Genomic DNA, 72,089 nt, shown 5'->3' on the forward strand with positions numbered 1-72,089 from the left:
CCTCTGAAAGGTCTCGTGAAAGGTGAGGGATTTCCCCAGCAAGCAGTTCCAAGCAGTGTCCCCAGACAAAAGTTGTTGAAGCTACTGCCACCTCATGGTCATATCTTTTACTTCAGAACCACCAGAACCACCTCCCCCTACACAATTCTGGCAGAATAGCCTTTGGCCAAACTAAAGAACAATTCAAATTTTTGCTCAGAGAGTAAGTGTCCTACACACATTTTTTTCAGGAAAAAAAATTACAATTTCTTCAATTAATAGAATTGGATTATTTGTAGTTTCATGACATAACTCTGGGATCTTACTGACTATAATACAGTCCAGAATTCCCTTTTTTGCCCCTTTTGTCTATTGTCAACTTACAATAGACAACTTATGACCTTAAAATATTATTCATATTTATCAGTGTTAATGAAAACTTCAACTTCTCACCAACCTTAGTACTTCCCATTACACTTTTTTTTATTTCATTGAGGTTATTTGGGCAAGTTCTTTTTTTCCTTGACATATCTTAAAATGCTTATCACAGAGTTTCAGGATTGAAAAAAAAAAAATTGCTTTTGATGCTTACTTAAATCCCTTCTACCACTTTCTCAGCCTACATCTGAAAAAATCCATGATAGAAAGTATTCTTCTGAAGTAGCTTGGTCCATCACTGGACAGGTTTCTTTTTTTTTTTTTTTTAAAGATTTTATTTATTTATTTGACAGACAGAGATCACCAGTAGGCAGAGAGGCAGGCGGGGGGTGGGGGGGAGAAGGCTCCCCGCTGAGCAGAGTCCAATGCAGGACTCTATCCCAGGACCCTGGGATCATGACCTGAGCCGAAGGCAGAGGCTTAACCCACTGAGCCACCCAGGCACCCCTACTGGACAGGTTTCTCTGTTAGAAAGCTATTCTCCATATTGAATTGTAATGTATCTCCCTAAAACTTTTAACTATTATTTTTAATTCTGTATTTTGGAGACAAATGGGACAAACTGAATTGCTGTGTTAAATGATCACCTTCTCTTTTTTTCTGATACAGTCTTTGTCCTCCAATTTAAATATGCAAGTTCTTTCCACTGTTACTCATTTTTCATAATTCCAAGCCCTTCTAAATTGCTTCCTCCAAAATCGCTGCCATTTGCCAATGTGCTTCTTAAATTATGGGACCAGAATTTATGAAGGACTCTTTATCTGACCTCTGCAGAGTCAAACAGGATTAGAGTATTACCTCCATTATACATTCCAAAGTCACAATATTAGTTGTAGCAATTATAATGTTCATGTAATGTTGATGTAAATTTTTAATTTACTTTACCCAGGCTAAAGTGAGATTAAAATACAAATTAACAAGACCAGTAAGGCAATACTTAACAGTTAAGTAATAATGGAACAGTTGTTACTGATCTAAAAATCCCAGCATTCCCAGCTTGTATATGTACTCAATTATAGAGAGAAAGGAATAGATGAAATAAGACTTTGAAGGGTTTTGTAAATTCTTTACTATAACTAAACTCTGTCTTTATATCCTTTGGCTTTATAGAACCCTTTGCTCTTACATTTTCATCCTAAATCCAGGTTGTCTCTTTTGTGGGAAAACACAGCTGCATTACTATAAAAAAGATATGCAGATGCTTCTGGTTATATGTAACATTCTGATCCAAGGCTTAAAACTAACTTATTCTTCAGCTTAGATCCTGGACTCACCATCTTTCCCTTTTCCCCTAGAGGCTGGACCAATTTAAGCCTCAGTTAAAGAAATACTTTCTGAGATCTAGCCAAAACTTTCTCATTGTTATTCCTAGATGAGGCCACTGGGAAAAGTCAGATAATCCAGGAGGGTCAGAAGCAAACCTTGGCACAATTATTTAAAAGCATACAAGGGACTGGAGCTCAGCAGTAAGGCCTGTGTAGACAGAGTGCTCTGGATCACCACACTTCCAAGATGGACTGTCAAGAGCAGAAAAATCATGATTCAGAGTGTGTTTGCTACATACCCTCCTTTAGAGGCAGGGCTGTAATCAGTTGTTCCCAAATCAGGAGAAACTATGATGCCCTGTATAACTTCATGTAACCAGCATGAAAGGTCAATATAGTCATTGTGTGGTCTTCAAATAATTGCTATCCTTGGTAATATTACTCTTCCAACATTCATCCCCTTACAGAAGTGTGAATTGGAGCACAACTTTGTTTGACATGGCTACACATTTTTTCCTGCTGAAATGAGAGGACAAGGAGATCAAGGCTGACTCCAGGAGAGAGAAACCTACACTTGGATGTCTGGCCTCTATTGGATTCTACAATCCTCACATAATAGCTTTAGGTAAGATACAGCTCAGATTTTTTTGGTAATGTCTTTTTTACTTTCCTCTAACCCTTTGTTGTATTTTTTCCATATGAAAATGTAATTTAAAATAGTTTCCTCCTAATGGAAATTGGTTATACTCTCAAATATAAACATAGCCTACAGCATCAGAACTGTTCTAAATAAACGTTGTCATATGTATTGTATTTTTAAATATATTGATAAATATATTTAATAAAAATAATAGTATTTTACTTAAATTGAAATGTTAGCTGAACCCCCAAACCACATGGGCCAAGAATAAATTGTGGAATGACAACTTCATTCTATACCTTATTACTTATTCAAATCTCATATATCAGATTTCCTGCCCCTGAATATGGGGTAGAAGAAAACATTCGGTAGTAAGAGAAGGACATTTTTCTGTTAAAGGACATTGACTAACTCCATAGAGAAAAAATATCAGTTATGGACTATAAACACATTTTCTTCAAGAGGGCCATTTAATAAAGACATTTAATAAAGACAATTAGAAACAGAAGACAGCAAGAAACAGTGTACACACACACACACACACACACACAACTTTAGAGCAGATTATAACTTAGTGACAATAAGAAAGATCACAGCACAAAGCAGCATGGATGAAAGAGACAAAAAGAAATATGAAATGATTTAAACAGTGTTGTATTGAGCAGGCTCCTGTCATGGATATCCTCCTGTTTTCCAGGACTAATGGTGTATCCCTATAAAAAACAAAATCTTTGTTGCCTTGCTTTTGTTTTTAGCAAAGTGGAGTTTCCACTCTTTGCATTTTTTTAAACCTTTTTTCCTCTGGCTATAAGCAATTATTTCCCTAACTGGTTACTATTAGGGCATGTTCATTAGTTGAGATAACAAATATTTAGTAAGCACCTATAATATACTAGATAGTGTCCTAAATTCTAGGAATATGTTGGTGAGCAAAATAATGTCTTCCTCTTACATTCAGACTGTTGAGACAGAAAATACACACTAAGTATATAATACAATGCCAGGTAGCTATAGGCACTTTGAAGAAAACTAAAGTGGGATTAGGAAACAGAGTAGCAAAGATGGGCTAAAGTAGGGAAAGGCCTCTGTGAGTTTCTGATTTTTACCAGAAATCTGAATGAAGTAATAAATTAAGATATGTGAATACTGGCCAGGTGGAGCGAGGGATAGAGAGAGGGGTGATCCAGGCCTGTATATAGACCACCCCCATAGTCAAGGATCAGCACAGCTGGAGTGAGCCCAGTAGGGGGAGGAGTGGTAGGAAATGAGGACATGGAAGAAGGCCTCATTGGCCTTCCTAGCTATGGTAAGAAACTGTTTTGTTTGTTTGTTTGTTTGTTTTTAGATTTTATTTATTTATTTGACAGAGAGAGACCACAAGTAGGCGGAGAGGCAGGCAGAGAGAGAGAGAGAGGGGGAAGCAGGCTCCCTGCCATGGAGAGAGCCCAATGCGGAACTTGATCCCAGGACCCTGAGATCATGACCTGAGCCAAAGGCAGCAGCTTAACCCACTGAGCCACCCAGACGCCCCAGGAACTGAGGGGTCTTAAAGTATATATATAAAAGATTGAGAGCTAGTAGTTGACATGGTCAGATTTTCTAAAAACTGTCATCTAGTTACTATATGGGTAAGTCTCTAGGCATATAAAAATGGAAACAGGCGATTTAAAAGGCTTTTGTAGTGGTCAAAATGGGAATAACATGCACCAGAGTGAAAGCTGATAGGAACACTAAAAATTGTTCAGATTCTGAATGTTTTGAGGCCTAGAACACTTGTTGATGTAGAGTATTGAGAGGAGTGGTAAAGATGTGGCCAAAGTGTATAGCCTGGACAGCTGAGTGATTGGTGGTGCCATTTAGTGGTATGGCAGTAAAGGAAGGATTGGCCAGTTTGAGGGAAGAAGAATCAAAAAAAAGTTTAATCATAGGCATGTTTCATTAGATATCAAATGGAGATGCTGAGAAAGAAATTGAGCAGATAAATCCAGGTTATGAAAGAGACTTCACAGCTAGGGAGAGAAAAATCTGGCTTCATCTTGCATAGTTGGTTGGCTTTTATATCAAGGGGCTAACTGGCAGGTCACTTGCAGAGAGAGGATCAGTGAAGAAGGAAAAATATTCCTGGGGATTAGGTCCTGGTGAAAACATTACAGATCAAGTCAACCAGGAGAAACTCTGACATAGAAGCTTGAGATAATATATAGAGAGAAATGAGAATGACTAGTCTATGCACAGATCTCCAATTAATATAATTCAAGTCTCACAATGCTTTCAGTGATATAACACCATAGTTATTTTTACTTTACATGACAAAATATATATAGAATACTATCGTGAGGTACTTTCCCTGCATGTGATAAATTTCAACTGAAGACTGAAGTCTGTGTACTCTAGTTAGGGTAAATCTCAGTTAAAAGAGATCATTAGTGTTTAGTCTAAACCTCATTCGTTTAGGGACACCTGGATGGCTCAGTTAGTTAAGTGTCTGCCTTTGGCTCAGGTCATGATCCCAGGCTCCTGAGATGGAGCCTTGCATCAGACTCTCCGCCTAGTGGCGAGTCTGCTTCTCCCTCTCCCTCTGTGATCTCTCTCACTTGCTCTCCCTCAAATAAAGTCTTTAAAAAAATAAAAAATAAAAAAAATAAACCTCATTCATTCATACCAATTTTATTTAAAATGTTTATTCAAAGTGACAGAACAAGAAGCTTACTCCTCTTCAGCAACAAATTTTTAACTGTAAAAGGAACAAAGCTAAAAATAAAGAATACTTTGAAGAATTGTGCCTATCACCAAACACTGAGAGAAAGTAACATTGCAAATTGTCTGATTTCAGGAGATCTTTAAAAATAAGAGGTCACACAAATGTCACAAGTGGCCTCACTGATAGTAATGGTTGACTCTAAGTTGATGTTTCTGAACTTGGTTGAAAGCCTCTGAATGACAAGAAGCATCTATCTTAATTTTATGTAGTGCTGAGGACACATAAAAAGGCAGGGATTTAATGGACCATGATGAGCATGGTAATCATGATGGTAAAACTGTAACAAGGACCCACAGCCCCAAGTTCCTTATTTCCTCCCGATATCACTGGGGCAAAGTGTGCTAAATATCTTTAAGTAACCTAAAACTGTGCTGTCAATTGAATTATAAAGAAAATTGAAGAACATCTTAAGATGTAGTCATTTGTAACATGGTGATGTCTTACTATTGCAGTTTGAAGAGAAAAAAAAAATGAAAAACCCAGTTGAAAATAACCACTCTGACCCTATGAGTGAATTCATTCTTCTTGGATTCCCTTGTTCCTGGGAGATTCAGATCCTCCTCTTCTCATTCTTCTTTGCAATCTATGTCCTGACACTAACTGGAAACCTGTGCATTATCTCTGCAGTGTGGTGGGACAACCATCTCCACACCCCCATGTACATCCTGCTGGCCAATTTTTCCTTCCTGGAGATCTGGTATGTCACTTCTACTGTCCCCAGTATGCTAGCCAACTTGCTCTCTGAGACCAGCACCATCTCCTTCTATGGCTGCTTCCTCCAGTTCTACTTCTTCTTCTCCATGGGTACCACTGAGACCTTCTTCTTGTCTGCCATGGCCTTTGACAGGTACCTTGCTATCTGCAGGCCCCTGCACTATCCCACTGTCATGACTGTTCAGCGCTGCATCAGAATAGGAGCTGGGTGCTGGGTGTGTGGCTTCTCCTGTTTTCTCCTCCCAGTTTACCTCATCTCCCAACTTCCTTTCTGTGGTCCCAATACAATCGATCATTTTTTATGTGACCCAGGGCCCCTTATAAAGCTGTCCTGTGTGCCAGCTCCTGCTACTGAGATCATCTGTGCCATCTTTAACTCAGTCCTCATTTTCTCCACCTTCCTCTTCATTACCAGCTCCTATACTCTGGTGATCAGATCTGTGCTGAGGGTCCCCTCAGCAGAAGGTCGGCATAAGGCCTTTTCCACGTGTGGCTCTCATCTTGCTGTGGTGTCCCTATTCTATGGCTCTATCATGGTGATGTACGTGAGCCCAACAGCAGGAAATCCAGCAGGGATCCAGAAAATTATGACTTTATTTTATTCTGTGATGACTCCATTTTTCAATCCCTTGATCTATAGCCTCCGGAATAAGGAGATGAAGAAGGCCCTGAGAAAACTGTTTCAGATTATGAGATTTGGTCAAAGACAGCCTCTCGAGAACTAGAATCCATATATGTATAGGACATATAGTGATATAAAATTACAGGAGTTTAACGGTCTTAAGCAAATTTGAGAGGCAAATATGTCTCCCATATTCCCTGGAATATTTTTAGAAATGTATATCAATGAGGCAAATAGCAAATGAGATCTTACAAGAACTTGCATAAATCATTTGTACTAGACTTTATTGTATTAGTATTCCTATGTGTCTTATATGCAAACAGGAAAATGTGAAATGTTCTCAGACCTCTGCAGAAAAACCATATATAACCCAGATATCACCTGGTCAGCTTCTATCTTTTGCATATATAGGTAAATTTGCCTCTGATTCCCAGATTCTCAGTGATCACCTGTTTAAAGTACCCACTGCTATCTCCCTACTTACCAGTGCTCCATGCAGTCCGTGCCCTCTCTAATACCCACCACCTGGTTCCCCCAACCTCCCACCCCCCTACCTCTTCAAACCCTTCAGATTGTTTTTCAGAGTCCATAGTCTCTCATTGTTCACCTCCCCTTCCAATTTCCCCCAACTGCCTTCTCCTAACTCCCCAGGACACTTCTCCAATGAAGACCTACAAATGGCTATCAGACACATGAAAAAATGTTCATCATCACTAGCCATCAGGGAGACTCAAATTAAAACCACATTGAGATATCACCTTACACCACTTCGAATGGCCAAAATTAGCAAGACAGGAAACAACATGTGTTGGAGGGGATGTGGAGAAAGGGGAACCCTCTTACACTGTTGGTGGGAATGCAAGTTGGTGCAGCCACTTTGGAGAACCGTGTGGAGATTCCTCAAGAAATTAAAAATAGAACTTCCCTATGACCCTGCAATTGCACTACTGGTTATTTACCCCAAAGATACAGATGTAGTGAAAAGAAGGGCCATCTGTACCCCAATGTTTATAGCAGCAATGGCCACGTTTGCCAAACTGTGGAAAGAACCAAGATGCCCTTCAACAGACGAATGGATAAGGAAGATATGGTCCATATACACTATGGAGTATTATGCCTCCATCAGAAAGGATGAATACCCAACTTTTGTAGCAACATGGACGGCACTGGAAGAGATTATGCTGAGTGAAATAAGTCAAGCAGAGAGAGTCAATTATCATATGGTTTCTTTTTTTTTTTTTAAGATTTTATTTATTTCAGAGAGAGAGAGAGGGAGACAGCATGAGAGGCATGGAAAGGCAGAGGGAGAGGGAGAAGCAGACTCACCACTGAGCAGGAAGCCTGAGACTGGGCTTGATCCTGAGGCCCTGAGATCATGACCTGAGCCAAAGGCACGTGCTTAACCAAGCCACCCAGGCACCCTTCTTTCCCAGGGTTCTAATTGTCTGCGCTGTGTGTGAGAAAATGACCTGATCTGTGTACTCTGATAAGCTTAATTTCTTCAGTAGTTCTGTCTTTAGTTTTCTCCATATCCTTTCGGGCCTCTCTATCAATATACCCAGGAAATTTTCTGAATTTCCCCTTGAATTTCACCCCCCAATGCAACGTGCCTTAGACTGTTTTTAAGATCTTAGGTTCAAATGAATGGTTTTATCAATCCTGAAACCACATCCCACCCTGGAAACAAAATTCTGTTCCCATTTTTCTTACAGGAACTCCCCCAGGCCATGGGCTTACTACTGACAAATGTACATTATTTCCCCATCCCAAACACACTCAATAGTGCTAAATCTAAATTGTCAGTATCTATTATTTGGATATTGTACTATGATGTGTTTTCTCTTTCCCACATTTTTCTTTCCCTGCTTTGAAACATTCCTTCACTCATTTATCCGTTTTTTTGATATACTCATCTTCCAAATATTTACTGAGTGCCTCCTATGTGTTAAGTATTGATCCCAGGTTTGGGGAAAAAAAGAAGTGCAAAATACAGTCCTTAGAGACTTAAAGTTGTTAAGAGAATAGATTCTAAGAGCTGTCATCTCAAAGAGAAATTTTCTCACTTTCATGAAAGAGAAATGAAATTTTATTTTCATTGTATCTATATGGGATGATGGAGGTTAACTAAATCTATTGTGGTAATCATTTCACAACACATGTAAATCAAACCACCATTATGCACACCTTAAACTTATAGTTACATATGTCAATTATTTCTCAATAAAACTGGAGGAAAAGCAGAGTAAGGGCAAATAGAAAGGAACCAGAAGAAGAAAACTAAAGGATCCAGGAGCTCTATGGATTTTGTATATCAAGACAGCCTTAAAGAAGCCTAGACCTGCCCACTGCTCTGATTTTACTGCTTCATCTAGTAAAGGGATCCCCAACTGCAATAAAGGGGGAGGTGGTAAGAAATTGAATTCAAACTGCCAAGTTTGGAATGAGGTCAACAAGCCTGTCCACAAACTTCACAAACATCCTTGCAAATGGCTGCAGATTTCCATGTTACAATTTTCCCCCCAACACTGTCTCTCTAAATTATAACAGTGAGAAACAATGGGAGAAGGGCTCAGTAGAAAAAAATAAAAATATATATATTTAGCAAGCCTTCTATATAAAAAACTATAAAACTTTATTCAAAGACATTCAAGAAGACATGAGTTAATAGGAAGATATGCCAAGTCCACGGATTGTAAGAGTAATTGTGAAGGTGACAGTAAATCCTCCCATTCAGAGCAATTTCAATCAGAATTGCAGCAATAATTTCTGTGCAAATTGACAAGAGGATCCTAAATTTATGTGAAAAGGCAATGGGCAAAGATTACCAAAAAGAATTTGAAGAGAAATAAATTTGGAGGACTTTTCTCACTAGATATCAAAACTTATTATAAAGCTATGAAAATTAAGAAAATGTACTGCTGGTACAATAGGTATAAAAAGATGATTGCACTACCAAGTATATATCCCAAAGATACAAATTGTATTGTTCTGAAGGGGCACCTCCACCTCAATGTTTATAGCAGCAATTTCCACAATAGCTGTGGGATGGATAAAGAATGGAATATATAAAGAATGGAATGGATAAAGAAAAGAAGACGTGATGTGAGATAGATGATAGATAGATCGTTTTAAAAAGCATTTTGTGGGGTACATCATTTCTGTAATTATATAGTGTATTTCTTTGTGGTTTTAAGTGATAAAGACATAAGTTAACAAACATAAGAAATGTATGCACTGCTTGAAATTTAAATTATTCTTAGAACACTTTCTTTTTTTACTTCTTCTTTTTTTATTTATTTTTATTTCTTTTCAGCGTAACAGTATTCATTGTTTTTGCACCACACCCAGTGCTTCATGCAATATGTGCCCTCCTTAATACCCACCACCTGGCTCCCCCAACCTCCCACCCCATGCCCCTTCAAAACCCTCAGGTTGTTTTTCAGAGTCCATAGTCTCTCATGATTCACCTCCCCTTCCAATTTTCCTCAACTCCCTTCTCCTCTCCACCTCCCCATATCCTCCATGTTATTTGTTATGCTCCACAAATAAATGAAACCATATGATAATTGACTCTCTCTGCTTGACTTATTTCACTCAGCATAATCTCTTCCAGTGCCATCCATGTTGCTACAAAAGTTGGGTATTCATCCTTTCTGATGGAGGCATAATACTCCATAGTGTATATGGACCACAAAGAAGTTCTCAAACTCAACACACACAAAATAAATAATCATATCCAAAAAAATGGGCAGAAGATATGAACAGACACTTCTCCAATGAAGATATACAAATGGCTATCAGACACATGAAAAAATGTTCATCATCACTAGCCATCAGGGAGATTCAAATTAAAACCACATTGAGATACCACCTTACACCAGTTAGAATGGCCAAAATTAGCAAGACAGGAAACAACATGTGTTGGAGGGAATGTGGAGAAAGGGGAACCCTCTTACACTGTTGGTGGGAATGCAAGTTGGTGCAGCCTCTTTGGAGAAAAGTGTGGAGATTCCTCAAGAAATTAAAAATAGAACTTCTCTATGACCCTGCAATTGCACTACTGGGTATTTACCCCAAAGATACAGATGTAGTGAAAAGAAGGGCCATCTGTACCCCAATGTTTATAGCAGCAATGGCCATGGTCGCCAAACTGTGGAAAGAACCAAGATGCCCTTCAACGGACAAATGGATAAGGAAGATGTGGTCCATATACACTATGGAGTATTATGCCTCCATCTTAGAACACTTTCAATGGGAGTTACATTGCCCTTTTAGTGCCATAATTTGATAGAATTATTTTACTGTCATGACTAAATATAGAAATTTCAAAAGAACATATTTTCAAAAAATTTTGTGTCAGAGGGTTTTTCATTGATTTCATTTTTCATTGATAATTGGTTTAATTTAAAATATTTAGATATATAAAATTTATAAAATATAAAATGTGTATATACATACACACACAATGGAATATTACTCAGCCATCTGAAGGGATGAATACTTACCATTTACATCGATGTAGATGGAACTGAAGGGTATTATGCTAAGCGAAATCAGAGAAAAACAACTATCACATGGTTTCACTCATATGTGGAATATAAGAAACAGTGCAGAGGATCATAGGGGAAGTGAGCAAAAAATGAATGGGAATCATCAGAGAGGGAGAAAAACAATGAGAGACTCTTAACTGTAGGAAACAAACTGAGGGTTGTTGGAGAGGTTGATGGAGGGGTATGGGTAATAGGGTAATGAGCATTAAGGAGGGTGTGTGATGGGATGAGCACTCGGTGTTGTATGCAACTGATGAGTTACTGAACTCTACCTCTGAAGCTAATGATGTACTACATGTTGGCTAGTTGAATTCAAATTTTAAAATTAATTAAATAATTAATTGAGACAGATGAAGTGTGCCTGGGTGGATCAGTTGGTTAAGCATCTGCCTTCAGCTCAGGTCATAATCCCGGAGTCCCAGGATCCAGACCCGCATCAATCTCCATCTCCTTCTGCTCCTCCCCAACTCATGCTCTCTCTCATTCACACTCTCTTCCAAATAAATAAATAAAACCTTTAAAAAAAACTATAAAAGGACAGATGAAATTAAATAGAGAATCCAGAAACCAACCCATGTATATATATGGCCACTTAATTTATGATAAAAATAGGACTACACAGCAGGTGTAGAATACAGGTTTAACAAAAAAAAAATGTCTAGGTCAAGTGGAAAAGTGAAATCTAACCTATATATGTCACTCCATACAAAGAAATTATGACTAGGATAATTGCAGATTTTAAATTTGAAAGTAAGATATTAACACTTCTAAAAAATAAAGTAGAATAATTTCATAACTTTAAAATAAGCAAAAAGAATTAGCTATAAAGAAACTTGATTAATAAATTAGATGCATTAAAAGTAAGAACTTCTATTCATTAGTAGGACAGTCAGAGAAAGACAAATACCATATGATTCCACTCATATGTGGAATTTAAGAAACAAAACAAAGTGGGAGAGAAGGAGAGACAAATCATAAACCAAATTCTTAACTATAGAGAAAAACAGATGGCTACCAGAAAGGAGGTGGGTGGAATGATGGGCCAAATAGGTGATGGTGATTAAAGAGTATGCTTCTCTAGATGAGAACTGAATAACACATGCAATTGTTGAATCACTATGTTGTACAACCAAAATGAATATAAACACTTTGTTAACTACACTGGAATTCAAATTTTTTAAAAAAAAATGAACTTCTGTTTATTAAAGAGAAATTATGAGACTGGAAAATAAGCCAGTTAAATGGGAGAAAATATTTGGAATACATCTAACTGATTAAAGTCTTGTTTTCAGAATGTATTTTTAAGCCTTTAAAGTAAAAACAAATTCCCAGTAGTTTAAAGTAGGCAAGACTCTTGAAAAGTTATTATTAAAAAAGGACTATATCCAAATATAACATGGGATGTGTTTGCCTAAATATTTTTTTCAAAAAACTGACATAATCAAGATCTGAAATCATGACCTAGGCTGAAGGCAGGTGTTTAACCAACTGAGCTCCCAGACATCCTGAGAAGGTAACATTTAAACAGTGTCTTGAAGTGAGCGAACAAACCGTATGGCTATCTGGTGGTATTGCATTTCTGGCAAAAAGGATAGTCAATCACAAGAACCAGAGGCAGAAGAAAGGGTAATATGTTGGGGAAAGAGGAAAGGAGCCAGCCAGAATGGCAGTGGGGAAAGGAGCAGGACAAGATGGTAGAAATACAACAAGGTAAAGGTACCTATGGGCTATTGTAAAGACTTCAGCTTTCACTGTTTAGAAAGGATTAATGGAGGTGTTTGGCTGAGAATAAAATGATCTGGCTTGAGGCTTTTTTTTTTAATTTTAAAACTTGGTACCTAAAAATATGCATATTGTAATGGTACAGCTCTCTGAATTACTAAAAATCCACACATCCACTTAACCACCACCCGAGTAAAAGAACATTACCTCGCATCTCATAAGCCTCATTGTCACCTTTCCTGATACTACTTTCTCCAGAATAACATCTATCTCTACTTTAAATACCATCAATTTGCCTGTTTGGGGATTTGGGATTTTCTCTCTTGATGATTTAATAGTATTTGTTCAAAAGAGGAGATAATTTTCAAAATTTTACTTACTTATAATCAAACACCAAGTTTTTAATTTGTTTTTGAAATGTTCATAAATGAAATCATGCAGCATCTATTTTGTGTCTGGAATCCTTAACTCATAATTAAATTTGTGAGATTTATCTGTAATGTTTCATCTAACTGTTGTTCATTTAATTTTATTCCTATATATTATTCCTTTATATGATTATACCACATTTCCACCTTATTACTGTTGGGACATTCAGTTTGGGGGTAGTATGAGTAATGCTGCAATGAATAGTATTCTACATATCTCTTGGTGTATGCTTACAAGAATTTATGTTGTACATGATCTCAGGCTCCTGGGATTGAGTCCAGTGTCAGGTTCCTTGCTAAGCAAGGAGTCTGCTTCTCCCTCTATCCCTCCCTCCCTCATACTTTCTCTCTCTCTCTCTCTCTCCCTTAAAAGATTTATTTATTTATTTATTTATTTATTTATTTGAGAGAGAGAGAGAGAGAGCTCAAATAAATAAATCTTTTAAAAGGTAAAAAGTCATAAATGTTACCTTCTCTATGAGGATTTCCTTACCACCCTAAAATCATGAAATCTCCCCATTCTAGTATTCCCTCCCCACTCCCTACTTTATTTTTTATCCAGAATATTTCTTAATAATATTTATTTATGTTACTTATTTTCTGCTACCTCCAAAAGAAAATATGTACTGTAAAGACAGGAGTCCTAGGGTTGTTTCATACAATATCCCTGGGATCTTAAATATTGATCAGCATATGGCAAGTATTCAATAAATATTTGTGAAATAACAGAATGCCAATTAAATTTCTTGAGCTGCCAATTATTTCCAGCCTAAGATATAATTGACATATAACATTATATAAGTTTAAGGTATATAACATTATAACATGATGATTTGATACATGTGTATATTGTGAAATAATTACCACAATACAGTTAGTTAATACCTCTATCACCTCACTTCACATAATTACCTTTTTTTTTCTTTTGGTGGTGAGAACATTCAAAATCTACTTCCTTAGTGACTTTCAAGCATATAACACATAGTTGTTAACTATAATCACCACACTGTGCATTAGAACTTATATATATATCTATATTATATATAGATATACTATATATATAGTATATCTATATATCTTATAGCTGGAATTTTGTACCCTTTGACCAACATCACCCCATTTCCTTCATCCCCCAGTCCCTGACAATCACCATTCTACCCTTTGTTCCCAAAAGTTTAAGCTGCCGATTCTTTCTGCTAGACATAAAATGTACCTCAGATATCTGTGATGAACTACCCCAAGTACAGATACTTGATGGTCAAAGAATGATTCCTTCTTCTTCAAAATAGATAAAGGGAACCCAATGATAGAGCTCCCAGTTGTAGCTATTATGATTTAATTATTCCTCAAAAGCCTTCAACAATACATGGCTACTAGAGAAGATAGAAAAGATAGACTCAACTTCTATAGATTCACTATTCCCTATGGAATACTATGAATAGGTGTTTATTATAATGAAAATTCAAAAATTATCTCTTTTGAAAAAATACTATCAAATCCTCAAGAGGATAAATCTCAAATCCCAAAAGGTCATGAGGCAAAAAAAAAAAAAAATAGACATATATAACACCTTCATTTGGGCTTTCATTTTGACCATAAAAATGTGCTTTGAAACTAGAGAAAAAATACCTTGTACAGTTCACTCTTTGAAATCCATGAGAGATTACAAACTGGATCATCCAATTTCTTGGAACTCCTTTACATGCCTGTTGCTCTGTGAAGTAATATTCTTGCCTGGTCTCTGACCCTCTTCTCAGCATTCATACAAGGAGTAAGTAGAAACTGTATAACATGTGAGCCACATGTGCTTGAATTTCTTGCAAAAATAATTCTATAGAAAGTGTTTTCTTATCTTTGAAAAAAATGAAAATATTTCACTAGAATGAAATGCTGACAAATAAATAAAGCCCTAAAATACTAATTTCCTTGTTTCCCAAGGAGAAATATTTTTCACTTAGTTTATATATTTTTCACTTAGTTTATATATCACTCTAAAAGATTTATAGAAAAATTGGCTTAGTATTTCTAATGAAGTGGCTTAAGATTTCTAGTGAAGATGTATGTTAACTGACATTTTGCTGGAGAAGGATTCATTTTGAAGATTTTTATTGCTTGGTGGGTAAATATGGCAAATCTCTCTTTCCAAAGATATCTTCTCTCCCAAGCCCATATATTACTTTTCAGTTCCATTACACTAATGATCCCTGGTTTAATATGGATTCTTTTTGAAGTACAAAGTTTTCAGCATGTTGCATTTTACTGTTATTTTTGTTGTACATATAAGTTGTACCCTAAACTCTGGCATTGGACAATTACTATCCCCAGAAAATATTCTAAAACAAGAAGAGTAAGTATCAATAATGATTTGAAACAAATCCTATGTCAATGACCTTTCTGTAAATAAAACAATTTAACTGAAAAGGCTGACATTGGGTCCTGAGTAAAGAGGACCACAAAAATGTCTAAAGACAAAAGGACAATACAGTGGAATATTTAAAAGTACAACATAGGAAATATAATCAATAATATTTTAATAACATATTTGGTAACAAATGGTAACTACATTTAGCATGGTGAGCATTACAATATGTATAAAAGCGTTAAATCACTATATTGTACACCTGAAGTTAATATAACATTGTATGTCAACTATACTTCAAAATACTTCTTTTAAAAAGGTATTAGGGGACATGATTTCTCAAAAGCCCTGTGTGAATGAGCGAATTCTTTCTTTAAAAACATTAATGAACTGTTTTCAGAAAACCCAAAAACCCAAGGATTAGGCTGACCTGAGCTTCTACAAGCATTGCACAACCTCAGGGCAATGAGAATCTATAACTAGTAGTCCTTCCAATCTAAACTCTGTCTTAAAGGTAAAATGAAAGGGTTAGCCATCTATGTGGTCTGACTTTTATATAAATTGGCCCAGGGCTTCTCTGACTCAAAGTCTTGGATTTCCACTTTGAAAAGGCTTCTTTGATTTATTAAATGTTCCTGATAAAATGCAAAAATACTTCCAGGAGTGGAAAACAAAAATTCAGCAAAAATGTATTAAAAGTTTGTTAATCTATGATTATAAGCTCCATAGTGCAAGATCTGTCATATTCACAGGTCCTTCTCTAGCACTCAAAAGACCACTTAACACAATGAAGAAGCTTAATAAATATTCTGAATGAAAATATTTCACTTCATATAAAAGGTCAGAGGAAACAGAACTGAGTTTCAATGTATTTTTTTTTCTTTTTTTAGAGAGAAATAAGTAGGCACATGTAGGCAGAGAGGCAGGCAGAGAGAGAGGGAAAAGCAGGCTCCCCGCTAAGCAGAGAGCCCGATGGGGGGCTCGATCCCTGGACCCCAGGACCATGACCCAAGCCAAAGGCAGAGGCCTAACCCACTGAGCCACCCAGGCACCCCCTGAGTTTCAATTTAATAACAACTACATGGAATGGAAGTAGCCAGAGAGAGAAGGAAGAAGCTCCTTGTTTCAGATTTGCCCAGATAAGAAAGGCCTAGATGGCACTTAGTGAAATGTAAAATGATACCAAAGGTCTATCTAAAAGAGGAAAAAAAACACATGGAAAAGGGCTGTGGAGGAAAAAAACTGACTATGGAAATCCTCACAAAAACTTAAAACCTATTTTCCCATTTTTCTTGCAGCTACCTTGACCATGGGTTGTACTGTATAAGTATAGGCACAATGAACATGGTCACAGTGACTCAGACTAGCTGCCTTCCCTCAGGTCAATTGCCATAATGGGCATTTCTAGTTCACATATGCACATGGAAGTCTATTAAAGTAGCCAGAGCAATTTGGAGGCAAAGGTATAGAACTTTTTCTCATAGTGTGCAGTACATTCAGTTGTCTAAAAAGGAAAGGAAGCATTTTTTATACAAAACGATATGAATCCATAAAGTGGCATTAAAAAAAAGCATAAATCCCGGAATGATAGAGGTATTTTTTATTGTCACTTTAAAACACCATGAGTAAACTGGGGGAACTGAAAGTGAAAATGAGTGTCTGTTTATGTCCTATCATTGTACTACATTTAGATAGATTCTTAAAGTGTCTTTAGTTTTTTTATTAAGTCATTTATTAATCTTAAAAAATCATGTACTCATAGACTGTTGAAAGAACTTCAAATGAACAGAAATGTAGTACTGATAGTGCAGGTAAATAGGTAAAAGAGTAGAAAACAAGTAATCTATCAGAATCACAAAGTGTGAATTGCTAGCATCTAGTCTAGCATTCTTAGGAAGGGAAAAATTTGTCTCCAATTCATGTTTTCCCTCTTTTCTATTATTGTGACTTTTTAAAATAATATATGCTCAGGGCTAAGTCATGAAAGCCACAGTTTTGTTGTTTAAACAAAAGTCTGTTTACTACTTTTTCAAATAAAAGATAGAGAAATTTGGTGTTTTCAAGAAGAACTAGCGTACCCCATTAGGTGCAATAACTAAGTCATCTCCCATGTCTTCCAGACCAATGAATGTGTCCAGCACAGAAACCACCAACTCCGTCAGCCACTTCATCCTCATGGGCTTTCCTTCAAGCCCAGAAATGCAGCTCCTCTACTTTGTGCTCTTCTCAGTAGTCTACACCCTGACTCTGATGGGGAATGCAGCCATTGCCTGTGCTGTGAGGTGGGACCGGCGTCTTCACATCCCCATGTACATCTTCTTGGGGAATTTCTCTCTCCTGGAAATATGTTATGTCACCACGACCGTCCCTAATATGTTGGCCAATTTCCTGTCCACAAGCAAGTCTATCTCCTTTCTGAGCTGTTTCACACAGTTCTACTTCTTCTTCTCATTTGGGTGTGATGAGGGCTTCTTCCTTTGCATCATGGCCTTTGACAGGTACCTTGCCATCTGCCGTCCTCTATATTACCCACGCATCATGACTAAACAGCTGTACACTGGCCTTGCAATTTTTGGATGGTCAGGTGGGTTCATCCTCTTCCTAACCCCAGTTGTTCTCATTTCACAGTTGCCTTACTGTGGCCCAAATACCATCAACCATTTTGTGTGTGATCCTGTCCCATTGATGTTGCTGTCCTGTTCTGAAGACACCACCACCCAGTTCATTTACTCTACTTTCAATGCTGTTTTCATGATTAGCACCTTTCTCTTTATTCTTTGCTCCTATGCTCTGGTGATTGTGGCTGTGCTACGGATGCCCTCAGCAGCAAGGAAACATAAGGCTTTCTCCACATGTGCCTCTCATTTGGCAGTTGTCACCCTGTTTTATGGTTCCATCATGGTGATGTATGTTAGTCCTGGATCAAGACACCCAGTGAAAATTCAAAAATTCATCACCTTATTTTATTCTGTGATAACACCCTTCTGCAATCCTCTAATATATAGCCTCAGGAACAAGGAGATGAAGAGTGCTCTGAGGAGAATCTTTAAGACTGAACATGGTACTCATAAAATCTAAGCAACAGTTGAATTCCATCTCTTAAGTGCAACTTACCTTAATAAAACTGAGTAATATATTTGTCTACAAATTCATTTTTTTTAACTTTTAAATTCATTTTTTATTAAGAAACTACTATAATAAAGACCCATTTTTTTAAATTTTTAAATTTTTTTATAAACATATAATGTATTATTATCCCCAAGGGTACAGGTCTGTAAATCACCAGGTTCACAAAATGAAGACCCATTACTATCTCAAATACCACTCACCACAAGATGCAGTAGTTTTATTTAAGAATACATTTCAGCAATGGATTCAATTTTGTTTTGAAGTTAATATCAAGTAAGTGAAATTTTAGCATCTAAGCCCCTTAGTCTCTCTATTGTAATTCAATCTCTAAAAAGAAGACAGAAGTCTATTTTATATTTCTAAATTGAAGCAGCTGGCACACATGTAATAGAGATCATAGATCACTTTGGGCATTAACGCCATATGCCAGTAATTCTCCACTGAGACATACTGACTGATAAAGAAGATTCAAGTTTGAAGGAAGTCTACCTTGTCAGAGTGCAACATGTGTCTTTAAGGAAACAGACTACTACTCACTTCAGCAGCACATATACTAAGGAAACAGACTAATAGCCTTAACTGGATAGTAATGATTTTTCAGAGTATACAAGACAAGGATTAGGAATTTAAAGTGTATTATCTATCTAGAATATAGGTAAATAATAGCTAACCATGAGGTCTAGGACATTACTCAGGGCATAATTCACCTTGGGATAAATCCAGGTAAACAACAGCTTCTGGTACCATCTGTGGTTTTAATGTTAGCACTGTGTGACTTACTTAATAGCATAAGGATCCTTAAAACTATTTAGATAAGCTTCACACTTGTCAGAATGGCTAAAATCAAAAACAAAAGAAACAAGTTTTGGCAAGGATATGAGAAAAAGAAACACTCATGCACTATTGCTGGGAATACAAACTGGTACAGACACTGCTGAAAATAGTATAGAGGTTCTCAAAAAATTAAAGATAGAATTACCATGTGATCCAGTAATTCCAATACTAGGTATTTACCCAAAGAAAATTAAATCTCTAATTGGAAATGATATATGCACCCCTAGCTTCACTGCAGCATTATTTACAAGAGCCCAGATATGGAAGCAATCCAAGTGTCAATCCATAGGTGAATGGATAAAAGGATGTGATATACATATACACAATGGAATATAGCTCAGTTACCAAAATAAAATGAAATCTTGCTGTTTGCAACAACATGGATGGATCTAGAGAGTATAATGCTAACTAAAATAAGTCAGTCAGAGAAAGACAAATACCATATTATTTCACTCACAGGTGAAATTTAAGAAACAAAACAAATGAACAAAAAAAAATAACAAGAACAACAAAAAGATTGTTAAATATAGAGAACTGGTGGTTGCCAAAGGAGAGGTAAGTGAGGAAATGTGTAAAATAGGTGAAAGAGATTAAGAGTACATTTATCATGATAACCTCTGAGTCATGTACAGAACTGTTGAATCACTATACTATATACCTGAAACTACTATAACACTTTATGTTAATTATGCTCGAATTTCTTTTGCAGTATATTTAACTAGGGACATTTCTTAGTGAGTTTTTATGACATATTACAAAGATAAACCAATATGATATTGACCCATCAATATTTTCCTGTTTAGCCTTTTGAATTTAAGTATCTCTATGTTCACTTTTTTAAAATTTTTATTGTGTTATGTTAGTCACCGTACAATACTTCATTAGTTTTTTTTTAATTTTTTAAATTTACTTTCAGTGTAACAGTATTCATTGTTTTTGCACCACCCCCAGTGCTCCATGCAATACATGCCCTCTCTAATACCCACCACCTGGTTCCCCCAACCTCATACACCCCCGCCCCTTCAAAACCCTCAGATTGTTTTTCAGAGACCATAGTCTCTCATGGTTCACTTCCCCTTCCAATTTCCCTCAACTCCCTTCTCCTAACTCCCCTTGTCCTCCATGCTATTTGTTATGCTCCACAAATAAGTGAAACCATATGATAATTGACTCTTTCTGCTTGACTTATTTCACTCAGCATAATCTCTTCCAGTGCCGTCCATGTTGCTACAAAAGTTGGGTATTCATCCTTTCTGATGGAGGCATAATACTCCATAGTGTATATGGACCACAACTTCCTTATCCATTTGTCCATTGAAGGGCATCTTGGTTCTTTCCACAGTTTGGTGACCATGGCCATTGCTGCTATAAACATTGGGGTACAGATGGCCCTTCTTTCCACTACATCTGTATCTTTGGGGTAAATACCCATAGTGCAATTGCAGGGTCATAGGGAAGTTCTATTTTTAATTTCTTGAGGAATCTCCACACAGTTCTCCAAAGTGGCTGCACCAACTTGCATTCCCACCAACAGTGTAAGAGGGTTCCCCTTTCTCCACATCCCCTCCAACACATGTTGTTTCCTGTCTTGCTAATTTTGGTCATTGTAACTGGTGTAAGGTGGTATCTCAAGGTTCTTTTAATTTGAATCTCTCTGATGGCTAGTGATGATGAACATTTTTTCATGTCTCTGATAGCCATTTTTATGTCTTCATTGGAGAAGTGTCTGTTCATATCTTTTGCCCATTTTTTGATATGATTATCTGTTTTGTGCGTGTTGAGTTTGAGGAGTTCTTTATAGATCCTGGATATCAATCTTTTGTCTGTACTCTCATTTGCAAATATCTTCGTCCATTCCATGGGTTGCCTCTTTGTTTTCTTGACTCTATCCTTTGCTGTGCAGAAGCTTTTGATTTTGATGAAGTCCCAAAAGTTTATTTTGGCTTTTGTTTCCTTTGCCTTTGGAGACATATCTTGACCCAGCATGTGCTCTATTCTGGAACCTTCTCCATAACTGACCACATGCTGGGTCACAAATCAGGACTCAACCGATACCAAAAGACTGAGATTATTTCCTGCATATTCTCAGATCACAGCGCTTTGAAACTGGAGCTCAATCACAAGGAAAAGTTCAGAAGGAACTCAAACACCTGGAAGCTAAAGACCACCTTGCTTAAGAATGCTTGGACCAACCAGGAGATCAAAGAAGAACTGAAACAATTCATGGAAACCAATGAGAATGAAGACACTTCAGTCCAAAACCTATGGGATACAGCAAAGGCGGTCCTAAGGGGGAAATACATAGCCATCCAAGCCTCCCTCAAAAAAATCAAAAAATTCAGAGCACACCAGCTGTCTCTACACCTTAAAGAACTGGAGAATCAAAAACAAATCAAACCAATTCCACACATAAGAAAGGAAATCATCAAGATTAGAGCTGAGATCAATGAGGTAGAAACCAGAGATATAGTAGAATGTATCAATGAAACTAGAAGCTGGTTTTTTGAAAGAATCAGTAAGATCAATAAACCATTGGCCACACTAATCCAAAAGAAAAGAGAGAAAGCCCAAATTCATAAAATTATGACTGAAAAGGGAGAGATCACAACTAACACCAAGGAAGTAGAAAGAATCATCAGAAGTTATTATCAACAGTTATATGCCAATAAGCTAAGCAACCTAGATGAAATCGATGCATTCCTGGAAATCTATAAACTCCCAAAATTGAACCAGGAAGAAATCGACAACCTAAATAGACTGATATCTAGTAATGAGATTGAAGCAGTGATCAAAAACCTCCCAAAAAACAAGAGCCCAGGACCTGACGGATTCCCTGGGGAATTCTACCAAACTTTCAAAGAAGAAATAACACCTATTCTCCTGAAGCTGTTTCAAAAAATTGAAGCAGAAGGAAAACTTCCAGTCTTTCTATGAAGCCAGCATTACCCTGATCCCCAAACCAGGCAAAGACCCTACCAAAAAGGAGAATTTCAGACCAATATCACTGATGAATATGGATGCTTAGATTCTCAACAAGATCCTAGCAAACAGGATTCAACAGCACATTAAAAAGATTATCCACCATGACCAGGTGGGATTCATTCTTGGGCTTCAAGGATGGTTCAACATTCACAAATCAATCAATGTGATAGAACAAATCAATAAAAGAGAGAAGAACCACATGGTCTTCTCAATTGATGCAGGAAAAGCATTTGACAAAATCCAGCATCCGTTCCTGATTAAAACGCTTCAAAGTATAGGGATAGAGGGAACATTCCTGAACTTCATCAAATCTGTCTATGAAAAACCCACAGCAAATATCATCCTCAATGGGAAAAAGCTTGCAGCCTTCCCGTTGAGATCAGGAACATGACAAGGATGCCCACTCTCACCACTCTTGTTCAACATAGTATTAGAAGTCCTAGCAACAGCAATCAGACAACAAAGAGAAATAAAAGGTATCCAAATTGGCAATGAAGAAGTCCAACTCTCTCTCTTCACAGATGACATGATTCTTTATATGGAAAACCCAAAAGACTCCACCCCCAAACTACTAGAACTCATACAACAATTCAGTTAACGGGGCAGAATACAAAGTCAATGTACAGAAATCAGTGGCTTTCTTATACACTAACAATGAAAATACAGAAAGGGAAATTAGAGAATCGATTCCATTTACTATAGCACCAAGAACCATAAGATACCTGGGAATAAACCTAACCAAAGAGGGAAAGGATCTCGACTCAAGGAACTACAGAACACTCAGGAAAGAAATTGAAGAAGGCACAAAATGATGGAAGACCATTCCATGGTCTTGGATCAGAAGAATAAACATTGTTAAAATGTCTATACTTTAATGCCATTCTGATAAAAATTCCACTGGTATTCTTCAAAGAGCTGGAGCAAATAATCCAAAAATTTGTATGGAACCAGAAGAGACACCGAATCGCCAAGGAAATGTTGAAAAACAAAAACTAAACTGGGGGCATCACGTTACCTGATTTCAAGCTTTACTACAAAGCTGTGATCACCAAGACAGCATGGTACTGGCAAAAAAACAGACACATAGACCAGTGGAACAGAGTAGAGAGCCCAGATATGGACCCTCAACTCTATGGTCAGTTAATCTTCGACAAAGCAGGAAAAAATATACAGTGGAAAAAAGACAGTCTCTTCAATAAATGGTGCTGGGAAAACTGGACAGCTATATGTAGAAGAATGAAACTCGACCATTCTCTTACACCATACACAAAGATAAACTCAAAATGGATAAAAGACCTCAACGTGAGACAGGAATCCATCAGAATCCTAGAGGAGAACATAGGCAGTAATCTCTTTGATATCAGCCAGTATGTGCGCTCCTTAATACACCACCAAGGTCACCCATCCCCTCATTCCCCTCCCCTCTAAAACCCTCAAGTTGTTTCTCAGAGTCCACAGTCTCTCATGATTCATCTCCCCCTCTGATTTACCCCATTTCACTTTTCCTTTCCTTCTCCTAATGTCCTCCGTGTTATTCCTTATGTTCACTTTAAAGGTTAACACAACTTTCATTTTTCTGCTCTGTACCTTTAGTCAATTTTATTTTTTAATTGTTTTTAATTTTATTTTGTTTTTAAGATCTTATTTATTTATCTGAGAGAGAGAGAGAGCGTGCAGGAGCAGGAGGGAGGGGCAGTGGAAGAGGGAGAAGCAAATTCCCAATGAGCTAGGAGCACAATGAAGGACTAGATCCCAGGACCCTGAGATCATGACCTGACCTAAAGCCAAACGCTTAACCAAAGCCACCCAGGTTTCCCTAAGTTCTTTTTTAATTCCAATATAGTTAATATACAGTGTTATATTAGTTTCAGGTATACAATAAAGTGATTCAACAATAGTATACATTACTCAAGTGTTCATCATAATACTGGAATTTAAAAGAAAAATAAATATTTAAAAACAAGTATTTCTATATAATATTTAATTAACATTGTTGCTTTAATTATGATTTTCATTTTGTTCTGTTGCCACTTTTTTAAAAACATAACTCTCCAAAATACGATTAGGAGAAATTATTATATAATATTAAACATAATTTATAAAATCTAAGTTTGTAGACTTCAGGAAGTCATTTGCTCTAAAAACTGATGTAAAACAGCAGTTGGATTTCACTTCATAAAGAACCTGGATTGAGAATATTTGTTGAGCTTGAAAGGCAGGATTTCTGAGTTCTGGAAAAGTGGCTGTCTTTACTTCACATAAGAAACAAATTAAATAGCTGATGAGAAACAAATTAAACAGCTGAACTGCCAGAAAACTACTTTATGTTGGAAGAAAATATAAACCATTTGTAACTTTGCCCAAACCAACTTCAATGGCAGGTTTGAAGTACTAATAATTTTAACACGGATTTTCATCTGTGGAGTTTGAGGAATGTCCATACCAGTTCTATTCATCTTTCTTAATTATGTAAGTACTAAGAGTTAGTGACTCTTCTTTTTTTAAAGATGTATTTATTTGAGAGAGATGAGCACGGTGGGGGTGGTGGAGGAAGGGGCAGAAGGAGAAGGAGAGAGAGAATCTCAGGCAGACTCCTTGTTGAGTGTGGAGCCTGACCAGAGCTTGATCCCATGACCCAAGATCATGACCTCAGAGGAAATCTACAGTCAGATGCTTAACTGAGCCACAAAGACTCCAAATTAGTGATTCTTAATAAAATATTGTGTTGATTTTTATGAAAGTGTACAGTGCCTATATTTTTAGTTATCTTCAAGTTAATTATTAACCAAATTTTTCTCACCCATATTAATTTTGCTGCCACTAGATAGAACTGCAAATTATTTGGTACATTAAGAAGAATTTCCTTAAGATATAGACCTACTTTAACTGCACCAACATCTCTTCCTTAGTTCATACCTATGATTTCATGGTGGAAGTGAAATGAGCTTTCATAAACCAGCTAACAAAGCAAAAGAACCTAGGCTTGGTTCACAAATGGATTGTTTGAATATATACTTCTTCAAGCAAAAAATGTACTACTTCTACATTAGGGGTGGAGCAAATTCTCATAAAGCAATATGCTAAAAGAAATACACTCAGTTGTCCACTTTTATATGGTAAGAGAAATGGCCTGCTACACAAGATGAGGTTATACATGAGTAGTGATTATAGCAAAGAGTTTCATGGCTTGTTCAGGGACCCAGAAGGAAACACATAGGAAAATCAGGGTCAAAGAAGTTTGAAAAGGCATCATATGAATAGAATTATGAGAATGAGCACGAAGTATGCAAATCTTTGTGCCTCAAATCAATGCCCATCAGAGAGGGTCCTCCACAATGGAGGCATTCAACAACCAGTTAAAAAGAACGAGTAATCCAGGAAATGTCAGGCAGCTCTGATGTCTTTCACCTCAGTGCTTACACAAGGTGCCCATAAAGTGAGTGGTAGGAATAGCAGCTATATATAAACCACAAAATATGGACCTTCTCTTACTAAGGCTAGTAAAGTCACTGAACTGGTGAGGATGCAGCCTCAGTCAGGGACCATGCTGAATCCTCAGTATGGCACCATCCTTTAAGGAAACAAAGCCGCAAAAGGTAACAAATTGATTACATTCAAATTATTTTATTTGTCCTTTCTATGATTGATTCTTTTTCTTGGATGTGGGTTTGACTTCCTTTCCTAAAGAGCCTGTCTGCACCATCCTTATGCTAATACAATAACTGATTAGTAATATGGGTCACTGCATAACATTATCACTCCACAAAGTAAAGCAGGCACATGATCATGAAATTCACTGGTCCTACTAGATACTGCACCATATGGAAGCAGTTACTTGATTGAATACAGGAATGCAATATTAAAGGATAACCCAGTTGATCAGCTGTCTTTGGTTCAAGCCATGATCCCAAGGTCCTAGGATCAAGTCCTACATCAGGCTCCTTGCTGAGCAGGGCGCTTGCTTCTCCCTCTGCCTGCCATTGCCCCTGCTTGTGCTCTTTTTCTCTGACAAATAAATAAATAAAATCTTTTTTTTATTATGTTTCATTTATTTTATCCAATATTAAAATTTGTATGTTCAGTAAACCACCATATAGTTTGTCATTAGTTTTTGATGTACTGTTCAATGATTCATTAGTTTCATTAGTTGGGCATAACACCCAGCATTCATCACAACTTTTTTTAAAAATTAAAAATAAAATAAAATAAAATAAAGGATGACCAGGGTTTCTCAACCTAAGCACTACTGACACTACAGGCTAAATAATGCTTTGCTATGGGGAGCTGTCCTTTGCAATGCAGAGCAGTGTCCCTGACCCCCACACACCTTCCACCTACTGGTATGACAGGTGTGACAACCAACAATGTCTCTGGACAGTGTCAAATATTTCCTGGTAGGCGGGGGGAACTGTCTCCTTTTGAGAATCACTGGGGTAAACAAAGATATCAGTTTTTGGTTATACATTGAATTTGGGACTCTGTCCTACAAAAAGTACTAAACATATTTAATCAATGCCAATAAAAAGGGTTTCACCCTCAACAAGTAAAATTATAACAGTCTAAGAACAAAAAAGTAGAAGTAAGTTTGACTCCCCATAATTTCCAGTGATTCACTTGCAGATTTTGTTCTTGCTGCCTCTACAAACTTAAGTTCTGACAAATAAATCATGGGTTACCAGGATGGGAGACGAAGAAGCTTCTATGAGGGGATCAAGAATGGGTCCCATTAAACCTGAAGCAAAGAATGCTTCTACTTGGAACTCTCTTGTTGGTGGACCAATAGAGAAAGGATTCACTACACCAGTCGGTGTAATCTATTCTGCTTCAAAATAGGGATGGGGGGAGTGTGTTGGGAATTGAGAGAATTAACTGGGGCTTCTTTTGGTACTTCCAGGCCCAGTTACATCATTGAACAAGAAAATGCAACATATGCAGACAAGCCAAAACAACCAAAGCTTAGGAATTCTGAGGCAAAGATCTAAGTGATCCCAATAGGCAAACAACTTAGACTATCTGCTCATCAAAGATGAGAGACATCTAAAATGGGTGGTGGAAGAGGAAGATGAATCTGTGATGGCTATTCATTAACCATTCTGCATGAAGTCGTCTTTGTAGATTGTACTGTATTATATTTTTACAGACTGTAGGTTATTTATTTGACACACACACACACAGAAAGAGAGCATAAGCACAAGCAGGAGGAGGAGAGGGAGAAGCAGGCTCCCCACGGAGCAGGGAGCCCAATGTGGGGCTTGATCCCAGGACACTGGGATCATGACCTGAGCCAAAAGCAGCCATTTAACTGACTGAACCACTCAGGTACCCCAACAGATGCTTAACTATAAAGAACAAACTGGGTTGTTGGAGGGATGTTGGGGGTGGGGGGCTAGATGGGTGATGGGTATTAAGGAGGGCGCTTGTGATGAACACTGGATTTTTAAGTGATGAATCACTAAGTTCTATTCCTAAAACCAACATACTATATGTTAACTAATTGGAATTTAGATTAAAACTTGAAACTACAAAGAAATATGCATAACAATCACCTCTTTATCTTTTTAAAATACAGATTCTGCTCAGTAGGTAGAGAATGGTACATAAGATGAACATTTCTGAGAGGTTCCTAGGTGATACTGCTGCTACCGGTCTATAGACTATAAATCAAGTAGCAGAGATCTAATCATGACTACCTAAAATGTCAGAAGAGACAAGTTCCTGAATATGAATGCCTAAGAAGTCAGAATTGGGAGAATAAATGAAGGTAATAAGAGGTTTCCCAATTTACATTTATAATATTTTTGTTTTGTCTCAAATATCGAGTACTGGTGAAAATACCTTCATTTATTCACTTGTTCCTTTTCAATGTGTACTTTGTTGGGCACCTGATATGTATTAGGATATTTGATATGCATTAAAGATGCAGTGGTGAGCTAAGCTGAACCTGAAACACTCTTACAGAGCTTAGTATAGTACAAATATTCTGCTATAAATTCTAAATATATATAGAGAGAACCAGATAAATAAACATCAAATTGAAGATTCTCAGTCTCATCTAAGTCCACTTAGATGTCACTATTCAAGTTTAGCATCCCAGTCTGTTTTAATTATATGTGACTGCATAATTATACCAAAATTTAGTGATTTAGAACAACCCAAACTATGTATTCTCTCTTATAAAACTGCATTTACTGAACTCCGCTTGAAATTCCTTCCTCCACACGGTGTTGGCACAGGCTGTAGTTATCTGGAGACATGATTACACCTGGAACTGCCTAAAAAGATCACTTAAATAGCTGCTAGTTGGTGCTGGTTGTTGGCTGGAAGCTCAGCTGATTCTGTAAACTAGAGCTTCTTGGTTCTGCCCCCAGAAGTTCCAAGAGGCAACAGCAGAAGCTACACAGCATCATTTCCCTTGTATTCTATTGATCAATATAGCTCAAAAGACCAGTTTATATATAAAGGGAGGATAAGATACCACCTCTTGATAGGGAAATGGCAAGGTCACTTTCTAAAGATGATTTAAGATAGTTATATTCTTTGGGACACCTTTGGAAACACGATCAACCATACAGTCCACTCTTTGATCCTGACCAAGTACGTCCCTCCCACACGTAAAATATATTCAACTTCTCCCCCAAAAGGCTCACTTCATTATGGTAGCAGGCATTAGTCCAGAATCTTGTCATTTAAAATAATGCATGAAATTCCCAGGTACAGTGATCTGACAAGATAGCCACAATATCCATTCCTGTTTAAAAGAAAGGAATTCCTTTGTTATTTTTCTCCCGACCTTTATGAATAATTCATCTCTAAAGCCACCTGGTCTAGCAGAGTGTAGTGGGTGTTCATGGTAGAGAATAAACCTGCATAATCCAGAAGGAGTATCAAGGTCCAAGTGGGTTGAAGAGAGTGGAAAGGGATGGGGTAACTGGGCATGCAATTTTAGAAAGTGACAAAGTTAGAAAAGTGTTCAGTACTCTGGACAGAGAGAGAGATACAATGGCATACAGAGGGATTATCACATACATTAATAAATCAATAAATTATTAGACTACTTACTGTCAGAAAAGGTACAACAAATACAGAAAGAATAAAAACTAGAATGAAACCTGTAGTGTTAGTTGGAATTGAAAGTATCAGTATAAATTCATGGTTTTCAATATACATGGATAAATACAGAAATAAATCTGCCACTGAGAGGTCCTAGCACAGTGATGTGCCAACATCAATGAGCATACCTACTATGTTCCATTAAAAGGATCCAGGACTCTGAGAAAATAGCTGATTCCAGAGCTAGGAAACAGAAAGCACAAGATGAGCTTGGAGCATCTTCTCTGCACCAAAAAGCAAGGAAGTATTTAAAGATTTGCATGTGCCTACCAAAAGGACTTGAATGAGTTCTCATCAAATAAATCAGAGACAACTTGGCAACAGATTTATAACTATTCAATGAAATAGGGAACTGTGAATCCTTACAAATAAATAAATGAATAAACTGAAAGTCTTATGAGGTATTTACTAAGTTTCAAAGTACCTCCTCACAGTCTGCTTACTAATAAAAAACAGAGAGACTTACTTTACAGTGATCGGAGTGGGCTGGAGACAACACGTTAATCAAAGTAAAAATTACTATAAATGGGATGACAGAATGCAATAGATGAAAGTGGTATCTATTTCTGTCAAAGATATCTAACCAGAATTCAATCCTGAAGTATATAAAACAAACCCAGATTGAAGAACATTGTACAAAATAACTGGCCTATTAAATGTTCACAAACATTCAGGAAAAGATCCAAGAACCTAGCTAGCCCTATGGAAGAGAAACTAAGGACACATGACAAATGTGGCCACCATGAAGGTATGCCATACAGATCTCCAAGAAAAAAAAATACTGATCTGCTATGAGGAAAGTAGAAAGCTGATAGTCTCCAGCTTTAGTACACTTATGATTCACCACAGCATTTTTTTTAATTTATTTGAGAGTGAGAGAGAGAACATGAGTGTGGGGAGGGGCAGAGGGACAAAAAGACTCCCCACTTACCACAGAGTTGGAAGTGGGGCTCAATCCCAAGACCCTGAGATCATGACCTGAGCTGAAGGCAGATGCTTAACTGAATGAACTACCCAGGTGCCCCTCACCGCAGCATTTAAACAAAGGCCATGGTCTTCCCACAGGTGGTCCCCAGCTAAAGATGGGGTTAAGGTGCCAGGCCTGAGCCAATGAAGGAAATCTTTGAGACAGAGTTCCCCCACAGAACTAGCTAAGACTTTCTCAGAGCTGCTTCACAGTCTGAGGCTCCTCTTCACCAATCCTCCTCCTTCCTTCCCTCTTCCTTTCTTAGGTGTCTGTTCTAGCATCTCAGTTTAAAAGCTTTCCCTGGCTGTGCCTCCTGCCTCTCCCCTTTATTTTTCACAGATGTGCCCTCAGTAAACCTCATATACCTCTAACTCTGTTAGAGGTATCTACTACTTCCCAAAGGGCCCAAATGACACTACAACTAAATGCACTGAATAATTCTCAACTGGGTTATTTTTGCATACACACAGGCACACACACACTGACAAAATTATAATGAAGTTCTGAAGATTAAATGGTAGTGATGTATCCATGTTAATTTCTTGAGTTGATGATTATATCGGGTCACATGGGAGAATACTCTTATTTCTTAGAAAGGCACATTAAAGTATTTGGAGATGATGGCTTAGGGGCGGAAAAGCCTTTTGTACTATACTCTCAAGTTTTCTATAACTTTATGATTGTTTCAAAATGTAAAAAATGGAATCAGAAGACAAAAAGAAGTCCATTCACCATAGTAATTCTGAAATCCACATGAGAACATGGCACTGATTCCTCCTTTTCCAAGGTGTTAAAAACTGAATTGCATTCCCCAAGACGTATATGTTGAAGCCCTCACCTCCAATGTGACTATATTTGAAATGTGGCCTATAATGATGTAATTAAGGTTAAATGAGGTGATTGGGGTGGGTCCAGAATTCAATGGAAGAGGAAGAGACACCAAGAATATGTACACACAGAGAAAAGGCCATGTGAAGACACAGTGAGAAAGGAGCCAAGGAGAGAGTCCTCAGGAGAGAGCAAACTTGCCAACACCTTGCTCTTGAGCAGCTAGACTCCAGAACTATGAGAAAATACATTTCTATTGTTTAAGCCACCTAGTCTGTCTTTCTTATGTCAGCCGCAGCTGACAACAGAGCAGGGAAAGGAATGTTCATTGATTTAGTTCTCAGGTTTGCTTTTTACTTTTTAAAGATTTATTTATTCATTTGAGAGGGAGAGACAGAGAGAGAGAGAGAGCATGCATGCAGAGGGGCAGAGGGAGAGGGAGAGAGAAACTCCAAGCAGACTCTGGATTGAGCACATAGCCTACGGTAGGGTTTGATCTCACAATCCTGAGATCACAACCTGCACTGGAACCAACAGTGAGACTCTTAACTGCCTGTGCGCCACTCAGGCGCCCCTCAGGTTTGCTTTTTAGGAATTTTTCTCTATGGCTATTGGCTCCAGGCTCCACCCTCTGAGTCATTTTCTGTTTCCATTAGAAATGATCTGGGTTTGTACTAGAGTAGCTTTCTTAGCCTGTTTCCTACTCATCTAAGTGTGGAATTACAGAAATCTCTTTTAAATTTGAATTGTCTCTGTTTTAGTCCAGACTGGTGGTGTTACTGCCAACCAACATCCTAACTTGCTTGCAAGAGACTAGTAATACTTTGAACTCAATTTTATAATCCTGAAATTGACACAATGAAATTTGACATCTAATTTACAGCAAGATCAGCACTGTGGCTAACAGAAATAAGATAATGGCTGTCATGGAAGCTCTCCACTTCACTGGCCATGACTTCAACTAAGGTTTTAAAGATCTGACCTTGTCATTTCCTTTCTACCAATGCTCCAGTACACGCAGAGAAAGCCACCCAAGCCACAGTGCCTATGGTCATCATTGCTGCCATAACAGGAAAGTTCAGCAGCTGCTTGTTTGATCAAGGCACTTAATTACAACAATAATTACAACTTATTTTCTATAGTTTTCTGACCTTTTTATTTTTTTATAAAAGCTTCATCAAAATATAATTCATATACAAAAAAATTACCTTTCTGAAGTGCACAATTCAGTGGTTTTAGGATATTCAGAGTTGTGCAACCATTATCACTAATTTTAGAACATTTTCGTCAGCACACAATGAAACCCTGTACCCTCCAGCAGCTACTCTCCATTCCCATCTTCCTCTATCTTCTGACAATCACTAATCTACTCTCATCTTTTTGACTGGCTTCTTTAACTTAGTATAATATTTTCAAGATTAGTGTGATATTTTCAAAAGTAGTAAAATATCTTCAAGACTCATCCATATAGTATATGGATCAGTACTTCATTACCTTTTATTACCAAACAATACTCCATTGTATGGACGTGCCACAACATTTTACTTATCCATTGGGTCAGTTGTTTCACTTTTTGGGTATTATGAATAATGCTGCCATGAAAACTCTTGTACAAGTTTTTGTGTGGATGCATATCTTTTTTTTAAACTTTTTATTGATACATATTTTCAATTATCTTGGATGGGGCGAAGGAGTTAAGATGGTGGAGGTAGAAGACCCTAAGCTTGTCTCACCCTTCAAACACAGCCAGAGAGTTATCAAATCATTCTGCGGTCAGAGAGAAAAAATCAATTGGAGGTCAGAGAGAAAAGTCCTGCAGGCCTATAAGAAGAAAAGTGACCACACTTTTGGAAGGTAGGAGGTGAGGAGACTTGAATCGGGGTAAATACAGCGGTGGATATGATGGCAGGGAGGGAGCCTGCTTACAGAGGCTACCACAAAGTATTATAAGAAGCAGAGCACAAAATCTGAGCTTTAGACGTCTGCTACCACAGGTGACGTGCCTGGCTTCGAGGTGGTTAGGTGGTGAAGTGGGGTAGAATCTCAAGAATGAATGACAGGGTGGTCTGAGGATCCCCTGGGTCACACAAGAACAGGTGTCACCTAAGTGCTGCACTGTTCCCAGGCAGAGGAGTGTAGTAGCCAGCTGAGAACAACTGCTGGTGCCAGCTTTCTGCTCTATATTGCCATAAACTGTGAACTGCCCTGCAATTGCTTTCCTGGACAGCTGGCCAGCAGGAAAGGCAAAGCAAGACCTTTTCCCAGAAGAATAGTGTGGGTCTGCACTCTGGGAGTCCCTAAAATTTGGCATTTTGAAATTCAGTTGCACAGCCGAAATAAAAGAGCTCAGACACGGGCAGGGTGAAGACAGGGTTCTGACAGAAACTGGGGAAACAAGAGGAGCGATTGGCTGCTCTTCTGTGAAAGCTCACTGAAGAATGAGGGCATGACAATGAGAGACTATGGACTCTGAAAAACAATCTGAAGGGTTTGAAGAGGTGGGGGGGTGGGAGGTTGGGGGAACCAAGTGGTGGGTATTAGAGAGGGCACGGATTGCATGGGTGTGGTACAAAAACAATGAATACTGTTATGCTGAAAATAAATTTTAAAAAAAAAAATGTTAAAAAAAAAAAAAGAAGAAGAAGAAGAAGAAGAAGAAGAAGAAGAATGAGGACACGAACTTTTCAGCTTCCAGGCTAGGAAGCAGAGATTTATCCCACCCATCAGCGCCAAAAACCTTCAGGGAGCAAAACATTGCCACCTAGTGGAGACTGGAGATGCTTACACCAAACCCTGACCCCCTGCATCCTGGGGACACATTTCCACCAGGGCCAGCTAGAGAATCAACACAACATGCCCCTCCCCCAGGAGACCAGCACAAAAAACTCACTCATACCAAGTTTATTGATCCTAGAGGGCTGCAAAGTTTCAGCTCTAGGGGAAAATAGTATCTAGCCTCCTTTGTACTTTTATTTGTATTATTATTTTTTCAATTCCTTTTATTTTTTATTTTTATAATTTACATATATATTTTTTATATTTTTTACTTTATGTTCAATTTACTTCATTTTATTTTTTTTTATTTTTGGATCTAGATTTTTTTTTAAGATTTTATTCATTCATTTGAGAGAGAACACAAGCAGTGGAGCTGCAAAGGGAGAGGGAGAAGCTGGCTCCCCACTGAGTAGGGAGCCCTATGCAGGGCTCTGACCCCAAGACAGTGGGATCACAACCTGAGTTGAAAGCAGACGTTTAACCAACTGAGCCACCCAGGCACCTGAATCTGACTCTTAAAAAACAGACCAAAACACACTCAGGATCCAGTTGTTTTTGCTTGTTTTGTTTTGTTTTTTCCTTTGTTTTTGTTGTTTTGAGACTTTTTTTTTCTTCTTTTCTTTTCTGGACAAAATGATGAAATGGAGAAATTCACCCCAAAAGAAAGAACAGGAAATAGAACTCATAGCCAGGCACTTAACCAATACAGGCATAAGTAAGATGTCTGAACTAGAATTTAAAACATTTATAAGGATAACATTTTGAGAAACTGACAAACTGTTTTCCTCATTGGCTTACAACAAAGCACATTTTCATGTTCTTATTGATTATCTGCATATCTTCATTAGAAAACTGTATACTTATTTCACCCATCCCCCTCCTAAAACCCTCTGTTTTTTTCCCAGAGTCCATAATCTCTCATGGTTTGTCTTCCACTTCAATTTCTCCCCTTTCATTTTTCCCTTCTCCTACCTCCATGCTATTCCTATGTTCCACAAATAAGTGAAACCATATGATAATTGACATTCTCTATTTGATTTATTTCACTTAGCATAATCTCCTCCAGTCCCATCTATATTGATGCAAAAGTTGGGTATTTATCCCTTCTGATGGCTGAGTAATACTCCATTGTATATATGAACCACATCTTCTTTATCCATTCATTGACTGAAGGGCATCTTGGCTCTTTCCACAGTTTGGCGACTGTGGCCATTGCCACAATGAACATTGGGGTACACATGGCCCTTCTTTACACTACATCTGTATCTTTGGGGTAAATACCCAGTAAGTGCAATCGCAGGGTCATAAGGTAGCTCTAGTTTTAATTTTCTGAGGAACCTCCACACTGTTTTCCAAAGTGGCTACACCAATTTGCATTCCCACCAACAGTTTAAGAGTTTCACCTTTGCCCACAACTTCTCCAACATTAGTCATTTCTTGCCTTGTTCATTTTTGCCATTCTGACTGGTATAAAGTGGTATCTCAATGTGGTTTTGATTTGAATTTCCCTCATGGCTAATGATGATGAAGACTTTTTCATGTGTCCGTTAGCCGTTTGTATGTCTTCTTTGGAGAAGTGTCTGGTCATGTTTTCTGCCCATTTTTTTACTTTGTTTAAAAAACCTTGGGTATAGTTTTAACAATGTGAACATAAAATTAAACCTATCAAAATATCAAAATATCTACTTTACTAAGAGATTTTTGTTGCTTAAAAAATAAGCATCTTAATGTAATATTAATGTTTGGATGATCCCATTGAACTGGGTGGCATAAGTTTGGAGTTTAACATGTATTTTTAAAGAATAGTAAAAGTTTGGGGGCATTTTTTTTTTTTACTCAAATGTTTTTCATGTGTGCTGCTATGAAATTTTTGTGGTGAAATAAAAAGATTTCAACCCCCCCAAAAAAGAAAACTCTATACTTCAATTTTTTTACAACTTTTAAATTGGGCCTTTTATTGTTGATTTATAAAAGTTTTTTGTATGTTCTGAATATAAGTTCTTTATCAGATATATGATTTGCAAATATTTTGTCCTTATGGGTTGTATTTTCACTTTCTTGATGGTACCCTTTGAAACATAAAAAATTTCCATTTGGAGTAAGTACAGTCTATTTTCTATCTTGTCTCTTATGCTTTTGGTATTATAAGAAAACATTATATAATCAAATAATGCCTAGAGAGATATATACATTTATGAATTTTTCTGAGTTTTATAGTACTAATATTGCTTTCAGGTGCAATCCATTTTGAGTTAATTTTTTTATAATGTGAGATTGTGTATATGAACTTCATTCCTTTCCATGTAAATATCCAGTTGTCCCAGCACAATTTACTGAAAATAACTTAAATATTACATCATAAAATCTATATTACTAGATTACTAGAATTACTAGATTACTAGATTATTAAGGATTACTAGAATCCCACTAGTATAGACAAGTTAGTAAGCATTGTGTTGAAGCCACAAAATAAGATCACAGTAGTCCCAAACTACCATTTTTGAGGATCTGTTTTCCAGAACCATTTCTGGCACCAACTTCTGTATCAGAAAGGTCCAGTCGACAGATATAAAGTATTGTAACATAGCGAACTTAATGTAAAAAAAAGAGATCACTAAAGTAATAAACAATGTCAAACAAAACAAAAAGGAAAAAAAGCTCAAAATTGAATAACCCAAATGCCACCATTAGTTCTGGGACAACGAAGGGGGAAAGTTGGAATTATTAAAAACCTAAAGGTTAGAGATCAGGCCCTATGAAGCTGAAAATCAGATTCTCAGGGAAGGACACCAGCCATCTGATGCTGTGCTGATGTCACTAAGGGAGAGCATTGATGCTATTTATACCAGTATGTTAGAAAAACATCAGTTTTACTAATATGGTGGAACTCCACATCTACATAGTGTTTTCTTCCACCCTCTGTAGTTTCTAGTAAACTATCCACTTCTTGTTTGTCCAATCCAATTAGCATGATGTCATTGATATAGTGGGCTAGTGTGATGTTCTGCAGAATGTCTACCACTCAAGGTCTTACTGGACTATCACAGCAGGTGGTTGGATTAACATAGACTTATTGCCTATTCCAAGTGAGTAGGAATTATTTCTGATTCTTTTTTTCTGATAACATGGGAAAGAGCACAATTGCCAATTAATGTCTACATATCATGTACTTAGACTATGTTAAACTGCTCTTGAAAAATACATCTGGCAGGGCACCTGGGTGGCTCAGTTGTTAAGCGTCTGACTTCAGCTCAGGTCATGATCCCAGAGTCATGGGATCGAGCCCCTCACTGGGCCCTTGCTTAACAGGAAGCTGGCTTCTCCCCCCGACCCCCGCTTCTGTTCCCTCACTCGCTGTCTCTCTCTCTCTCTCTCTCTCTCTCTCTCTCTGTCAAATAAATAAATAAATAAAATCTTTAAAAAATATATATCTCGCACAGAAGATGAATTTAGAATTGGTCCTGAACATAGCCTCTGAAGCAGCCTGTGGTTTGGCACCAGTTCTGCCCAGCCAGTCTGAGAGCAATTCTGCCTGCTCAGAACTGGCAAGAGACATGCCCATCAGTATTCCCAGAGACCTGTTGGTTTATCTCAGTAAAACTACAGAGGCTGAATTAGCCTGGTGATTTGGCTATAGCCCCTCTCAGCCATGGTTTGAGGTTAATCCTGCTTACCTAGGTACCCATCCACAGCCTTGGCAGGGGCCCTTACAGGGACCCTGTGAGAGCAACCCTGTTCCTGCATCTGGTAACAGGCATGTCATCTGCAGACTCCACTACAGAATCTAAAGCAGACACTTGTCTCAGCACCAGCCCTTTAGACCATGGTTCTAAATTTCCCCCATCCAAGGATCAGCGAGGACCCACACCACCTGCCCAAAACCCTGCAAAGAGTCCTGACATCAGACTTCACTGCAGACCCAGCAGCAGCTACATGATCCAGCTCAAATCTACAACTACAATCCTATAAAACTGTAGAACTGCATAACTAATAAATTCATTAGAGTTGCAAAATACAAAATCAGTATACAAAAAGCCAGTTGTGTTTCTATACACTAACAATAAAATGTCCAAAAAAGAAATAAAGAAATTAACAATCCCACTTACAAAGCATCAAAAAGAATAAAATACATAGGAACAAATTTAACCAGGAGATAAAAGATCTCTACACTGAGAACTTTAAGACACTAATGAGATAAACTGAAAAGGGCACAATAAAATGGAAAGATATCCCACGTTCATGAACTGTAAGAATTATTGTTAAAATGTCCATATTAATCAAAACAATCTAGCTCCATGCAATCCCTATCAAAATTCCAATAGCACTTTACACATAAAGAGAAAAAAATAATCCTAAAATTTATATGGACCCACAAAAGACTCCAAATAACCAAAACAATCTTGAGAATGAAAAATAAAACTAGAAATATCACCCATTCTGATTCCAAATTATATTACAAATTTATACAAGCCAAACAGTATGGTACTGACATAAAAACAGACACACAGACCATTGGAATAGAATACAGAGCCCAGAAATAAAACCATACATATATGATCAACTAAGAATACATAATGGGGAAAAGATAGTCTCTTCAATAAATAGTGTTAGAAAAACTATATATTCACATGCAAAAGACTGAATGGATCCTTCTCCTACACCATACCCAAAAATCAGGTTGAAATAGATGACTGACTTAAACATAAGACTGAAACCATAAAACCCACAGAAGATAACATGGGGAAAGTTTGCTTAGTCTAGCAAAGATTTTTTGGGTTTGGGTTTAATGCAAAAAGCAGAGACAACAAAAACAAAAATTAACAAGTGAACCTATATCGAACTAAAATTAGCAAGTGGACCTTTATCAAACTAAAAGCTTTTGTACAGGAGTGCCTGGGTGGCTCAGTCATGAGCATCTGCCTTCAGCTCAGGTCATGATCCCAGAGTCCTGGGATTGAGCCCCACATCGGGCTCCCTTCTCTGCCAGCCTGTTTCTCCCTCTCCCTCTGCCTGCTGCTCCCTGTGCTGTGCTCTCTCTCTAAAAAATAAATCAAATCTTTTAAAAACATAAATAAAATAAAAGCTTTTATATAGCAAAGAAACAATTAACAAGATAAAAGACAATCTACAGAATGGGAGAAAATATTTACAAACTGTATCTGATAAGGGGTTAATATCCAAAAAATATAAGGAACTCATACAACTAAAGCAAAGTATATATATAAATTTTAAAATGCACTAGGGATTTTTGGGGGGTGCCTGGGTGGCTCAGTGGGTTAAAGCCTCTGCCTTTGGCTCAGGTCATGATCCCAGGTCCTGGGATTGAGCCCTGCATCTGGCTCTCTGCTCAACAGGGAGCCTGCTTCCCCCTCTCTCTCTGCCTACTTGTGATCTCTGTCTGTCAAATAAATAAATAAAATCTTTAAAAATAAAATAAAATAAAACAAAATGCACTAAGGATTTTTATAGTTTTATTTCTAAAAGAGATAATGCAAATAACCAACAGGTACATAAAAAGGTACTCAACATCATTAATCAGGGAAATGCAAATCAAAACCACAAAGGATACTTTGTACCGGTGAGAATGGCTAGCATCAAGGGACAAGAGCTAACAAGTGTTGGTGTGAATGTAAAAGAAAAGGGAGCCCTGTTTCATTGTTGGTGGCAATGCAAACTAAAACAGCCAGTATAAAAAACAGTATGAAAAGCCCTCAAAAAATAAAAAATAGAACTATCATGCAATCTAGCAATTTTGCTTCTGGATATAAATCTGAAGGAAACAAAATCACTGTGTTGAGATACCTGCACTCCCATGTTTAATGCAGCATTACTTACTATAGCCAAGATATGGAAACAACCTAAATGTCCATCTACAGATGAATGGATAAAGAAGATGTGGTCATATATACAATAGAATACTATTCAACCATCAGAAAGAAGGAAATCCTGCCATTTGTGGCAACACAGGTGGACCTTGAGAGTGTTAAGCTAAGTGAAATAAGTCAAATAAGGCAAATACTGTATCACTTGTATGTAGAATCTCAAAAATCTGAACTCATAGAAACAAAATAGATTTGTGGTTGCCAGGGGCTGTGAGGTAGGGGAAATGGGAAGATAGTTGTCTAAGGATACAAATTTCCTGTTATAAGATGAAAACATTTTGGGGATCTAATGTACACCACAGTAATTACTGTCAACAACACTGTACTACAAAATTAAAGTTGCTAAGAGTAGATCTGCAATGTTTTCATCACAAGAGATAAAGAATAATTATATGAGGTGAGGCAGTTGTTAGCTAATGTTATGGTGGTAATCACTTCACAGTATGTGAGTGTATCAAATCAGTACATAGTACACTTTAAACTTACATATTGTTGCTGTATGTGTCAATTATAGCTCAATAAATATGGGGGGGGAATGTTTAAGGAGAAAAGACTACAAAGAAGTACAGATGCTATACAAAGAAGAAATGGGGATAGCAGGACACCAGAAAGAGGCAGATTCTCCCTAGTAAACACTACTCCAGCACACCAGCCACCTTGCTCTTCTCCTGATATACCACTGCACATATTCCTAGCATTAGCTGTTCCTTCTGCCTGAAATCTCTTTTGGTATCCTCTTGGTTTGTTCCGTCACTTTTCCAAGCAATGGCTCAAATGTTGATATCTCTGTTCGGCTTTCCTTAAAATTCTATTTAAAATTATATTCCTGCTCCATTTTTGGTCCATTCAATTCACACACATCTCAAATGAAAAAAAAATTATAGTGCACTTATTGATTTGATCTTCTGTTGCTTTCCATATCCCATCGAATTGTTCTAGGTAAACAAGAACTTATTCTATTTTGTTTGCCTGGATATGTTCCCAGTGCCTGGTAAGCACTTGATAAATATTTGTTAAATAACCCCATACCAGTCTTAGCACTTAAAATGTCATTTTTCTAATGGGTATGATAAAATTGTGACTGAAATGTCTCTAAACAACAAATTTAAGAATATTGATGGGGAAAGAATTTTCTCTTTCTTCAAAATAGAAACAAGGAATCCAATGGTGTGTCTTCATATTGTATCTATTACAACAAGCTCTATTACTATTTAATTATTCCCCAGGAACCTTTTGTGCCTGGTGAGAAAAAGTTTAAAAGAAGGTAGGAACATAGTTCTGCAATGTACTAATCCTCAGGGAACAGTACGGCTTGGAATTTCATTGTGAATAAATAAAATTCAAAAACAATCTCATCTATTGAACAAATACTTTAAAAATGTCATGGGAGAGGGTTGCAAATCTCAAAAGACTATGAGGCAAAGAGATAAATACAGATAATACCTTTACCTAAGCTTAATCTTAACCATAAATATAAGTTTTGCTGTTAGGGGAAAAAATATTTTAAAATTCACTCTGTATAATTTATGTCAGGTTACAAACTGGATTCTCCAATTCTTCAGAAGTCTCTCATATGTTTTACACTCTGTGGGGTAATATTTTATTCTCCCTCTCTGACCTTTCTTCTTGGCACATATCCAAGGAGCATGTTAAAACTTTGCATGCCCTATTACAAATGCTGATTTTCAGCATAAATGGATTTACTGGCAAGCGCTTTCTTCTTGCTCTGAAAATGTAAATATCAGATTAGAATAAAATTCATACAGAAAAGTTTGAAAATATTAATTTTTCTCTTCTTTCCCCATGTCTGGGGAAATACATTTATCTAGCTTCCTATCCCTTTAAAATATAAATATTGTTTACAAAAGAGGCCTGGGGATTTTGTGTAAAAATGTGTAACTAATAAATTACTAAAGGTGGATGAATGATGAATTTTGTTGCTTGTTTAACAGAGAAAATGTAACCAATCTCTGATTCCACTGATCTCTCTAATTCATATATTGTTCTCAGTTTTAGTAATTTAATATGCCTTGGTTTATGTGAAACAATTTCCTTTAATGACAAAACCATTCAGCATCTGTGTGCTGTTTCTTGCATTTGTAGGATTTGCTTTGGATTATGACTTAGTACAATTAGTATTCCTGAGAAATACTGTAATAGGAGACACAAACAGGGTGAGTATTGATACTGATTTCATATACCACTGTTAGTGCCCCATTGTCAGTCAAAATATTAATTAAAATGGCTTAGAGGGGCGCCTGGGTGGCTCAGTGGTTAAGCCTCTGCCTGCAGCTCAGGTCGTGATCTCAGAGTCCTGGGATCAAGTCCCACGTCGGGCTCTCTGCTCAGTGGAGAGCCTGCTTCCTCCTCTCTCTCTCTCTCTCTTTGCCTACTTGTGATCTCTGTCAAATAAATGAATTAAATCTTCAAAAAAAATCATTTAAAAAAATGGCTTAGAGTAGGATACCAATGTCAGGATACAGTCCAGAATAAAAAGAACAAAAATAAATGAGTTTTAAAAATTCAATCAAATGAGTTATGAAGATAACCACCAAAACCTATCAGGCATATAAGTGAGCATTTTCTTAAAGAAAAAAGAATGCAGCAGAATAATTTGTGGGCATCCCATAGATTATTTTAGAAACTTAATACTATCAATTGCCTCTTACATTAATATTAATATTATATTTTTCCCTCTTTGCTTCTGTATATTTTGTCCTCATTATACACATTTAAGTATAATCTGAATGTAGTTAACTTAAAGAACTTAAAGGCACTCTGTTTTTTCACTTCTAGTGAACAGCCAAGACTCAGTACCTCCATACCTTGCTGTCTCTATTTAATATCACATTTAATTCTTTCTCAGATACTATATAACAACCTCAGCTGGGAAAATCATACAATTATTAAGGATTTATCCTAAATAAAATTTATTAATTTTATTTAGGATAAAAATCCTAAATAATCTTTTTTTTAAATATATTATCATAGAATAACAACAGATCAAGGGAGAATCTTTGTATTCCAGGACAAGAAAAAAAAAAAAAAACTCTTGTATTTGGAGAAATTCCAGTACATGCATTCCACTGCCACCTGATATGATATGATTGCTATGGAAAATAAATAGCCTGAACTGTTAAGTTGCATGCAGACTTGATACAGTCTATGTAGTGCCATGAGCAAATGAGTATACATAAACAGCAGTCCTTCCACCTTAGATGCCAAATGTGATAGCCAAAAGTAGGTTTCTAAGGAAAGAAGACATACACAAGTTAAGCTGTTATTCAATACAACAAACTACGGGTAATTTTAGGTGCCAAAGTGTAAGGTTCTTCCTCATCTGGAGCTAAATCCAACAGGTTGGATGGAGAGGAAAACACTTTTTACATAGCAAATGTCTGGTCATATATGTCTGGTCATATAATGAACTATCTAACGAACTAGAGAGCTGTTTCAGTCATCACTTTATAATACCATAAACAAGAACAAAAAGGAATAGTCCCTGTGCCCTTTCACTATATCTCAGTGAGACAGAACTTTCTGAAATGTCTTAATATAAATTGTACTTCATTTGATATTCTTATCAATATTACTAAGTATGACAAAATAATTTTACATTATACTTCAAAAGGAAATTTCAATTTAGCACTCCTAATATGTAATCCAGGATCCTAACCTAGCTTAATGATTGCTCCATACCATGTTTTTATTTATATTATTATTTACATCTTACCAAAATGAAATCATACTCTTGAGAAACAGGTTATGATGATCACAGCTTTGTTGCTTTAATAGAAACCTCAGTTTATTACTTTATCAAAAAAAAAGAATTTGGTGTTTTCAAGAAGAACAAGTGTACCCCATTAAGGTGCAATAACTAAGTCATCTCCCATGTCTTCCAGACCAATGAATGTGTCCAGCACAGAAACCACCAACTCCGTCAGCCACTTCATCCTCATGGGCTTTCCTTCAAGCCCAGAAATGCAGCTCCTCTACTTTGTGCTCTTCTCAGTAGTCTACACCCTGACTCTGATGGGGAATGCAGCCATTGTCTGTGCTGTGCGGTGGGACCGGCGTCTTCACATCCCCATGTACATCTTCTTGGGGAATTTCTCTCTCCTGGAAATATGTTATGTCACCACGACCGTCCCTAATATGTTGGCCAATTTCCTGTCCACAAGCAAGTCTATCTCCTTTCTGAGCTGTTTCACACAGTTCTACTTCTTCTTCTCATTTGGGTGTGATGAGGGCTTCTTCCTTTGCATCATGGCCTTTGACAGGTACCTTGCCATCTGCCGTCCTCTATATTACCCACGCATCATGACTAAACAGCTGTACACTGGCCTTGTCATCTTTGGATGGTCATGTGGGTTCATCCTCTTCCTAACCCCAGTTGTTCTCATTTCACAGTTGCCTTACTGTGGCCCAAATACCATCAACCATTTTGTGTGTGATCCTGTCCCATTGATGTTGCTGTCCTGTTCTGAAGACACCACCACCCAGTTCATTTACTCTACTTTCAATGCTGTTTTCATGATTGGCACCTTTCTCTTTATTCTTTGCTCCTATGCTCTGGTGATTGTGGCTGTGCTACGGATGCCCTCAGCAGCAAGGAAACATAAGGCTTTCTCCACATGTGCCTCTCATTTGGCAGTTGTCACCCTGTTTTATGGCTCCATCATGGTGATGTATGTTAGTCCTGGATCAGGACACCCAGTGCAAGTGCAGAAAATTGTAACCTTATTTTATTCTGTGATAACACCCTTCTGTAATCCTCTAATATATAGCCTCAGGAATAAGGAGATGAAGACTGCCCTAAGGAAAGTCTTTGGGATGGAAATACCTGTCCATAAAATATAAATCAGAAGTCAGAGTGAATCAAGTTCCACCACAACCTATCTTAACAAAATGTAAGCAAGATAATTTTCTAGAGAATTCAATAATTTTGGTTAGAGAACTGTTACAATAAAGCCCACCACCATCTTAAATATCCATCACTACATGATGGGACTAGTTTTATTTAATAAATAAAACTTTCTTAGTCTCTTCAATAGTTGCTTTTGGGAAAATTGGATAGCCACACGCAGAAGAATGAAACCAGACCACTTTCTTACACCTTACAGAAAAATAAACTCAAAATGGAAGAAGGACCTAAATGTGAGACAGGAATCTATTCAAACCCTAGAGGAGAATGCACCCAGTAACCTCTTTGACCTTGGCCACAGCAACTTCTTGTTAGACACATCTCCAAAGGCAAGGGAAACAAAAGCAAAAATGAATTTTTGGGACTTCATCAGTATAAAACCTTATGTACAGCAAAGGAAATAATCAACAAAACTAAAAGTCAACCTATGGAATGGGAGAAGATATTCACAAATGACATATCAGATAAAGGGCTGGAATCCAAGATCTATAAAGAACTTCTCAAACTCAACACCCAAAACCAAATAATCCAGCCAAGAAATGGGCAGAAGACATGAACAGACATTTCTCCAAAGACGACATTCAAATGGCCAACAGACAAATGAAAAAAAAAAAAAATGCTCCATATCACTTGTCATCCGGGAAATCCAACTCAAAAACACAATGAGATACCACCTCACACCAGTCAGAATGGCTAAACTTAACAACTAAGGAAACAACAGATGTTGGTGAGGATGCAGAGAAAGAGGAACCTTACTATGCTGCTGTGGGAACGCAAACTGGTACAGCCACTCTGGAAAACAGTATGAGAGTACTCCAAAAGGAGGGCACTAGGGATGAGCACTGAGTGTTGTATGTAAGTAATGTCATTGAATTCTACTTCAGAAACCAATATTGCACTATATGTTAACTAACAAAATTTAAATTAAAAAAGAACAAAAAATAAAAGTAAAAACAGTTTAATTGACACTAGATTTGCAGCAAAGGGAGTTAAATCCTAACTAATGTTTGGCCCTTTATATTTACCATCTATCTTAATCCTATTAGAGATAAACAATAGTCACAAAATTCCTAATTCTTTTTAATTTTTTATTTCTTTTCAGCATAACAGTATTCATTGTTTTTGTACCACACCCAGTGCTCCATGCAATCCGTGCCCTAATTCCCACCACCTGGTTCCCCCAACCTCCCACCCCCCACCCCTTCAAAACCCTCAGATGGTTTTTCAGAGTCCATAGTCTATCATGGTTCACCTCCCCTTCCAATTTCCCTCAACTCCCTTCTCCTCTCTAACTCCCCTTGTCCTCCATGTTATTTGTTATGCTCCACAAATAAGTGAAACCATATGATAATTGACTCTCTCTGCTTGACTTCTTTCACTCAGCATAATCTCTTCCAGTCCCGTCCATGTTGCTACAAAAGTTGGGTATTCATCCTTTCTGATGGAGGCATAATACTCCATAGTGTATATGGACCACATCTTCCTTATCCATTTGTCCGTTGAAGGGCATCTTGGTTCTTTCCACAGTTTGGTGACCCTGGCCATTGCTGCTATAAACATTGGGGTACAGATGGCCCTTCTTTTCACTACATCTGTATCTTTGGGGTAAATACCCAGTAGTGCAATTGCAGGGTCATAGGGAAGCTCTATTTTTTTTTAAAGATTTATTTATTTATTTGACAGACAGAAATCACAAGGAGGCAGAGAGATAGGCAGAGAGAGAGGAGGAAGCAGGCTCCCCGCTGAGCAGAGAGCCCGATGCAGGGCTCCATCCCAGAACCCTGGGATCATGACCTGAGCTGAAGGCAGAGGCTTTACTCCACTGAGCCACCCAGGTGCCCCAGGAAGCTCTATTTTTAATTTCTTGAGGAATCTCCACACTGTTCTCCAATGTGGCTGCACCAACTTGCATTCCCACCAACAGTGTAAGAGGGTTCCCTTTTCTCCACATCCTCTCCAACACATGTTGTTTCCTAATTCTTATTTTGAGTTTTCTCTGATCTACTTAACATGCAACTAAGGTTATTTGTTTCATTAAAATCCTTAGAGTAAAATGCATCATTCTTTGGAGTTAGAGTGATAAGATCACACCTGCAAGGTTGGACTTTCTCATATAGAAATCTTTCCTTTTAGTCAGTACCTACCAGTGAAGGAGAGTTTAGACAGTTAATCCCTAAACAAGCTTATGACCTATGTTAAGCCCTTCTATATTGCTCCAGTTCTGAAATACAAAGTAGATTTATACTTCCTAAGAAATTCAGTTATATAAGAGTTCAGTTTTCTTAAGACAGTTTTCTTTTTTTTTAACATGAAGTGGTAATTTTTAAAAAATTTTATTTAAATTCAATTTAGTTAACATATAGAGTTATTAATTTCAGGGGTAGAATTTAGTGATTCATCAGTTGTATGTAATACTTAGCGCTTGTTACATCCAGTACTCTCCTTAATGCCCATCACCCAACTACCCTGATCCCCCCCATCTCCCCTCCAGCAACTCTCCATTTGTTTCCTACAGTTAACAGTCTCTATGGTTTAACTTCTTCTCTACTTTTCTCTTATTTTATTTTTCCATCCCCTCCCCTATGTTCTTCTGTTTTATTTCTTAAATTCCACCTGAGTCAAATCATATGATATTTGTCTTTCTCTGACCTATTTCACTTAGCATTATACCCTCTAGCTACATCCATGTCATTACAAATAACAGGATTTCATTCTTTTTAATGGCTGAGTAATACTTCATTTTATATATATATATACATATATATGTATATATATATAATATATAGTATTATATATATGTATGTGTACATATATACATACATATATATGTGTGTGTATATATATATATATATAACACATCTTTATCTATTCATCACCGATTGACTGTTTTTAGAACCATACTTTATTTCAGTATTTTTGTTCTGTGATGTATTTAAGTATTATCCAAAATGCCTCTAAAGGTCATATCTTCTTAAATGTATAATCTCAATTTTTGATTTGAACATACATTTTATTTTAACCATTTGCCATCTATTTTTTCAAGTCTAACTTTCTAAAATGTAATAAAAGACAAAAGGGAAATAAGACCCAACTTATGGTATTACATTTATAGGCTTCAGAAAGTCATCCCGTTCACAAAGTGAAGTGTAACTGTAACTGGACATCCTTCAGGAAAGAACTAAGGTTTTGAGGGTGTCTGGTCTTAGAGGGGCAGAATTTCTTGCAGGTTCATAAAAATAACACAATTTCTTTGTTCTATTTCACAGAAGCAAAGTGAATTGAGTGGCTGAGCAGATGCCTGGACAAATTACTGATAGAAGAAAAAAACTTAATTAAGAACTTATTTTAGGGGTACCTGGGTAGCTCAGTAAGTTAAGCGTGTGCCTTTGGTTAAGGTCATGATCCCAGCGTCCGGAGATGGAGTCTCGCATGGGGCTCCTTGCTCAGCAGAGAGCCTGCTTCTCCCTCTGCCTGCTGCTCCCCCTGCTTGTGCTCTCTCTCTATCTCTCTCTCTCTGACAACTAAATAAATAAAAACCTTTTAAAAAAATAACTTATTTTAAAATATCTTTAAGGGAGGTATAAGATGCTAATATTGTTCTGATTATTTTAATTATGAGTCCCCTCTGGGTATTTATGGTTTATTCATTCTATGGTCATCAAGATTTCTTAGTAGGTTGGGAAAAGAAATGAATCTGTGTGGCAATTAATAAAATGTCCTGTTGATTCTTTCTAAAGGTGTGTGGTTTCTGCATTTGTAAGCAACTAAGGTAACAATTAACAGACTCTTTACATATCAGACACCCCATATCCCAGGAAAACTTTCACCTGATATTTCAGGTTGCTGCCACTTATGGAATGAAATCCAACTTGACTAGTAAATTTTGTTGAATTCAGGATTTAATAAGTTAAGAATATTTTGATAAAAGAATTTGAAATCTTTTTCTGATTTGTCTATTTAAGAGATGAACTATTTATAAGGATACAAATAAAAGTCTATCCTACTCAATAGATGATTTCTGGTCTTCAAAATTTCCTCCTTACTTCCCTCAACCACTGCCAAAAAGTTACATTTTTTTCAAACTATGTAATAAATTCTTACCTCCTCAAATACAGAGGATAGAATTTTAGCCCACTTCATTTATTTCAATAATATGCACTATGTGAGCATTTATCAGCCGCTGGTCACAGAGAAATCACTTATAAATATTATTTCCAAATTTTCCAAAATATTTTTCAAGTGATAATTCATGTGAAGTTAATAGAAGAGGGTAGGGAAGGGTCTGCTCAATTAAAAAAAAAAAAAGTTCTATGGGCACCTGGGTGGCTCAGTCAGTTAAGCATCCAACTCCTGATTTCAGCTTAGGTCATGATCTTGGGGTGTGAGATCAAACCCTCTGTTGGGCTCTGTACTGGGCATGGACCCTGCTTAAGATTCTCTCTCTCCATGGGGTGTCTGTGGCTCAGTAAGTTAAGCATCTGCCTTTGCCTCAGGTCATGATCACAGGGTCCTAGGATCAAGCCCTGCATCCAGGGCTCCCTGCTCAGTGAGGAGTCTGCTTCTCTCTCTGTTTCTCCCCACTCTCAAGCTTGGGTATACTTGTGCTCTCTCTGAAATAAATAAAATCTTTAAAAGACAAAAAGAGGGTTCTACACAAGAAGAATATGCATCCCAGAGTACTATATCTAGCTAGGCTGTCATCAAAAATAGGAGAGATTAAAAAAAAAAAAAAAAACTTCCAAGACAAACAGAAATGAAAAGAATTTGCAATCACCAAACTAGCCCTACAATAAATATTGAAAGTGGTCCTCTAAGAAAAGAGAGAGCCTAGAAGTAACACAGACCAGAAAGGAACAGAGACAATAAACAGTAACAGTCACCTTACAGTCAATATAATGGCACTAAATTCATATCTTTCAGTAGTGACCTTGAAGGTAAATGGGCTAAATGCCCCAATCAAAAGACATAGGGTATCAGACTGGATTGAAGAAAAAAAAAAAAGGCCTATTGATATGCTGTCTGCAAGTGATTCATTTTAGACTCAAAGACACCTCCAGATTTAAAGTGAGGAGATGGAAAAAAAAAATAAAGTGAGGAGGTGGAAATATTTATGCCCCTACATGGGAGCAGCCAATTATATAAACCAATTAATAACAAAATCAAAGAAACACATTGACAATAACAAAATAATAGTAGGGGAACTGAACACCCCCTCACTGAAATGGACTGATGATCTAAGCAAAAAATCAACAAGGAAATAGGGCTTTAAGTGACACACTACACCAGTTGGACATCACAGATATATTCAGAACATTTCATCCCAAAACAAAAGAATACACATTCTTCTCCAGTGCACATGGAACATTCTCCAGAACAGATCACATCCTGGGTCACAAATCAGGTCTCAACTGTACCAAAAGATTGGGATCATTCCGTGCATATTTTCAGACCACAATACTCTGAAGCTAGAACTCAATCACAAGATGGAAAGAACTCAAATACATGGAAGCTAAAGACCATCCTACTAAAGAATGAATGGGTCAACCAAGAAATTAAAAAAAGAATTTTTAAAAATTCATGGAAACAAATGAAAATGAAAACACAACTGTTCAAAATCTTTGGGACACAGCAAATGCGGTCCTAAGATGAAAGTATATAGCAATATAAGCCTTTCTCAAGAAACAAGAAAGGTCTCAAATACACAACCTAATCCTACACTGAAAGGAGCTGCAGAAAGAACAGCAAATAAAGCCTAAGCCCAGCAGGAGAAGAGAAGTAATAGAGATCAGAGCAGAAATCAGTGAAAGAGAAACCAAAGGAACAGTAGAGCACATCAACAAAACTGGAAGCTAGTTGTTTAAAATAATTTATAAGATTGATAAACCCCTGGCCAGACTGAGAAAAAACTGAGAGCTTTTCCCCTAAGGTCAGGAACACGGCAGGGCTGTCCATGATCAGCATTGCTATTCAGCATAGTACTAGAAGTCCTAGCATCAGCAATCAGACAACAAAAAGAAATAAAAGTCATCTGAATCAGTAAAAAAGTCAAACTCTCACTCTTCACAGATGACAAGATACTCTATGTGGAAAACCCAAAAGATTCCACCCCAAAACTGCTAAAACTCATAAAGGAATTCAGTAAAGTGCCAGGATATAAAATCAATGCACAGAAATCAGTTGCATTTCTATACACCAATAAGAAGACAGAAGAAAGAGAAATTAAAGAGTCGATCCCACTTACAGTTGCACCCAAAACCATCAAGATATCTAAGAATAAATCTAAACAAAGAGGCAAAGAAACTCTACTCAGAAAACTATACTCATGAAAGACATCGAGGAAGACACAAAGAAATGAAAAAACGTTCCATGCTTATGGATTGGAAGAACAAATATGGTGAAAATGTCTATGCTACCTAAAGCAATCTAAACATTCAATGCAATCTCTATCAAATACCATCAACTGTTTTTCACAAAACTGGAACAAATAATCCTAGAATTTATATGGAACCAGAAAAGACCCCCAATAGCCAGAGGAATGTTGAAAAAGAAAACCAAAGCTGGTGGCATCACAATTTAGGACTTGAAGCTCTATTACAAAGCTGTAATCATCAAGACAGTATGGTACCGGCACCAAAACAGATACATAGATCAATGGAACAGAATAGAGAGCCCAAAAATTGACACTCAATTCTATGGTCAACTAATCTTTGACAAAGCAGGAAAGAATGTCCAATGGAAAAAGACAGTCTCTTCAACAAATGGTGTTGGGAAAATTGGACAGCCACATGCAGAAAAATCAAACTGGACCACTTCCTTATACCACACACAAAAATAGACTCAAGATGGATGAAAGACCTCAATGTGAGACAGGAATCCAGCAAAACCCTGGAGGAAAACACAGGCAGCAACCTCTTCAACATCAACCACAGCAACTTCTTCCTAGGAACATCGCCAAAGGCAAGAAGTAAGGGCAAAAATGAACTATTGGGACTTCATCAAGATCAAAAGCTTTTGCACAGCAAAGGAAACAGTCAACAAAACCAAAAGACAACTCACAGAATGGGAGAAGTTATTCACAAATGACATATCAGATAAAGGGCTAGTGTCCAAAATCTATAAAGAACTTATCAAACTCAACACCCAAAGAACAAATAATCCAATCAAGAAATGGGCAGAAGACATGAACAGACATTTATGCAAAGAAGACATCCAGATGGCCAACAGACACATGAAAAAGTGCTCCATATCACTCACCATCAGGGAAATACAAATCAAAACCACAGTAAGATATTACCTCATATAATCAGAATGACTAAAATTAACAAGTCAGGAAATGACAGGTGTCGGTGAGGTTGCAGAGAAAGGGGAACCCTCCCACATGATTGGTGGAAATGCAGGCTGGTGCAGTCACTCTGGAAAACAGTATGGAGGTTCCTCAAAAAGTGGAAAATAGAGCTACCCTAAAACCCAGCAATTGCACTACTAGGTATTTAGCCCAAAGATACAAATGTAGTGATCTGAAGGGGCACATGCACCCCACTGTTTATAACAGCAATGTCCACAATAGCCAAACTATGGAAGGAACATAGATATCCATCAGCAAATGAATGGATAAAGAAGATGTGGTGTTTATATATACAATGGAATTCTATGCAGCCATCAAAAAATGAAATCTTGCCTTTTGCAACAATGTGGATGGAACTAGAGGGTATTATGCTAAGTGAAATAAGTCAATCAGAGAAAGACAATTATCATATGATTTCACTGATATGTGGAATTTGAGAAACAAGGCAGAAGATCATGGAGGAAGAGAGGAAAAAATGAGATGGGACAAAATCAGAGAGGGAGAAAGACCATAAGAGATTCTTAATCAGAAACAAACTGAGGGTTGCTGGAGTGGAGGGAGATGGGAGGGATGGGGTGGCTAAGAGATGGACTTTGGGGAGGGTATGTGGTATGGTGAGTACTGTGAATTGTGTAAGACTGATGAATCACAGACCTGTACCTCTGAAAAAAATAATACATTATATGTTAATAAAATTTTTAAAAATTGTAATAAATAAATAAAAGACAAAATGATTCTCCCTCTCCTTTCCCCTCCCCACCAAAGAAGTCCTATATTTAAATAAAGCAAGTAATAGGTTATGCCAAATTAAGCATATTCATGAAGGCTTCAACAACATCATAAACATTATGAATCATCAAAAGAAATATTTTAGGATGGAGCTTTATTCAATTTTGACAGGATAACTTCCTTTTCCCCAAAATCACCTTATTGAAACTATTCCAGTGAATATGTTTTGGGAATAGTCACCTTATCTATTATACACAACAACCCTCTGGAGTTGTTATTATCTGTGCCCTATTTTTAAAAATAAATTGGAAAACTGCAAATTGAAAGATATATCATGCTCATGGATACGAATATTGTTAAAATATCCATACTATCCAAAGCAATCTACAAATTCAGTGCAATTCCTATCAAAATATCAACATATTTTTCACAAAACTAGAACAAATAATCCTAAGATTTGTATGGAATCACAAAGGACTTGAATAGCCAAGCAATCTTGAAAAAGAACAAAGTTGGTGGTTTCCCAATCCCAGATTTCAAAATACACTACAAAGCTATAGCAATCAAAATAGTATAATATTGGCACAAAAACTGACACCTAGATGAATGGAACAAAATAAAGAGTCAAGAAATAAAGCTCATATTTAAGTGGTCAATTAATCTATGAGAAAGAAGGCATGAATATACAGTGAGAAAAAGAGCTTTTTCAATAAATGGTACTGGACAGCTACATGCAAAAGAATGAAACTGGACCACTTCTTACAACATATGCAAAATAAAGTCAAAATTGATTAAAGACCTAAACGTGCAATCAAAACCATAAAACTCCTAAAAGAAAACATAGGCAGTAATTTCTTGGATATCAGCCTTAGCAACATATTTAAGGATGTATCTCCTGATGCAAGGGAAACAAAAGCAAAATAAAACAATGAATACTGTTATGCTGAAAATAAAACTTTTTTTAAAAATTAAAAATTAAAAAAAATAAACTATTATACTGGACCAAAATAAAAAACTCATGGATTTCAAAGGAAAACATCAGCAAAGCAAAAAGTCAACCTACTCAATTGAAGAAGATACTTGCAAATGATTGTTCAATAAAGAGTTAACATCCAAAATATATAAAGAATTTATACAACCCAACACCCAAAATCCAATTTAAAAATGGACTTAACACCTGAGTAGACATTTTTCCAAAGAAGACATACAGATGGGCAATAGACACATGAAAAGACACTCAACATCACTCATCATTAGGGAAATGCAAATCAAAACCAGAATCAGATTTCATCTCATACTGTCAGAGTGGCTAAAATCAAAAACAGAAGAAATAACAAGTGTTGGTAAGGATATGGAGCAACGAACCCTCATATATTGTCGGTAAGGATGTAAATTAGCATAGGCACTGTGAAAAATAGTGTGTTGTTTCCTCAGAAAATTAATAAGAAAAATACCATATGATCCATTAATTCTACTACTGGGTATTTACTCAAAGATAATGAAAATACTAATTCAAAAAGATACATGTACCCCTATGTTTACTGCAGCATTATTTATAATGGCCAAGATATGGAAGCAACTTAAGTGGCTGTCGATAGACAAATGGATAAGGAAGATGTGGTACATATAAACAATGGAGTATTATGCAGCCATAAAAAAGAGTGAAAGCATGCCATTTCTGACAATGTGGATAGGCCTAGAGAATATAATGCTAACCAAAATAACTCAGAATGAAAAAGACAAATACTATATGATTTCATTTATACATGGAATTTAAAAATAAATAAATAAGCAAAAAAAAAAGGCAGAATAAAACCTATAAATACAGGGAACAAAACTGATGGTTTCCAGAGTGGGGTAGGAAGATGGGAAAAATGGGTGAAGGGGAGTGGGAGATACAGGCTTCCAGTTTTGGAATGAATAAGTCATGGGAATAAAAAGCACAGCATAAGAAATATAGTCAATGATATTTTCATAGCATTGCATGGTCACAGATGGTAGCTACATTTCTGGTGAGGATAGCATAATACATAAACTTGTCTAATCACTATGTAGTACAGCTGAAACTAATGTAATGTGTGTCAGCTACACTCAAATTTAAAAAGAGAAAACAAACAGAAAAACCCACAAATTCAATTAGGAAATAACCAAGTATGCATATTTGGCCACTTCACTCTCTTTCACCTAAATTCCACAGGAGACATAGCAACCCTCAGAGTTTTTATATACAGCCTCTGGAAGGCTGTACAAAGATGGGAACCTAAATATTCTGGGCTGTACTGACTAAAGCAAAGCCTGGCTCTAGAGCCCTTGGGGCTTACCTGCCATCACTTCGGCAACATCTCACTGGACAAAAAGAGGGCCCAAGAAGATGAGATTTACCCCAGGTGCACCACTTCTTGCCAATGCCTTTCAGGCCCAAAACTGGTTGCTTCCCAGAGTTTGAATCCAAACACCTCATCAGGACCTGATTTCCCTTGGGTACTCCTACCTTAAGCAATGACTTCCAGGCCCAAAGGATATTTCCTCTTCAGTAGAAAATGTCCTGTTTGGCTTCAGCTTAACTTTATCCTGGGATATCCAAACTGGCATTAAAGCTTGGAGATATTCAAACCCAGAACTTTACTGTATGAGCTCAACTACATACTGACAGGTTGAATAAGACAAATGAGTCAATGAGCTCACTGGCAATATCACAGAGCCTCCATTGCTATGGCACCTACTCCAAGAAGAAAACACAAAGGAAAGGAATCAGAATTGGAAAGAAAGGAGAGAAAAACATAATAATCATAATCACATTGAAGAGTGATAGAAAAACATACAGGTTCAATCTTACATTTGAGGAATTTATCTGAAACTAAAAATCTAGAAAATTTCAATTTGGGGGACACCTGGGTAGTTCAGTTGGTTAAGCATCTGCCTTCGGCTCAGGTCATCATCCCAGGGTCCTGGGATCAAGTCCCGCATCAAGCTCTCTGCTCAATGAGGAGCCTGCTTCTCCCTCTTCCCCCTTTTGCTCGTACTCTCTCTCTCACTACCTCTCTCAAATAGATATATAAAATCTTTTAAAAAAGAAAAATTTCAATTTTTTTCAGAATGGCAGTCTCCACTGGGGGAGGTTACATGTCAGAGAGGACTAGTTTCTAAGGTACTTCTGAAATTAAAGAAGGAAAGAGCTGATTTGGAAGGTCACATACTAATGGGATACAACATAAATATTATTATCAAAATATTTCTAAAAAATTGTACCAAAAATTACATACTGTATTATTCCATTCCATCCATGAAATAACAAGATTCTAGAAATGGAGAAGAGCTTAGTGATTGCCCAGGGGTTAAGGAGATGGAGCCAGAGGGAAGTAAGTGCAGCCATGCAAGGAAAACACCAAGGATCCTTGTAATGATGGAAATGTTTTGTATCTTTCCTGTTATCAACATCAATATCTTCTCTGTAATCTAATACTGTAGTTTTGTAAGATGTTACTATTGGGGGAAATGGCGTAAAGGGTACATGGATCTCTCTGTGTTATCTCTTAAAACTGCATGTGAGTTTACACTTATCTCCAAATTAAAAAAAAAAAAAACCAGATTAACACAGGGGGTCATAACAGACTATAGAGAACACACTGACAGTTGCTGGAGGTGAGCAGGGGGATGGGTTAAATGGGTGATGGGAATTAAGGAGGCCACTAGTGACAAGCACTGGGTGTTGTGTGTAAGAGATGAATCAATAAATTCTATTCCTGAAGCTAATATTACACCATATGTTAACTAACTAGAATTTAAATAAAAAGTTGAAAAAAGGGGGGGATTTTCAGATCAGTATACAGGTATAATGAAGTGATTGTGGGTCAGGCTGGCCTCTTGTGTAGGTCAAATATTTCTCTCCTCTTGTTCTTCCTTCATCTCTTTGTTCTTTAATAAATACTTACTGCACACACACAAAAGTAGTGACAAGATAAATGAAAAATAAAGATTATACCAAAGAGTTTAGACATCTGTCACCAAAGTGACACTCAACAGAAGATTTTCAAAAGCCAGGTCACTGAGGGAGGAGGTTAGAAAGGAGTCTCCATGTGCAATATGAACGCATTAGTGGGTTGAAGACTTCCAGATACACAGTGGTACTTCCAAAATGTAAAAATTAGAGTATCCTTAAGTTAGCACTAGGAGATGAAAAAGGAAGTGAGGCCAGAAATTAATGCTACTCAGAAATATTTGCCCCAGGTTACTTTCTGCAGGGACTGTTGAATACTGAGAGTTGAGTAGGCTGTCTCCACTCTTGCTGCCTATCTCAGCTTGGATTACAGACATTCTGGCCAGTTTATGCCACCTTATACTAGTGTGCTAAAATGACTAAAACTTGGAGAAGAGAGAAGTTGCCTAACAAGCTACAGAGGGTCTAACAGAAGAAGGTGACATCTGAAACTGGCCTGACGCCCACCTTCCTATGACCATGCCTAGGAAGTCAAAGGGACCTCATTGTCAATGTAGGACTACCATGTGTCTGCTAAAGCAGCAAAGAATAAAAGGATATAAAGTGTCCCCCTTGCACATGATTCCTTGCTGAAATTTTGCCAAAGTAGTTCATTACCCTGAAAGCTCTTTGCAGGCAATGATTGTTTTAAATAAATCTTTGTTCACAATGGGCACTCATTTTTCAATGAGATTCACTGTACCAAGATAAACAAGTTAAACTATAGACAGCAGCTTCTGAATAACCTGTTCAAGTTCGTATTTGAAGTAAAAATATTTTTAAAAGAAAAGAAGCAAAAAATAAAAATTAAAAAAGCGAATAAGAAGAAAAGACATTTATTTTAGAGAGAGAGCACATGCATTCATGTGAACAAGTGGGGTAAGGGCAGAGGGAGAGAATCTTCAAGCAGACCCCCTGCTGAGCACGGAGCCTGATGATCCCACCTGAGCAGAAACCAAGAGTCAGACACTTAACTGACTGAGCCACCCAGGTGCCCCAATTATAATAATGTTAATAGCAGTTTTCCAGGGTGGCTAAAATGCATAACAATGACTAAGAAAGAGTAATAGTTTAAAGCTATAGGCAGATAAATATAATTTTTTTACTACAGGCATCTTATTTGTGGAAAAGGAATAAACCAAGCTGAATTACAGCCAAATGTAAACTCTTACTCTCTGTGAGTTTCTGTTTAATCATTTTAACCGGTAAGACTGTCTTCAAAAGAATTTTATGAGTACTTATGTTAGATAATGCATGTAAAATCTGTTGACACGGTAATCAGCAGATAGCAGGTACTAAAAACTATCATCTAGGTATGATCTAAAGCTAGATAGAGTGTTTATATCCATTATAACAGGAGGAAGATAATTTTAAAACCTAAGGAGACATAGAATCCTTGGTGTTGAAGCCATAAGGGAAGCTCTGAATGTTAAGTAAAGCTCCAGATTTTCCTACTTTCAAAACCTGAAAGCCACTGGATGGTTCCAGGGGGCATCAGTTCCTATGGCCATGAGGTTGCAGGGGGAGTAGACATCAATTTTTTTTTTAAAGATTTTATTTATTTACTTGACAGACAGAGATCATAAGTAGGCAGAGAGGCAGGCAGAGACAGAGGGAGGAAGCAGGCTCCCCGCCGAGCAGAGAGCCCGATGTGGAGCTAGATCCCAGGACCCTGAGATCAGGACCCTGAGCCGAAGGCAGAGGCTTTAACCCACTGAGCCACCCAGGTGCCCCAGTAGAGATCAATTTTAACAGCACCACACTCAGTGATAATGATGGGCAGGGAAGTTTCTTCTAGTGGATGACTGGGGAGATACTCGGGATTGGGGGATTTGTTAAAGTGAACTTAAATGTCATTTGAAGAAGCACAAATAAGGGAAAGGGAATTCCAGGAGCTTTGGGACAACTGGTGATGTCCACTGTGAGGCTGGTTTTTAAAACCCAGAACCAGTCTGGAGGTGTCAGGTGAGCAGCAAACCAGAAGGGCCATTATTAGGTGACAGTCTCACTAACAGATTTAGGGAGACCCTTCCACCTTTGAGCTCATCACTGGAAGTAGCACACACTTGGGGATTGATTGATGCACTGTGATTGTCCCTGCTCCTCCTGAGGGGAGGCCTCCAGGGACAGTATGTGGCCAGAAAGAGATGCATAATAAAATGAAAGGAGAGTTTCCTGATAGTCTACTTCTTTTTGTGTAACAGCTGAAGACAATCTTTTGTGAGTCTCAAACTGTGCTGGTGTAGCACCAGGAATCCAAAATCCTGCACACCTCAGCCCCCTAAGAGGGTACAAGTGTGAACCCCTCGACTGCTACAGAAAAAAAAAAAAACTATAATATTGCTACAGAAAAAAAGGGCTGTGAATTTTTTTATTTTTATCTATAAATATATTTTATATTTTAGAGAAAGTATATAAAATAATACATAATCTTTTTACAAAGCCTTCATTCTTCCCTGCAGGGCATCTCAAATGCCTATTCAGATTACATGTTGTTTAAAAATCTCATCAGGAAAATCTGAGTTACCACTTCGGTTTCACACTATCATCCAGAGAAAAAGATGACAGGAGGCAGTGGGCTTCATATCACTTCAGAGGAGACAAAGTATTTGTAAGTAGTGGATATTTATTTTCATTAGGCATAATTAAGAATTAAGAACACCTATATTTGCAATGAAAGGAAAAACCAACAGGTAGTCCCAGATAGATGCTACAATGACCCAAGGCATGGAGAGAGGGACTTAGAACAATGAGGCAGGAATAGAGGGATTCTCAAAAGACGAAGTCTGCTCCTGAATTGAGAAAAAAAGGAAGGCACTCATAATAGTGAGTTTTATTACAGATAAGAATTGTAAAGAAAACCTTTCTTTTTCTGGACATTTTCTTTCCTCTTCCTTCAAACTTTGATTAACAACTACTCATTTAATAACCACCCTCAATACATCCAAGTCTTCTTCTCAAGGGCTCCTTATTATTTCCTTCACTGTGAGGTGAGTTTACACTGATTCTAACCAAGAATAAAAGGAATATTTCTCATTCAAATAAAACCACCCAAAAACACTCCTTCCTCCCACTCTTGTTCTTATGATGTTTCTTTGCCCTGTTTACATGTAGTATTACCCACCATTGTCAGTTTAACTGATAAGTAAAATTACAGTCACACTAAAGGATGTGGGGCACATACTATATACTTCAGTTAAATTTCAAATACAGAAAATTTAGGTTGTCTAGTTCTGGGTTAAAGCACTATACCATCCCTTACAATCACTGAATTTCCAGCCCACCACCTCTGTCAGTGAGCCCACAATCTTGGAATTATGGTTTATGGTTTTTCCCATTTAAGTACACCAGTCCGTTTGTATGCCATGTTTGCTCTCTGAAGACTCACATTAATCTTAACATATTTGGTCTCCTTTTGGTATTTAGTAGAAAATTCTGTCCTAGAAGATATCTGCCTCATCATCTTAGCTGACATGCCTATTATAAACTATATAGAGAGACGATGAGAAATATATAAATAATCTATGGTGTACGGCATATGGTATATGGCCTCTATGGTATACGGCCTCAGTTCTTAATGCACACTTCCTGAGGTTAATCTTCTACATACACAAGTATAAATTTGATATAAGCAAGTTGTATGTTGCATGCAAAACAAATTGTATCAAAAACAATAAGGAAACACAGCTAATATGTATGTAGAAGACAGCCATGTAGAAAAAAGTTTAGGTTTTAGAATCAACATACTCAGAGGGACAATGAAATTCAATGCTACATTTAGAAATGTGAAAGTACTTGTTTGTTTTAAGGCTCTAGAATTGGAGAGAGCAGAATTTAATGAGATAATGAACATTAAGTGACTGTCACAATAAGTATTTAATGCAAGACAGTGGTTGTTGTCACACTTACAATTTTACAAATCAAATGTGTTTTTAAAAGTGTCCAAAAGTGGGTTCATATCATAAACGCCAAGAATTAGGACATTGTGCAGGTCAAAGAGGAATGGAGGATTTAAGATAGTGATTTCCAGCTTTGGCTAGTAGCCTTATTAAAGTCCTTCTTTATTTTTTATAATAATAGGAATGTGGTTCAAAGGAGGGAAAGCTATAATACATGCACAATATATTTCTGCAGCCATCTGAGAAAAATGGGGTCCACAGTAACAAAGTTTATGGGAAAAGGTCTGAACTAATATCCAAACACCTAAGTTTTAGATGTGTTTCTTCCACGAAGTCCACATGACCTTGGATTAGTCTAACTTCCCTGGTTTCAGTTTCTGTGATGTGAGGAAATTAACTTGATAATCTCTGAGATCCCTTCTGACACTAACATTCTACATGAGTGTATTTCTCTCACAGTTTTAGAATTAAATATATGCTTTTGTTCCTTTTTATTATCTTTTTAATAAGACAATTCATCACCATGTAGTAACAAGATGATGAGACATCAGAGCTGAGAAACTGGGGTTCCTCCTTCTACCTCTGGCTCTTTTTCTATTTGAAAACCAGGATCTCCTAACAAAGGAGTGAAGCTAACTTGGGTCCTTTTGGTATCAAATTAGCTTTTGCTCATCAAGTAAAATTTAAAAACAGGTATAAAAAGCAAATAGGTATGTTAACTAACTAGAATTAAAATAAAAACTTTATTTAAAAAAAGGCAAATAGGTACTTGCTAGCATGGAGTTTGGGGGAGTGTCTTCAGCACCCTGTTTCAGTCAACAGAGTTATTCAGCACAGATCTCCTGACAATATTATGTTACTGAGAACATAGTAAGATGCTCTTTTTCTACTGACCTAGTTCAATTTCAGGTTATATTTAAACTTTGATTTTTCTTAAAATTTTCCAAAATACTATACAAAATTTTCTTTTTAGCAAGAAGAAACCAGATATATAAATATGAGTGTGTAGATTATGAAACTATATACCAAAAAAGAATTAATTTAAATGCAAATGGAGAAAACTAGTTTGGACTCAATGTTACATGATGCCAGTAAAATTTATACTGTGAAAATGAAGACTGAGGTGGGGGTGGTGGCTATGGGAGCATACCAGGTTCTCCCAGAACCCTGATCTCGCTGGGTTAAGCCAGATCCTGAGAAGGGAATGAATGAATTCAGAACCACATAGAGTCTTTTCACAAAAGTGCATTAAAGGAGTATATAGGAGTCAGAAGAAATAAAAAATAACTTTTAAAGAGAAAGAAAATGACTAATATAATGATCCTTATTGCTCATTCCCTTCATAGATTAGGAGAATGAGTATCTCAGAAGCCAACAATATCTCTGGGTCTGTGACTGAGTTCATTCTCCTGGGCTTTCCATGCCACAGGGAGATCCAGGTCCTCCTCTTTTTCATCTTCTCCCTCATCTATCTTCTGACTCTCATGGGGAACACATCCATCATCTGTGCCGTGTGGTCAAGCCAGAAACTCCACACACCCATGTACATACTCCTGGCCAAATTCTCTTTCCTGGAGATCTGCTATGTCAGTTCTGATGTGCCCAAAATGTTGGCCAACATCATCTCCCAGACCAAGAGCATCTCCTATGCTGGCTGCCTGCTCCAGTTCTACTTCTTCTTCTCCATGTGTGCTGCTGAGGGCTACTTTCTGTCTGCAATGTCCTTTGATCGGTTCCTTGCTATCTGTCGACCTCTACATTACCCCACCATCATGACTTACCATCTATGTGCCCGATTAGTGGTTTCTTGCTGGGTAGGTGGATTTCTATCCATACTGATACCTGCTATTCTTATGTCCTGGGTGCCCTTCTGTGGCCCTAACATCATTGACCATTTTTTCTGTGATCTGGGACCACTACTGGCTCTTTCCTGTGCTCCAGTTCCCAAAACTACTCTAACTTGTGCTACTGTGAGCTCTCTTATTATATTCATCACCTTCCTCTACATCCTAGGGTCCTATACCTTAGTTTTGCGTGCTGTCCTTCGGGTCCCAGCTGGCTCAGGTAGGAACAAAGCTTTTTCTACATGTGCCTCACATTTCTTGGTAGTTTCCCTGTTCTATGGCTCAGTCATGGTGATGTATGTGAGCCCAGGCTCCAGGAGCCACCCTGGGACACAGAAATTTGTGACCTTGTTTTACTGCATGGCAACCCCATTCTTTAATCCTCTGATTTACAGCCTTCGGAACAAAGATATGAAAGATGCACTCAAGAAAGTCCTTGGAGCACCATCAAAAGAAATTTCTAAAAATACAGAGAAATGATATAAATTTTCTTATCATTCTCTCAAGAATGCCAAATTTCTCTCACTGGGGGAAAAATATCTTCTGGGCATATCTGAGTGTTTGATTCCTTACTCTTATGAAAGTGAGATTTGTTACACATAAAGAAACCTCATCTTGTCTCAAAAGCAAATACCCACAGTCTTAAAGGTCTCTTGTGGAAAGTTCTGTACAGTTTTCATTCATCAATGTGTCATTTCTCTATTTTGGTCATTTTTTGAAGTCTGAGAGCAAATGTAATCAAGTTGATTTGTATGAAGCTAAGACTTGTATCTTGGCTTTTACCCTACTACTATTTTTTGATTCAAAGTTATCACTATTTTTTTCCTTTCCAATTATTCTATAATGAAACATAGCATCTACTCATTGCACTAACAAAAATTCTGTTGCTTCATTTATAACATCAAGGATCCAGTATCTGTCACTGAAACAGTAGTGTTTTATTCATTTGTGTTTTATTACCAAGCATTGGTAAAGTGTCCAGGGTGTGCAGCAAATGAAAATGGGAAATGATATAGTTGCTTCTTACAGGAAATTCTTAGTCCAATTTTGAAGAAGATACATAGAAAGGCATGCACACATTCACATATGCCAAATCATTAAGTATTCTTTACCCAGACCTGGGTTTCAGCACCTTCTAAGCTCTGAGTAGAGGAACATTTACTGTTACAGAAAATAGGCATCAGAAACCAGGGAACAGACTGTCAAAGTATAAGATACTTACAGGCAACCAGCACTTAATACAAAATTTTTGACTTGGCCTGATCATCTGCCTCTACTGGGAAATATTCATATTTTAGACCAGAGCACAAAATTTCCTTTTTTGGGGAAGGGGTGGTTTTTGAAGCTGTCTCCTATATGTTGGGAAAAAAGCTAACAATTTGACTGACAATGTCCAACCCAGACCAGAACTGATTTAGTTTTCTACGTAAAAATAGATATCTTAAAGTCTTCCTCCAAGTTATTTTGACTTTGGGATATTTTCTGTAATATAATATGCTAAATGACAAAGCTTCCTAGACCACTGGAGGAAAATTCATGACAACCTACAATACCAAAGAGTTAGTTTCTCCTTGTCCTTGGCAAATTACTGGGACTGCACCTACCAGAGGTAGTAGGTACTACTCTTATGTAATTATAACAGGGTTCTTACTTGTATACAGTAGAAGTTGACTCTGGCTGATTAAGCATGGCAATGGAAAAAAATTGTTGATGGGATATCAGGAATTTCACAGAATCAATCAAAGCTGAAAAACTAGAGTTGAGGCTCAGCTTCAAAGACCAATGTACAAATTATTCTGCAGAACTGGTCGGATGAAAAATCACCATCACAAGAGCCATCCTGCTGCCATGGGACAGCAGATGTCACACTTTCAACCACTGACAATTCTGTGCTAGGAGCTTGTCTTTCCTGCAATAACTGCATATGTGCTTCATTGATATCTTTAATGTCAATATTTCAACACTGCTGCCCCCAATCCCATTTCTGCTCCTTGCATCCCTAGCCCCTAAATCAAAATCTGACGTAGCAGTATCTGCTTGGTGGAACCAAGAATACATCATGTGCTGTAGCTACAGGACAGGCTGGAAGAGCTAATACGGAGCAATAAAAAAATCCAATTATGCAAAGATGAGCTCCAAGTCTGGTAATATTGTGATTCTCCCAGCCATAAAAAACGATTGAGATACTAGGCAGCCAAAACGAAAGAAAATGCCCACTCTAACAACCCATTTATTTAGACTCCCCATGATATCCCTGGGCCCTCTTCCCTCTAGAAGTTACACAAGGTAGGACTTAACTAAATGATCCATACGTAATAGCAGTGAAGTAGATGCACGATGAGAAAAGGGAAGTAAACTTCTCTATGGGTAGCTGAGGACTTATCTATCTCATGATGAGTGCTGGTAGAACATACTCTGATTCTGATAAGTTATTGTTGCATTATCTGCGACTCTGAGAAACAGAAGTTCAACTAAAGGGAAAAAAAATCATCCACTCTCTAGAAAAAACTCCAGCTGCAGTGAAATTTAATGCTGCCCACTCACCTTTCTTAGAACTGGTGAAGAGTGGATAAGGAAGATTCTTCACTTATTCTTTGATTCAGAATTTTTTTTCCCTTGGGGGTACATGGACCATAATTAACCAAATAAATGAGATTTCTATATCTAGGTCTTCATAGTGTCTGAAAAAGATATTCATATTTCAAAATAAAATATTTAAAATATTTTTTTATTTTGGTCTAAATGTTATATACACAGAATTTTCAATAACCAGGGCTTGCTTAGCTACATTGAGATGAATACTAGTCTCCTTTCTCTATATTCTTTTTAATTACAGAAGTAATACATTTTACAATGAATAAATTTTCGTTGTAAAAGACCAAATAGTACAAAATAATGAAAATCCTCATATCTCCGTACTTCCACACGTCTGTCTCTTTAGCAGTGTCTTTAGTTTGGTGGGTATACTTCTAGACCTTTCTTCAGTGTGTTTATATATAAAAACATAAATTCTGGATTTTGAATGGCTATGTAGATTGGATTATACTTGAAAATTTCTCTATGACTGACTGACCTTCACACTCACCACCCCCCACTCTCATCTAAAAAGCAACATCTGAGAAGGAAATTTCATCTAGCTTCTGAAGGAACTTCTGACTGTTGGTCTGGAACACATTAGGACAATGAAGCTGAAGATACAATTCTTCAGAAAAGACCCATCCTAGGATGTAGTTCATGATGTGTGAGAGCACTACTTCCACGACATAGAGGACTCAGGATGATCTTCTGCTACCAAATCAGGATTAAAACAAGGAAAACCTGTGAACATCAGGGTGCATATGCCCCCTTTGAATCTGTATTTTTGTATCCTTTGGATAAATACCTAGTAGCGCATTGCTGGATTGTAGGGTAGTTCTATTTTTAACTTTTTGAGGAAACTCCATACTGTTTTCCAGGGTGGCTGCAACAACTAGTCACATTTCAAGTGATCAGTAGCCACATGTGAGTCATGGCTATTGTGTTGGATAGTGCAGGTAGAGTTAGAGAAGTCTGAGGACTAAATACAGAACTTAAAAATGTTGAGGTTAAAGAAATAACTGAAATGCCATTATTTTTTCAGAATATAGTTTCTTTGCCTAGAGGGGATAAGTATTATTATTCAAACTTCGTTGTACCAAGGAATCACTAAATTCTACTCCTGAAACCAATATTACACTATATATTAACTGACTAGAATTGAAATAAAAATTTGAAGAAAGAAATGTAACCAGTTCTGAGAAGTGCAGTAAGTGTAAATCTACATATTGATTTTGAAGACTTAGTATAATAAAAAAATGTAGATATCTCATTAATAATGTTTATGTTGAGTACATGTTGAAATGATACTATCTTGGATCAACTGAGCAAAATAAAATATATTACTAAAAGTAATTTCACCTATTTCTTTTCACCATTATTAATGTGGCTACTAGAATATTTACATTAAATATGGCTCACATTTGTGGCTCACATTATATCTTATTAGATTACACTGATTTAGACTGATCTCAAATAATCTCATAGCTTTAAATACCATTAATATGTTGATAATTCTCGGGTTTTTATCTCCAATCCCAACCTCATCTCAGACCTCCAGAATTACATATCCAATGGCCTACCTGAACCTCCTCTTGGATGCTTATTCATCAATTTTTAAGTTTCAATGGACCAATATCAGTGCTTTTCTTGACACAAGATGAGAAATTCTGGCTAATGTGTACAGTTCAAATGCAGGTTAGTCTCATTCTGCTATGGGACAATAAAGTAAATTCCCCTGGTATATTTAATAACTACATATATACATTTTTATATTTTAATTTCTTCTAGGTTTTCATATGGAGATAACTGCCTTCACTGAAAACTTTGGTATTACTAAGGAAATCTAACATTGTCTACGAGATCAATTTAAATATGGGACACATAATTTAAAAATTACAAGAGAGATTTCCATCTTTTAACAAAAAAGGCAGCGGAGAGTAATTAATGTTAGCTCTTCTTTGAGATAAGTTATAAGACCTGTCATTTCTACCTTCTTCTTAATGGCAATAAAGGTCATTTGTGTTCCAAGGACATACTTTTCAGGATTATCAAAGATCTATACTGGCTTTTTCTGCCCCCAGGTAATGTCTTTCTTCTTATCACATCCATGTAAGAGAATTGTGTGGTCTGACATATCTTCAATTCAGATTCAGATCAGTCTTGAGCCTGTCAAACTTTTCAATGGTATATCTCCAGGTATACTTTTGAACCAAAATCTTCTTGCCTTTCTTAATGCAACTATTTTAATTTAGTTCTCTAATTATGCTTATTAGAATTTTCTACCCTCAACTGTCTAATTTCTTAGCTCACCTAAAATATGAAAGAGCCAAAACAGAACCCCTTTACTTTCTTTGGGGCTCGTCTCAAAATTCAGGTTAAAAGAAGCCTTCCCAGACTATACTATTTAAAAAGAGCACCTCCCCCCCCACTCCCACTCCCATTATTATCTGTTCCCTTCACCTGCTTATCTTTCTTCAAAGTATTTAGCACCATCAGAACTATATTCTATTCTAGGGGCACCTGGCTGGCTCAGTCAGTGGAGCATGTGACTCTTGATCTTAGGGTCATGAGTTTGAGACCCACGCTGGGTGCAAAGATTACTGAAATAAATTAATTAAAAGAAATATATTGTATTCTATATATTTCTTGCCTTATATCTTTATTTCTGGCTCCTCTTACTAGAATATGAGCTTTATGAGAGCTAGATATCATTACTATACTCTCAATGCCCAGAGAAATGCCTATCACAGAGGAGGAACTCAATAAACATTTGTTGAATGGACTTGTTAATGAAATAAACAATTATTTGAGTTCCTACTACAGAAGAAGCCATTCTGGAACAGTGAAAATGTAGTATAACTTCTATTCTCTGCCTTCGGGAAACTTACTGTATAACTGGTAGGAAACTAAAAAAATAAATAACACAAATGATGCCAGAACCGATATCTAAAAGGCAGTCCAATTATAAGTAAATATCTGGCAAACCTCGAAAATGCTATGAATTTAGAAAATAATATTATGATGAGCTATACTGGGCAAGAAAAGTTTCAAGGGCAGCATGACTGGTGCCTAAAAATAAGCAAGATATTAGTAAAACAATTTTAAGCTCAGACTGTAAAAATAAAATTGTACTACATTAATTAGGGAAAGTGAGTCAACAGGAATAATGGAACATATATTTAATAAGGTTCCAGTTTGAAGACAAGTTGAGAGAAACCTTGAATTACATACAAACTAAAGAATTTGGACATGACAAATCACATGCAATTTTGCTAGCATAATCTTGTCTAACTCCTGATCCTTTCTCTCTAGGGTGGCACCTTGCATAGGTGGCTGCTCAAATCACAGTCTTCAGACTTTTCAGAAGTCCTTTCACATTGGTATTGTTCCTTTCTTTGGTGCGACTCGGTTTTTGTTTCTTGTTCTCAAGTGTCTTGTCTTCTCTAAGTCACCATGCATTAAGATCATTATAACAGGATAAAGATTTGCCACTCTTTTTACAGCCATCTCTTATTCATATTTCTGTTTTCTGTGCATTCCACAGATCTGAAGGCTCTTTATTCCACTAGTTTTCTTGGGTTCTTTTTTCATTTTCTTGTCCTGTTTTCACGGCCAGCTTTTCTTTTTGGTGACCTATGCTAATGGCTGCTTTTAGGTGTTCTTAAACTACTAAGACAATGGTTTTTCAAACTTTTTTGACCACAACCCTCAGAAATAAATTCATCTGATGCTATGCCCTATACACACATTCCTATACAACTGAAACAGAAGTGTCTTAAAACAATACCACCCTTATCACAAATAATGCATTTCTATCCTATCCTATTCCATTTCATTTCTAGGAACATATTTCATGAAGGCTCAAAATGAATGACTGGTGTGGTGATTCATTGCTTCTAAATAGGCTGACAATATCTGTGGTCTCTGTGATTCAACTGACTCCTTTCTAATCAATAGACTGAAAATGATTATTTACATATTTCTTGAAGGAAGATGGTTAAATTAGTTAGCAATGACATTTGGAAGACTGTGTTCACAGAAAACTAGGACTCGAAACAATTTTTCTCTTTAGTATTTTCTCTTCAAATGTTTTTTCCTCACCATTGAACTTATAAGGGCCCTTTTATGGTCAAATGTTTTTTGCTCAATATTATTATGACCATCACCAGAAAAGCTCATTATTTTTCAAATTTAGTTGTACCAATTGTTTACAGAAATATCACTAAATATAATCAACAAAAATTAATTTCAAGTGCTTAGTCAACAAAGTTCTGTCTTACTTGCCTCCAGCCAGATTTATAAATGTAGTAGTTTCTGGAAAGTCTGAATGCTTTTCTTCCTTAGCTTTTTCATACTTGTCAAAGGTCAATGTTTTCAGTTGTTGAGTTTCATTAAGTCTAAGGTAATTAGAGAAATTCTCCAGATCCCTCTTATGGAAGGGACTGCTATTGCCCAGACAAATTGCATTCACCTTTTCCTTAGCACAAGAAACCTGATTTGTTCAGAGGAGCAATGAGTCCACCTACAAACCCTCACTTCTTCAGCTTCCTTGCAGCTAGTTTGGTCATGTGACATAGTTCTGGTCAATGAGACACAAAATGGGGGTTTCTGAGGAGGCTTTTACTTTCCTGGAACGCAAAATAGCAGTTTGAATTTCCTCCAACCTGGCATGGGGAATGCCTAGATGTTTAACATCCATCTTGTAACCACAAGTAACAAAAATGAGAATGAGGATCTATAAGGACAGATCCAACACAGAGTAGTATATAAATATAAATATGTATGTGTGTGTGTGTACATATTTGTTTGAAACTTTGTTTTTTAGAGTAGTTGTTTTAGGTTCACAGTGATTTCTCATATGCCCCCTAAAACTCCACACATGCATTACTTCACTCATTATCAACATCCCCCACCAGAGTGGTACATTTGTTACAATTGATGAATCTACTTTGACATGTAATGATCACCCAGAGTCCTTAGTTTACATCAGGGTTCACTCTTAGTGTTGTATATTCTATGGGTTTGAACAAATTTATAATGACATGTATCCACCAAACAAACCAAACAATAAAAGATGTTAGGATTTATCCCCAAAATTTGTGTAAGCAGAGAGGAGATAAGTATGGGGACTGGTAGAAAAGAAGTTTACATTATGCATTTATAGATATTGTGCTAGAACCTGGACAAAAATGATCAGTGAAGATGACAAAGGATGACAGGGAAGATGCCACAGAATTTAATGACATTAGGATTGGGTATGAGAAGGTGAGGAATTATAAATGTTAAGATTTTAGGTTCAGGTTGTACATCAGTGGAGCCATTGGCAAATAAGTACAGCTAGAGCTAATTTAAAAGGAGGTTATCAAATTTAGGATCAGACATTTGAATTTGAAGCAGATTTTCATGAAAATATTTCCAGCAGGAAGCTGCAGATATTTGACTAAGATTGAAGTAAAGCCAGTATTGACATTATCCAAGGAGAAAGTTTTAGCCCAAGGTTTCTGTATGAGGTGCAATATTGTAAGTTAAATGCCAAATCCAGAAAATAAGAAATTAGAGAATAAAAATTACCTCTGGGTAATAGTTATCCAGAATTTTACAGAGAACAATAAAACTAAGTGAACCTTAGACCTGGATAGTAGTGGTAGTGATCTCACAAAGTCTATAGTTCTTTGGCTTACATGGAATATTAACTAATTTCCATGTGTCTGCATATGGAGGATTAGAACTACCTCCTAAAGTGAAAGCATTGGCAAAACATGAGAGTCAATCAAGTCTATACAACCTTACTAAGTGCCCTAGTTGGTGTCTAAAACTATACTTGGAATTATGGAATCTACCAAAGCAGTACTTTAAAATTAACCCTGATCCTGAGAGTTTTTTTAAAATCTGGTTAAACTCTGGAAAATGGTATGGAGGTTCCTCAAAAAGTTGAAAATAGAGCTACCCTATGACCCAGCAATCGCACTACTGGGTATTTACCCTAAAGATACAAATGTAATGATCTGAAGGGGCACATACAACTGAATGTTTATAGCAGCAATGTCCACAATAGCCAAACTATGGAAAGAACCTAGATGTCCAAAAACAGATGAATGGATAAAGAAGATATGGTATATGTATAAATAGAATATTATGCAGCCATCAAAAGAAATGAAATCTTGTCATTTGCAACAATGTGGATATAACTAGGGGGTATTATGCTGAGTGAAATAAGTCGATCAGAGAAAGACGATTATCATATGATCTCTCTAATATGAGGAATTTCAGAGGCAGGGCGAGGGGGGTTGGAGGGTAGAGAAGGACAAAATGAAACAAGATGGGATTGGGAGGGAGACAAACCATGAGAGACTCTTAATCTCACAAAACAAATTGAGGATTGCTAGAAGGTGCGGGGGGGATAGGGTGGGATAGGGTGGCTGGGTTATGGACATTGGGAAGGGTATGTGCTATGGTGAGTGTTGTGAAATGTGTAAGCCTGATGATTCACAGACCTGTAACCCTGGGGCAAATAATACATTGTATGTTAATAAGAAAAAATCTGGTTAGCTATGTACGATTATCAGTTAATTACGCATATTTTTGGAACACATTCAACATTTGCTATGTTCTTTAAAAAAAAACAACTAGCTCTGATGAAAGCAGAATTTTAAAATGTTGAAATACATCAAGTATGTAATGAAAACCAAAAGACAAACTAGAAACTGAGTCATAGAGGAATACATGAAAATCTTATTAAGTTGTATTTCAAAATAAAGTTTATCTAAGGTACAGACATATCTGGAATGCAACAGCAACAATTCCTAATAT

At 37.0% G+C, this 72,089-nt stretch overlaps 4 protein-coding genes across 4 annotated transcripts; all 4 read left to right on the plus strand.

Moving 5' to 3' along the window:
- Positions 1–5,577: 5,577 nt before the first annotated feature.
- On the plus strand, positions 5,578–6,522 carry LOC116867465 (olfactory receptor 11H6-like). The gene has a single exon (XM_032857093.1). It carries the CDS (start codon positions 5,590–5,592, stop codon positions 6,520–6,522), a length of 933 nt encoding a protein of 310 aa, XP_032712984.1. The 5' UTR covers positions 5,578–5,589.
- Positions 6,523–17,602: 11,080 nt separating this feature from the next.
- LOC116867466 (olfactory receptor 11G2-like) lies at positions 17,603–18,556 on the plus strand. The gene has a single exon (XM_032857094.1). The coding sequence runs from the start codon at positions 17,603–17,605 to the stop codon at positions 18,554–18,556; it is 954 nt and encodes a 317-aa protein (XP_032712985.1).
- Positions 18,557–43,891: 25,335 nt separating this feature from the next.
- LOC116867467 (olfactory receptor 11G2-like) lies at positions 43,892–44,845 on the plus strand. Its single transcript, XM_032857095.1, has one exon. It carries the CDS (start codon positions 43,892–43,894, stop codon positions 44,843–44,845), a length of 954 nt encoding a protein of 317 aa, XP_032712986.1.
- A 17,368-nt stretch (positions 44,846–62,213) lies between these two features.
- On the plus strand, positions 62,214–63,182 carry LOC116867534 (olfactory receptor 11H6-like). The gene has a single exon (XM_032857157.1). The coding sequence runs from the start codon at positions 62,214–62,216 to the stop codon at positions 63,180–63,182; it is 969 nt and encodes a 322-aa protein (XP_032713048.1).
- Positions 63,183–72,089: the final 8,907 nt, after the last annotated feature.

The sequence above is a fragment of the Lontra canadensis genome, unplaced genomic scaffold (assembly GCF_010015895.1).
Source record: "Lontra canadensis isolate GAN:19392208 unplaced genomic scaffold, GSC_riverotter_1.0 scaffold12, whole genome shotgun sequence".
NCBI lineage: Eukaryota > Metazoa > Chordata > Mammalia > Carnivora > Mustelidae > Lontra > Lontra canadensis.

Bases quoted from the DNA above. Each gene is read 5' to 3' on its own strand.
- LOC116867534 (XM_032857157.1), top strand. From the start codon at position 62,214: ATGAGTATCTCAGAAGCCAACAATATCTCTGGGTCTGTGACTGAGTTC.
- LOC116867467 (XM_032857095.1), top strand. From the start codon at position 43,892: ATGAATGTGTCCAGCACAGAAACCACCAACTCCGTCAGCCACTTCATC.
- LOC116867466 (XM_032857094.1), top strand. From the start codon at position 17,603: ATGAATGTGTCCAGCACAGAAACCACCAACTCCGTCAGCCACTTCATC.
- LOC116867465 (XM_032857093.1), top strand. From the start codon at position 5,590: ATGAGTGAATTCATTCTTCTTGGATTCCCTTGTTCCTGGGAGATTCAG.